The sequence below is a fragment of the Diplotaxodon limnothrissa genome, linkage group LG16, assembly GCF_057381915.1.
Source record: "Diplotaxodon limnothrissa isolate DT_005_m linkage group LG16, D_limnothrissa_male_GT1.1, whole genome shotgun sequence".
NCBI lineage: Eukaryota > Metazoa > Chordata > Actinopteri > Cichliformes > Cichlidae > Diplotaxodon > Diplotaxodon limnothrissa.
This window is the reverse complement of record NC_140611.1, coordinates 38048436-38120524: the sequence shown is the minus strand read 5'-3', so window position 1 is coordinate 38120524 and position 72089 is coordinate 38048436. Positions and strand designations below refer to the sequence as shown.

Below are 72089 nucleotides of genomic sequence, written 5' to 3'. Positions count from 1 at the left end.
CACCAGCATAGCAATATGGCCACCCTTCAACATGAGTTTCATTCTGGAGGAGAAGACGAAGGTCTCCCTCTGATGTCTCAGGAAGCTACAGTAGAGCAGTGCATTTACTATCTGACCCTGAGTGATCATTTCAGAGTGAAAGCTGAGAAGAAGCATCCTCCTGACCTTGTCCTTTCCTCATGTGGCACCTTTATCTTGGAGCCTGCAGATTCTTTGACTTTGAACTGCTCTTTGGTCTTTCAGTCACAGCCAGCGACCCCGTTCCCGTCACAAGCGACGAGTACAACAGGACTTCCAAGGACTAATGGAAAAATAGAGCTGTACTCAATAAGATGCATTGAGAGACATTAGAGCTGGGCGATATGAGATTTTTTCATATCACGATATGTTTTTTTCATTTCAGGCGATAACGATATCTATCACGATATAAGCCAAATAACTATATTTGTAAGATTTAAATGTGCCGTTGCTCACAAGTAAAATGTGAAAGAATCAGCAGCTTGTTTTTATTTAAATATTTATTTCCCATAATAAGTTCAACAGGGTAGATGTACTTAACTCATTCACTGCCATTGACGTCTATAGCCGTCAATTGCAGTGAATGAGTCAATGGGTTTAACTCATTCACTGCCAATGGCTGGCAGTGAATGAGTTAAGGAACATGAGACTTTTTCAGATAGATAAAGGCAAATATTGCAAACTACACAAAAGGCAGCCACTAAAGCGTTTAAGTTTCAAAATAGAACAAACGAATCAGACGAATCAATTCCACTTAGAAACAAAATATTAATTCTAAAAATAAATCTTAGTTTGTTTTACAGAAGAACAGACAAAACTGACTAACTTTTGTCAATATCAAATAAACTGAGAACTAAAAGGAAATTCTCAATCTCTCCTTGTTGTATATCTTAGCTTTTCAAACAGTTTTAACAGTTACTTTAGTCTGACAAAAGCCGAATGACGAATTAGCGCTTCCAGTCAGAGACTGAGGCTACGTCCACACGTACACGGGTATCTTTGAAAACGGAGATTTTCCGTTTTCGTTTTAAAAAATAATCCCGTCCACACATAAAGGCAGAAATGAAGGAAAACGCTGCTATGAACATGCCAAAGCAGCAGGTGGCGCTAGATTCCTAACCGTGCCGAAATGTTGGCCAATCAGAAGTCTAGAAGCCTCGGTGGGAAAAAGTAAACAAAGCTGGGGCACAGAAGCAGAACCGAGTCGTATGTGTGGAGGGACAGTAACTGTGTGTATATGTAAGCATTTAAACACTGCAGAGAGTAGAATTAACAGTATTGTAGAAATTCATTTCACCGAAACAATAACGTGGCGCACAGTGTGACGCATGCACCAGTTTATTGTATTTCCAGACTTGCTTTCGGCACAATTTACAGTGCACGCTACTCTGTTTTTTGTCAGACTTGAAATAGCCGAAATACCTTCACACTACGGAACTTCTATGGCTCTTCCGTTCGACAATCTCTCCGGCATTGGAACCATCATCTGTTTTCTCTTCGGTCACGCTCGGTTGATTTTTCTAGTCGGCACACTCATTTCCTCCATTATGCGCTGGCTGCTTCCCAAACAAACACACGTGCGGCTTGGCACTTGTGCTGTACGTAACAAGTCACGCGACGTGATGCTGCGGCTGTGATTGGTTCGGCTCTGCGCTACTTAATTTGGATTGGCTGACCTTTTTTTTTTTTTTTTTCTTGAGGACAAGAGCGGCGAGGTCTATCGCGATAGCTTAATTTCTCTATCGAGTCAAAGTTATATCGCGATACATATCGTTATCGTTCTATCGCCCAGCTCTAAGAGACATGCATGAAAGGTGGGAAACCTCAATTTAAACCACTTCTTATGAGCAGAGTCATGAAACTATATTTATTGAGACACTTCATGTTGCAAAGTGAAACCCCGTCTTTAACCGTCAGCTTGATAAAATTAAAAGTGTTTATCATAGAGGAGTCCTGCTCTGTAAGAAGGAGCACATGAAATGTTCACTTTAGGTGTTTCATGCTCTTCAATTTTTCTGCCCTAAGCGTTTCTGTATATATGCAAGTAATAACTGATTTTGCATTGTAGAATAGACTATACCTCTTTCATTAGCCAGGGCACCTAAATCATTCACGACCACAGTTACCAGTGCGCTGTATTTGTGCCAGTCACCCTTGCTTTTTTACTCTCTCTTGCTCTGTATATATTATTTCAGTCTTGCTCGTCTCTTCCTCATTTCTGCTCCTCTTTCTCTTTTGCTCTCACGTACATCTGTCTGCTCTCCCTCCTCCCTGTATTTCTCTCCCTACAGGCTACGCGAGCCTTTCTCTTATGAGAACCCTAGATCTCAGTCGCAGCTTTACAGTGGCTCAATATTGTATCATCTATCACTCTGCATAGGGCTGCAGGCAGCATCAGCCTCAGAGAACGGGGAACAAGATTTACTACAGAGGACGACGCCCTGCGTAGGTGGTGGGAGGATAGACGGAGGGAGATGGAGATGCTTTTGGACGGAAATAGAGACTGAAATGTGACACAGAGATACAGAGGGGGAGAAACGATGGGGAATATTTAACGGAAAGAGTAAAAAAAAAGGAGGGAGAGGTGTGTTTGGCAGAAAAAAGTGCAGGGAAGAGATGGAAGCGAAGAGAAATGAATGTAAGAGGGAAGGAAATAAGCAGAAAGACAGATGAAGTGAAAGAGAGGGCTAATGAGCTTCGGTGATTGAGAGCATAGTGTGTGTGTGCATGATAGACGTAGTGCTTAAAGGCCAATGCCTAGCTGCGTGTCCATTAGGTGTTTAGTAATGACTGAGGTTGTGTGCGCGTGTGCACGTGTGTGTTCGGTAATCATCTGTGTCAGCGTGATTGATGACTGACCGCAGTCGCTGTTTAAACATTTAAAATCTTCGAGGACGGAGAAGCACAGAGGAGAGCGATGCTTGGAAAGATACTTTTTGAAAAAAGAAGGGTAGAAGCGGAGCGTCTTAATCATCAAATTTAACGTTACATAAACAGGACAAAATTGCACATCAACGCCATTGCTGTCAAACCTTTCTTTCATCCCACATGTATCCATCCTTAAAGTGCTATGTTAGTTATATTCTGGGTTATATTATGAGTCACCACGATGAAAAGTAGGAAAGGCTCTGATGAAAGGCACTTTAAACTAGCTGGTGCATGTTCTAACTCCCGGTGTTTTAAATCGCCGTCCCCTTTTTGCTGAAAGAAAGATGTGATATTATAATGTGGGCGTAGGGCTGCTCGATTATGGCAAAAATGATAATCACGATTATTTTCACTGAAATTGAGATCTCGATTATTTGACGATATTTATTTAACCCTTTAAGACCTACTATAGAACCAAGTCCGCCAGAGCTTATATTATTGTTTTACATGTTGTAGTGCCATTTATGGGAGCATTTCAAGTTGCTATACAACTGTTACAGCCCATATTTTAATAATATGTATGCATTAAGTCCATAGTAACTACATTAATTGCAAAAAAGTGCAATAAACTACAAAAAAAAATTGAAAATCATTTTTGTTTGTTTTTTTACATATATTTCTACTTGGACAAATTTAAGAGGTTTATCCCTCAAAACTTTAAATACAAAAAAGTTGCAAAAACTAATTTACACCAACAGGAAATTTATTTTGAGTGTCTTCATAGTTTTATTTTGGAGATACACCAATTTTTATATACACTGCAGGAAAAATGAAAAAATAATCCTATGATGCAAATTTGCAAAGAAAACAGCAGGTGCATCAAAATAAACTATTTCCAGCTGTGCAATTTGAGTTCTAAGCATCCCAGCAACTATTCAGAAAAGTCAAACATGACCAGTATAGGCTTTTAAGGCCTACAAGTAAAAAAAACTACATTTCCGCGAAAATGACGTCACTTCCGGTTTCGGCGAGGAAATGGCGGACACGTGATAGTTCGCGCTGACGCCTGTTTCACTGTGGGAAGTGTCACGAACAGCTGATCGGATCGGCAAAGCGTGTTTCTGGAATATTATGTTTTTGTTCCTGCAAGCGCTTTTTATGCAATTTTTGCAAAGCTATATGTGGAAGGAAACCGTGACCGAGGACAAGCTGATGGCATAAGATGTAAGTACAACTCCTCCGGTTTCATATGCAAAACAAATTATTGCGCTAGCTTACACGGTTCAGGTTCTACAGGGATTTAAAAATAGTTACGCAAAACGGAGCGTGCTGCTCTGACCGGATTTAAAGGGTTAACAATGACTTTAAAAAATAATATAACATAGTGTGCAACACCACTGAAGTTTTTTTACCTCTCTTTTCAACCAACGGCAGTCACTCTCCTCTCCAAATAACTTCTGCTTAGCTTTCCGAGCTTCCCTCGGGTCCTCTTAATCAGCGGTCTCCAACCTTTTTTGCGCCACGGACGGTTTATGCCCGACAATATTTTTACGGACCGGCCTTTAAGGTGTCGCGGATAAACGAGGGAGGGGCTAATAATCGGCTCAGTCATTTTTAATGATCGTTGAAAGCCCAGATCGTAATCGTGATTAAAATTCGATTAATTGAGCAGCCCTATGTGGGCGTATGAAAAGCCGTCACCACACGGTTTGGAATCTGAATAAAACTGTTTTTACAGCGCGAAACTTCAGTTCATGAAACCGGACACATGGTGCTCACAGGGTTGTCATGTTGAAGGGTAGCTTTCTTTTTCTTTTCGTGTCTCCTTCCACGATTGCTTTCTGTTCTTTTCCCTCCTTTGTGATCATCTTGCTCCGCCCTAACCTGTCATTGATTGCTTTCACCTGGACTTTGGCTCCTCCCGTGTCCTTCAATCAAACCTCTGTATGTATATGCACATGTATACAGACATGGGTCGGCTGGCATATTGAATCTAGACGACGTCCAAGTTTGATGTATAACTGGTGACCCAGTGTTTATGTTTTTGATTATATTCTGTGAGTTAGTGGTTTTCTCATGGTTTAGTCTTTTGTATTTTCTAGCTTTCTAAGTTCTTCAGTGTTTTGCGATTTGTAGTTCTTAAATTTTGTTCCTGTGCCTCCCATGCTTAGTGTGTCACGTCTCTAGTGTAGGTTTAGTTCTGTCTCCATGTTTAATCATCTGTCTTCCCTGATAGCCATGTCTTCTTAAGTCTGCATCTCCGTGTCTGTCTTATAGTTAATGTTTTACTTTGACTTGATGGTATCCTGTGTTCAGTGTTTTCAGTTTTGCTTCCTCCTGCCTTGTTATGTCAGATTAGTCCCAGCTGTTTCCCTCCTGTTTCCCATTCCCTCGTTACTCCTGTGTGTATTTAATCTCTGTCCATTTTCGCGTTGTACGCCCTCTTTGCTGAGCTCCTGATAATGTCTTAGTTCTACATTTCCTACCTTGGTTTTTCTAGCTTCCTACGTTTCCTGGTTTGAGTTCTGTGTTCCTAGTTTCTGAGGTTTTTGTATGAGTTCTTTGATACAGGAATAAAGCTGACTCCCTTGATTCATTGCTTTGTTTTTGAGACCTGCATTTGGGTCCAACTTCCTGCCTCCCACAGCAACACACATGGCACCCCGGCAAGGATTCGATCTATTGTTGGCAGTCTTATTGCTACACTATCCAGCTGCTGGTAATAGAAGCATAAAGAGAAAAAACACTGAAAAAAGCCAAACAGTAATATTTTTAAGTTATCTAAGTGACTTATATATCATGTTTAACCCGAGTAACGAAAGACCGCGGGGGTCTGAAAATGATGTGCAGGGAGTTCGCTGTTATTGCCCCGGCTAGCTTTCGAGCTGGTGGGTAACAGACGTCTCCGAAAACATTGGAGCACTTCTGCAAATATGCGGTGTCTTGATAAACCGAGCAGATATTTGAAGTTTACACAGCTACATTCTTGTCTGAATATATCTTACAAGTGTATTTTGTGACCCAAAAAGAGTAAAGGCGATCGTGGCTCAAGAGTTGGGAGTTCGTCTTGTAATTGGAAGGTTGCCGGTTCGAGCCCCGGCTTGGACAGTCTCGGTCGTTGTGTCCTTGGGCAAGACACTTCACCCGTTGCCTACTGGTGGTGGTCAGAGGGCCCGGTGGCGCCTGTGTCCGGCAGCCTCGCCTCTGTCAGTGCGCCCCAGGGTGGCTGTGGCTACACTGTAGCTGCCATCACCAGTGTGTGAATGGGTGGATGACTGGATATGTAAAGCGCTTTGGGGTCCTTAGGGACTAGTAAGGCGCTATATAAATACAGGCCATTTAATAGGAGTAATATTAAAACTTAATAGCGGCCGCCATTGTTGGAAAGTGAAATTGGCTCGCTATGAATTCTGGGATATGATGGATCACGTAGGACACACTCGACCCCAATGTTCCCTCTAAGCTGTGCGTGTGCGCAATTGCGCACTGCTGGCACGGTCTCTGCACACAGAAAATCTGTGTTGTGCACAAAAAATAATCTAACCTGAATTGAAATTAAAATTTAAACTTTAACAATTCTGTTTTGTAGTGTTAGTCAGTGAGTGACTGGCTGCTCCAGTATGGGATTAGAACGATGCCACCTTATCCCATAGTCCAGCCAATAATGCGATTCACATTCGTATATACGCAGCTAATCAATGTCACTGACAGGCTATAACAGCGTCCTTATGTGCCGACACCGGTGTTTTAGCGAGCAAAGCGGCTGATGTGGAGTGAAGCCACGTTAATGACAACCTGTACAACCATTGGAGATGTGAGCAGGACAGACGGAACAATTGACTGAAAAAGTGTGGACTTTATACCAGTTTTTAAATTGTGTTGATCGGCCACGTAAAACCAGAGTTATGATAAAATATCTGCAATGTTTGGTTTCCTTCCTGAATACTGTCGTTGTTTATATTTACTGCGGGAAGAAACGGTAAAAACGGCGTTTTATAAGGAAAACGCTCGAAAGCCTGTGAACAAAAACAACACCAAAAAAACCCCACCCTTTCCTATTGGTGGAAAAATGTACCATGTCGACCAATCAAAAAATGATATGGCAACATGGCCTTTAGTTGTTTAGGAAGGGGGAAGTTTTAGGAGTGACGGCGGTGTTTTGAGATGTGAGAGATTTGAGATGTTTAGCGCAAATCTTGTGTAGTTAGTGTGTAGTTAGCGTGTAGTTAGTGTGTAGTTAGTGTGTAGTGTAGTCAATAGTTTTGTTGTGTGTCAGAACAATGAGGCGACTGCTGAGTGTTACAGGTGTTACAGCAGTGATACATCTGCTGCTGTCAGGCCTGCAGGTATCAGGCTGTTGTTCTCCTTCATCTCATAGTGGACAGAAGTTATTTTTGGAGTGGCACAAATAATTTGTGTGGCATCAGATTTGATGCAGAACAGCTGATTGTTCTGTAAATAGTTTGAAATGTTTATTTTAAAAAATGCCTTGGCTGCATTAAAAAAAAATAGCTGCAAAAAACGTTGTTGTTTGCCAAACTCAGTTACTTTTTTTGAAGAAGAGCTTATATTATATTTTTACATGCTGTAGTGCCATTTTTGGGAGCATTTCAAGTTGATATACATCAATACAACCATTATAGCCCAAATTTTAATAATATGTCTGCATTACGTCCATAGTCATTACATAAAAATTGAAAATCTTTAACATATATTTCTAGTTAGAGAAATTTAAGAGGCATATCCCTCAAAACTGTAAATACAAAAAAGTTGCACAAAATAGTTTCCCACCACAGGAAATTTATTTTGAGTGTCTTCATAGTTTTATTTTTGAAATACACCAATTTTTATATACTGCAGGAAAAACGAAAATAAATATTATAATGCAAATTTGCAAAAAAGCAGCATATGCATCAAAATAAACTATTTCCAGCAGTGCAATTTTAGTTCTAAGCATCCCAGAAACGACACAGAAAGTCATGAAGTCAAACATAACTTTTAAAAACACCAGCATAGGCTCATGAGGCCCTGATGGTAAAAAAAAAAAAACTACATTTCTGCGAAAATGACGTCACTTCCGGTTTCGGGCAGGACATGGCGGACATGCGATAGTTCGCGCTGATGGACGTAGGAAGTGTTACAAACAGCTGATCGGATCGGCAAAGCGTATTTCTGGAATATTATGTTTTTGTTGCTGCAAGCGCTTTTTATGCAATTTTTGCAAAGCTATATGTGGAAGGAAATCGTGACCTAGGACAAGATGATGGCATAAGATGTAAGTACAACTCCTCCAGTTTCATATGCAAAAAAAATTATTGCGCTAGCTCACGTGGTTGCAGTTCTACAGGGATTTAAAAATAGTTACACAAAACGGAGCGTGCTGCTCCGACCGGTTTTACAGGGTTAATAAACCATGTAACTTGGATGGATTCGATGCTGCCGTGACCACATTGCACATGTCTGCTGTTGCTCACAGTGGTCCGAGGGACCGCTCAGGGAGTTTGTGTGTTCGCTCAGACACATGAAAAATTAGCGGGAACATTGCCCGACCCATCCTTCAAATTCGGGGAAAAAGAGGACGCATTTGTCGGCTGCATTCGGAGGAGTCTATGAATTTGGACAGCCTTCGGCATGTCACTGTGAAGTAATCAGTCTACAAATGCGGCCTCAGGAGGATGCATCCCATGAATTTGGACACCGCCATTGTCAGAGAACCCAAGCTTGAACATCGCACACATTTTAAACATTGACGGCTGGTGGTAAAAATCTGGGGGTGGGGGAACAGCAGACAAAGGCATTGCTCACCCCACATCCAGTTAGCCATCTCTGCTTGTCGTATATCGTGCTAGAGAAGGTCCGTGCATATGCTGTCCCACGATCCGTGGACTGTTGGATCCAAGCTCTGTAATTCTTTTTTCTTCAACCGATTACCTTGTTGTAAATAAGCCACTGAGTTTAACTTTACTGTTGCAGCAGTACTTGAAGTCAGCATCCTCAGTCACGAGTGAGCTAACGAATGAGTGCTGGGACGACGGGTGAATGGTGTCAAACTGTCCAATCAAAATCCTAAATGAGGCAGGTAATCTAAGCTGATTGGTCAGGGACGCACAAAATTGCATCCCGAGGGCTGAATTCTGAGCTCCAGTTGAAACTCGGCGTCAGACCCTCGTGACTGAAAAACCTACGGTCTGTCCACAGATCGAAGTTGGCCGGCATCCACACAAGGATACATAATGATATCATTCGTAATTTAAGGATTTTTTTCCTCGCAGTGTTTTCACTGGGGCAGCGCCCTCTATTGATGAGCCTGCACAGACACCACGCGTTAGCAGGTAAAAGGGAGATTAAAAAAAAAAAAAAATCTGCTCTTGCCATTTGTCAGATTATCTGCTTGTTTACCGCAGCTTGTCTAGCTCTTCGTTTCATTCCCTGCTCGTTTGTTTCCTTACACCTCATTTTCGTTTAGCTCTTTGTGCTGGATTACCCAATTCTCTTGTGCGGTGCTTTCTGTTTACATGTTGTTAGTAATAAAGTTCGTTTTTTGTATCCACAACATCCTGTATTTGGTTGCTGCCAGATGGTTAAACAGTTTTTGGCTCATCCAAATGAACAAATGTCACTCGTAGATGCAATCCTCAGTTTTTACAGCTAAAAAAACAACTGCAGTGATTCAATCAGGCCCGTCACAGACTGAAGATACACCACTGAGGCGCAGAGCAGAGGCCAATACAGTACAACAAGTATCACTAAAACATGCTCTTTCATGGGGACTTGGACACAGGTGTTACAGCTGCAAAGGTAAAAAAAAAACAAGAGACGATTGAAACCAATTCCTTAAACGTTCATGGCACAGAAAACAGGAATAGGTACATGCTGGCATTTCACAAAATCCCCGGCATTTTCACTGGGACCAGCTGGTGGTAGGAAGTAAGAAAAAGAATACGGTGTGGGTAAAATGCTCTTCGGCAAACTGTTTGGATTTTTGGATTTCTTAGCTGATGTTAGCCAGCACTAGGTGATTTCACGCAACACGTGGAAAGCCAAGTGTGTGCTGCAGGATCAGGGGGTGTTTTTAGCCGACGAGGTTACACAGAAAACTAACAGGTGTGAAACACCAAGGTTTAAGCAGTGGGAGGACAGGAGGAAGAGAAGTCACAAATAAAAGAATAAAGGAAGCTAAAGTTGGCGTGGATGACAGATGGGATTAAAAAAATCAGCGTTTTAAAAAGAACAGGCATGAAGGACAGAGGCATGAAGACGGGGAAACGGAAAGAGGACAGACAAGCATATTGTGTGTGTGTGTGTGTGTGTGTGTGTGTGTGGGTGTGTGGGTGTGGGAGTATGCCAGCCTCAGACAGACAGTCATCCCACTCCAGCAGTCTGGATGCTGAACTGTTCTCAGGGTTTCCAATATAATTCACCCGTTCCGCCATGTCAAGTTCCCCATCGTGGCCCTGTAGGGCTCGCCACGCCTCCCTTTCTCCTCGCTTCCTAATATGGGCATCTCGTCCCCCCATGGCGCTCAAAGGGATTATTATGTTTATGTCTGCGCTGCTCCAGTGACCCTGTGACAGAAAAGAAGAGAGATTGTTCATGCTATTTTCACAATGCTTTCTGCGCTGGCAAAGCGTCTCCAGGACGTCGGACAGATGTGTGTGTGCGTGTTCCTATTATTATGTCACAGTGGGGATTGAATGCACTTGTATCCATGGGGACTTTTACTGTGAAGCCAAAGATGGAGGTGCTCACAGTTAGACTGCTTTTTCAGGATTTAACAGGATTTAACATTTGGTTTTAGTGTTAGAATCAGGTTTAGGTTAGGATTAGTGTCAAGATTAAGCTGCTTGTTTGGCTGAGAGGAAAGAAGGACTGTGGGATTTAACCAATGAAAAGGCTCAGTTGCATGCAGGTCAAAAAAGCCACGGGACTTATTATATATTTATCCATTAATACTCACGCAATGTGGACCAAAACTGTTAACATGTCCATAATATGCGAACTTTACAAAAACAACTCATAGATTTAATTTAAATCTTTGGACCTGTTTTAAGACTTGAGGTTTTTTTTTTTATTTGACCTCTGTAAAGCACCACAGTGGATTTTAAATGAGACGAACAACATGTGGCTGAAGTGCAGACTTCCAGGTTTCATTCAAGGGGTTTTACAAAAGTAGACCAAAGAAGACAACTGAAGCAGATGATCGCAGAATTCTTGCTTTGATTAAAACTTTCAAAACATTTAATCATGACATGGTGGAGTGTTTGAACCAGGCTGCAGGTGTTTACTGATGTGACTGCTAGCAAAAGGAGCAGGAAGGTGGCTGCAATAAAAGCCCAGAGATCATCTCAAGGGCGGAAACACAGCCCATTCACCACAAAGGATCTTCATCCAAGTATACAATCCTTATATTTAAAATTATATTTGTTTGTCCAATTACTTTTGAGATCCTGAAAATGGGTCATTATTCAAAAACCTTATGTACCCATGTGTCACTGAACGTAGCATCCTCTGAATATAAAGTAAATATGTGATGCGGGAAAGCTAGCTTAACTCTTCACACGTTGAAAAAAAAACCCCCAGATTCGCTGCAGTTTTACGAGCAGACGGATAAACTCACGAGTCTTCCAACGAAACAATCGTATGTTCTGTGAAATCTCCTGAGAGGACACCAGGCTGTCACTGAACTAAAAGAGCTAAAAATGAGTCTGCGTTAGGAGGCAGGTGGTGTGGTTGTGCATGTGAAGTTTCCACATTAACATGTTGACTATAAGACATAATAACAGCTTACACATATAACAAACAGGGAGAGGAGTCAGGAAGTTAGGCAGTTACTGCCTACACCAAGTAATAAAGTAAATATACATCATGATAATCAGAGAGCCTGAGGCGTGCTGGTAGGCAGGTTTCGCCTCTAGCCTCACGTTCACCACACTGATAGGATCAGTTATCAGTTTTCCAATCAAAATAGAAACACACTTTAGCCAAAACATTAAACTTGAAAATCCGCCAAATCTTTTCCTTTTCAGTAGCTTGTTTTTAAATCAAGTTAAATCTAAAGTTGAATTGTGGTAAATGGTTCAGAGTGCTTTTATGACCGACCGAAGAAAGGGAGGCTGAGCAGGAGGGGAAGAAACAGAGAGAGAAGACCGGGCGGGGGGAGGCGGAGGGGAGGCAGGAAAAACCCAAAACAGGGTCTTTAAATGAGTTTATAGAAAAGCGTCCTGGCATTGGAACAGACACGCCCCATCACACAACGGTCGAGACATTAACTTCTCCGCTCTGTGTTTCCCTCTCTGCCATCACTCTTTCTCTCCCTCCCTCTCCTCCTTCTCTCCATCTGCTCTGACGCTGCACCTGGCCTCTTCACTTTCTCTCACTCCATTTCCTCCCTTTTACTCCTTTTCTCTCTCCTCTCTCATCATTTCTCTTTCTTCTCACTTTGGCAGATCTCACCCTCGTCCTCTTCCTCTCTCTCCTTTTTTGCAGATGAATAGTTCTTTTTCTTTTGTGCGTCTTCCTCAATCTGTCTCTTCTCCCGACAGCGTTTGCGTCTCTGCTATTGGAGCCTTTTACGTCTCCGTTTCCTCCCTCTCCTTCCGTTTGATTTTTCTTTTAATGGCTTCAAAGATAATGCAGGGATCTGTTTTGTTCAGTCTATAATATCCATTTCTCATCCCTCCAAGTACTATTTCTTCCTTTCCTTTATACAGCAGTTTTTCTGTTTCCACCCTCCCCCCTTTCCTCCCATCCAGGGGGCTCGCTGTCACTCTGTCTTGGCCTAGCATGAGTGGACCACGTCTGGGCACAGAGAGTCGGGGCTCTCCTAAATATTCCTGGAGTGGTCTGACAGAGTGGCCATATGGCAGAGCACGGAGCTAAAAGCTCCAAAGACAGAGAGGGACAGCACAGACTCCAACAGGCGCCCACAGTGTGAAGGAATGGATTGTGTCCCCCTGTGACCAGTGGGCATGTCCACCACTCATTAGTTTCCCATGGAGAATTGATATTAGTCTCAAATCTGCTCAGTTTGCCACAGAGCACAGCCCTGACCTCATGAATATGTGAATGACATGTGTTTGGGCAGAGAGGTAGGAGGAGGTTTTGGTGAAGCACTTGCAAATCTGATGTCAGTCTCTTAAAGGCACAATTGTACAGACTTGGGCATCACAAAAACAACTAAAATGGACCCTTAAATTCAATTTTACTGCCATGAATAAAGAATAAAGTACACGAGGTAAGAGATTTGTGTAACGGTGCAGTTGTGAAACAGAAAAAGAGACAAGAAAGCAAAACAGTGATGCTAGCTGCTTTGTGAGGCTCACTTGGCTTTCACGTGGTCCTCAGATGGTCCCGTTTCCTGAGTTGGGTAACAGCTTTTCAGACTTTGATTTGTTTGTGTGCTGTAAAGTCAAACTGTGGAAACAACACAAAGCATAAACACCTCTCTGATAAATGTTACTGCTAATAAAAGCTTTTCTGCATAACTTCACAGTCATGTGAAAAACTATGTGCTCCCTTACTGCTTCCATAGGAATAAAAGTGTCAGCCAGGTATCGCTAATCACTTGATTAGCTGATTATCAGCAAGTGTGACCACGTCTATGAAAGCAGAAGTCCTGGCGGTTTGCTAGTCTGGAGCAAATGGCAAATGTGAGAGACTGATGTAGTCCTACAGAAAATAATTCCTTCAGGATTCTGCTGCTAAATTTTCCTACTCAGTTGTATATAGTATTTGTATTTCTATTTTATTCTATTGTATATAGTATTTTATTTTATTGCATTCCAGTGTTTTCTAATTTCTGCTACATAACTTTGCACTTTTGCTGTAACAAAACAAATTTCCCACCTGTGGGACTAATAAAGGTCATCTTATCTTATCTTAAATCACGGGGTGCACTTTTTCCACAGGACTGCAAAGATTTTTCACGATTGTACAACCTGATGCTATGATTTACCTGTTAACAAAAAAGTTTGTCATGTCTATTTGTACTGAAAAAAATAAAATAAAATAAAATAAAATAAATGTGAGCTAAAAATTTAATCTTTTCTGCCACTTTTCTTCTCGCATGACCTCGACAGCTTGGTAAACTGTGTGCTAAATTTTTGTTGACTTTCCAAAGATTTTCAGGAGAATTTTCATGTATTAGACATTACATGGTGTTTTAGCTAGATGGATGAAGTTTCATGCTAACAAGCTAACACTGTTTTGGTTTTTCAGGGAATATATAATCAATATTATTGTAAACACAGTACAAAGGTATTTGGTTTTTAACAGACATTACAGGGTAATGCAAACAAAAACTGGGTAAAAAGTTTAAGACCGTACAACCTCTTGGTTTAGCATATTAGCATATTAGCTATAACGAAAACAGCTAAAACTTAGGAGCCATTATATTTGCAGGTATTTGGTTAGAAAATAGTATTTGGACTAATGGACAGGTGCAATAAAGCCACTGGTCTTATACTTAGATCCTGATTGTATTTCGGGCAGATGTAAGAATCAGAGTTTTTAATCTATATCTGAAGCTAACTGACTAGCTGAGTTTATAGCAAAACCTGACTAAGATGTCTACTTGGTCCTCCTACACAGCCTCCAATACTCAAGCTTTACTTTTAGGTTTTGCTGCTGGTCTCTGTCACCTTTGCTTGTCTAACAGTGGGACCCACATTCTTAGAGTTTCCACAGCATTTCCAGCTGTTTCACTTCCGACAACTTCAGCTCCCGGGAAAAACAAAAAAGTGTTATTATTAGTGAAGGCAAACCGACTTAAACACTGATAACATCATTATTCCACCGCCTCTGCACTGCGCAGTTGACATCTATTTCATAATAAGTTAAAAGAGAAAACTTGCCTATTGTCTGTTTTACTCCGAACTTCAGTGAACATCTGTCTTAACTATTTATGATTCGATTTTGTGGAAAGATGAAACAAACGCGAGCGAGGCTAGATTCATTTTATTGACATAGATGCTGCGCTGTGTCTCATTGTAATAGTTTTTCTTTGATGCAATGTGTGCGATGCAGATTTTTCAAACACAGCCGGCGCCGTTACTTATTTCCACAGCAACAAATGATGCTCTATTATGCATGTATACATGTACGTGTATGCAATCGTAACAGCTTTGAATGTCACTGAAAATATACATCATTATGTCGGAGTACTGGAAACGTAGTGATTTCCCTTACATTGCCTTTTTTCTCTAATAAGATAATCATTTTTATTCATTCCACTGATTCTGCCCTATTCAGTGTGTTCCTCGCCATTACACACACACTGACTAAATTAAAAAGATTACTCACTTTTGACAATTTCAGTGTTCCTGTTTTACGGCTGGCCCATCACAGTCACAGTTCATGTAAATGAAAATGTCTGCAACCAACAGAAACCTTGTTTATCTTTGTGTTTTTGTTTTATTTTTCTTTATTGTGCTGCAACTGACAGCCGGCGCAGGCGACTGATGAAAGAAGCATCGTGACATGGGAGACTGAAACAGTGACGCAGCACAGTGCGAACATTTAAACTGCACTTTATCCCGATTATCATGGGGTCAGAGGGCTGTGGTTGCCCTGCAACACGTTATCTTGTGCATGATGTTCTCTACTGTCAATCAGAGCATCGGTATTTTAATTAATGCAAAACAATCCATCGCTCTCATGTTAAGACAAGGTTGCCCGTTCTTTAGAAAACAGAATAATTATTCAAAATGCACAGACTCCCAACATCAGCTCAGTTTGAAATCTTATTCAAGGGAGTGCATTTCTTCACCATGCCTATTGCCTTTGGTGAATCAAGTAACCCTGAAATCCCTGACTAGTGCTGTGCATGCATATTTGCATTTGTCAAATTTGTGTGTGTGCAGGCGTTGTTATGAGACTTGAAGGCTCGCACTAGTTTGAGGAACAAAGCGCTGAGTTTTAACTGGGGCACCTGAACACAAAGACAAACGCATGACAAGGACAACAACACCGTGTTCAAAAAACAAGCAAACTCCACATTTCAACTTCCTGTTCTGTGCTGAACCATCAAAGCGCAGCGCTTCTATTTCGTGAGTAGAGACAGAGCGAAATGGCAATAAACCAAAGTTCAGACTGAATCATCCCACATCTGTCTGTAGCTCTCTCCAGCGATCTAATGAGTAATAGCCTCTGCTCTACTCTCTGCTGTTCTATGAAAGCCTGTGAGCTTTTTCAAATAACAGAAATGTTTTGCAAATATGTTGCCAGCGTGCATGTCTGCACAGTACGGATGATTGGTTCTTTGCTTTTCTGAACGATCTTCCATTTCCTGCCTCGACTTTGTGTTCCTCTCTTTCTCTCAAGGTCAGTGTTTCACAGAGCTGCAGGACCCTGAATACACTGTGCTTTCTCAGTCAACATATACTTTATGATCACCTGCCTAAAACTGTGTTGGTCCCACTTTTGCTGCCAAAACAGCCCTGACCCATTGAGGCATGGACTCCACTAGACCCTTGAAGCTGTGGTGTATCTGCACCAAGATGTTAACAACAGTCCACGGAGGTGAGGCCTCCATGGATCAGACCCACAGATGCCTGATTAGATTGAGATCTGGAGAATATGGAGGCCAAGTCAACTTCTCAAATCATTCCTGAACCATTTCTGATTTGTTGCAGGCTGCATTATCCTGCGGAAAGAGGCCACAGCCATCGGGGAGTTCTGTTTCCATGAAAGTATATATCCGGTCTGCAACAATGCTTAAGTAGATGGTATGTGTCAAAGTAACATCCCCACGTGGATGCAGCACCAGGTTTCCCAGCAGAACATCACCCAAACCATCACACTTCCTTTACCAGCTCGCCTTTTTACATGGTGCATCCTGGTATCAGGTGTTCCCCCAGGTAAGCAACGGACCCACCCACCCGAACCCTGCCATCCACATGATGTAAAAGGAAGCGGGATTCATCAGACTAAGACTTCTTCAGACTTCTTCTGTGGTCCAGTTCTGATGCTCACGTGTCTATAGTTGGTGCCTTTGGCGAAACACAACAGACTGTGACCCTCTGTGTATTCTGAGACCTTTCTACCAGGACCAGCATGAACTTTTTCAGCAATTTAAGCTACAGCATCTCGTCTGTTGGATTGGACCATATGGGCCGGCTTTCGCTCATCAGTGAGTCTTGGCGGCCCATGACCCTGTACACCGCACAATCTTGATATCGTCGTGTTGGTTTTGTTCCCACATCATCATAATAACTGTTGTTCCAGGTTCAACATTGCAAGTGACCAATCACATTGTTGTGACGTCATACTTTTGCGACTTCGGAAAAAAACGCCGTAAAAAAAATCTACTTAACTTGCGAGAAATCGCCTCTGTCCGCCGATCCAGCAATTTGAATTCTTTGCATTCCAGGATGCTGTTCTTTAATAAACGGTAAGCATTATACATATTGTCCTTGCAACATTCATAAATGAACAAATCACTTGGCTTGCAAAAGTATTACGTCACAACAATGTGATTGGTCACTTGCAATGTGCACCTGGAACAACATTTATTATGATGATGTGGGAACAACACCAACACGACGATATCAGATCATCCCTGTACACCATAGTTCATTCCTTGGACCACTTTTGATGGATGCTGACCCCTGCAGGGCAGGAACGCCCCAGAAGAGCTGCAAATCTGAAGGTGCTCTGCCCAAATCGTTGTCACAGTTTGGCCCTTTGTCAGACTCGTTCAAATTCTTACACTTTCCCATTTTTCTTGCTTCTAACATCAACTTTAAGGTGAAAATGTTCGCCACGAATAAAAGGTTACCAGTGCTTAGTGGTCAGACCGATGAAGATTCTCATCATTTCTGACGACAGACTGTAAAAAATGTTGAAACCTTTGGGTCTTAAAATTAAAGTCAGTCTGCACTGTTTAGAATGGCCTACAGGGGGCGCCTTCTCTGGTGGCAAAAAGACAACAACTCTCTCACTGTTGCACCTGTGGGCTTAGTTCTAGGTGGAAGTCTTATTGTTCATTATGTCCATTTTATAAATGAGGATCATTATAAAGTCAGAGCAGGATGAGTATCAAGGATATACGTACAGTAAGGTTCAACTACAGGAGAGTTTTCTTCTGAGGTCTGTTGTCTTCATTATTTATGCTGCATCTCTAATTTCTCTAAGCAGCCCATGTTCCAGAAAACAGATGTTTGAGAACCATTGCCTCCTGACCAGTCATTTCTCTGGGGATAGTGAGAGGCTCTGCTGTTTTTATAGACCGTCTAAATCCTTTGGTTTTCCCTGACGATCATCAATAAGAGATACAGATTCTGAGCAGAGGGAAATTTATTCCCCAGTTTATGTTTTTCCTGCTGGCGGTAAGCAGTTTCAAAGCCATTTCAGCGTTCTGTAGGCATTTGTGTAGCAACATAATCCTGAGAAAAGTGAGCTGTTAGACCTCGTTGTCTGCTTGTTGACCTCATATTAGCAAAGCCTACTTACTGGCTCTCCACTTGCTCCCGAGAGCCCCTCCACCCAAGATGAATACATTAAAGTGACACACAAATCTAACTGTGATTGTCAGATCTACCTCTGTCTTAATGATGGTGCATAAGAAGGACTGGTCAGTTGTGCTCTTTCACCAGCTCTCCTTCTAACTTTGGCTGCACTTTATTAGGTACACCTTGCTCTTACACAGAGCTTCATTCCGTGTTTCATGTTTCATGTTGAGATGGAGCATCACACAGCTGCTGATGAGTTGTTGGCTGCACATCGACGATGCTAATCTCCGTTCCACTGCATCCCAATGGTGCTCTGCCGGACTGAGATCTGGTGACCTGGAGGACGTTTGAGTACAGTGAACTCATCGTCATGTCTGAGATGACTGGAGCTCTGTGATCAGATGAAACCAAAGAACATATCCCACCCACCAGCCTGAACCACTGATCCAAGGTAAGCCTGTCAAAAACCATAGGATCCCTGCCACATGATGATGAGATATTCATATTAAATTAAAAATTTGAAGCCATTTTAAACCAACTCAAGACAGAATTGAGCTTCTTTGGGTTAGGTGGTGTAGGTTAAGCTCCCTTCATGCTACGACGTTCATTCTCCTGTGCTTTATTTGAACTGCTGACGTTCTCTGAGCTCCGTCACTGAGCTGTTGCTGCACTTGAACCCTAAAGCCTTGTTTCTTCATTGGCATTATTTTTCTTTCAATATAAAACAGAGACAAACAAAACGAATACAGCATCATGCAGTCGTCTCAGCAGATGTTATCTCTATGGCACAGCCACACAGATGGAGAGAGACCCTGAGTGACAGAATTACAGTTCGCTAATTACCTTGAATAGAGGCCTGATACTCTATCCAGACAGCATGTGTGAGAGAGTGAGGAGGAAGAAGAAGAAGAGCGATGGAAATAGACATGGTAATGAGTGAGTGATCATTATTTTCTGTTTGAATCGGTGGAATAATAACATCTTAAGTTAAGCAAATGTGACCGATGCCGTCACTGAAATATTTATGAGTGTGTGTTTGCGGCGTTTGCGTGGACAGTATGTGTGTCCGTGTGCATCGTTCCCTTCTGAGTTAGCTGACACTCTACAAAGGCTGCGGTTGCCTATCTCAAGAATGGTTGTTATGGAAACGTTGTTTGGTGTGACAGATGCGTTTGTGGCAATTAGGATACGGCAAACCACAAGGGATGCTGACGGATTTGGAGGAAGTGCTGGCGAATAAATAGCCCAACAATATAAAGAATCAAAACACAATACAAACACATCACAATGGACTCGGTGGATGAACGCTTTCATCGAATGAAAAGGGGTTTGCTAAATGCCAACAAACTGGAATGAAGGCGTCAATCTGCAGTAGTATTCCACCTGATTAAAGACTTAAAGACTTAATTAAGGGTAAATATTATGAATCATATCATTACCAAGTACAATGAGCGACAAATTCAAGCATAAAAAAAGATTTATCTCCCGTCATTGTAATAACTTGGTGGCATTTAGCTGAGATGTGCAAATAAACATAAATAAAAAGGACTTTTTATTCAGTACTTTTGGACAACGCCTCCATCAAATAGCACGTGAATAAAAACAACAACTGGCAATTCATTTCAAAGTTTTTCTTACTGCTGCTTTTATCACTGAGTTAAACAAAAAGAGTCGGTAATTAATCTAATACACTAAAGAACAATACACTTTATGAATGGACAATCTGAAGTTTGGCTTAATTGTATTTTAAACAAGCAGACTTCAGTAAGATTGAAGATTTACAGCAAGTAAAAGCTAAACTTTGAACTCTCTCTAAACTCGTTGACTGTGCATGATAGTCATAGTGTCATGACTGGACCAGGTGAAGCCGAGGCAGAGGCGGAGGCTGGACCAGGCGTGGGTGAAGACACGGAGGCTGGACCCACGCAGCTTCACCCACCCACTCTGTTCAAAGATGGTCGCTCACAGTGGACATAGATGTCTTCTTTCACTCCTCTTTCAAACCATCTGTCCTCTCTGTCCAAAATGTGAACATTGGCATCCCCAAAGAGTGACCTTTGACCTTTAGATGCTGAGTCTTGTCCCATCGAGGTGGCTCGTCTATGTTGTGCCATGCGTTTATGAAGTGGCTGTTTGGTCTCTCCGATGTAGAGGTCTGACCAGTGGGTGGGAGCACAGATGCTGCCTCCATCTTTTCTGCTCCCTGTGTTTCAGATCTGACCTGGCATGTTTCCCCATATTCAACCATGTTTGAGATGCTAACTGTTCCACTGTGAAAAGGCCAGTCACCCTGCACGACACACGTTTTCTATTTCAAAGGTAATAATTTAACACATATGAACACTAAACAGCGCTACAGTGTGAGTAAAATCTGATGATGTTAGCTGGGAGCACACGTTAGCGTGTCAGGCTGTGCTCATGCTAAATTCCTCCTGCTAGCACAAACTTGGCTGCTCGTTCCTCCTCTTCTCCTCAGGAAGCTAAGGCATTGTGGGTAACCGACACCATCGCACACTCTCATGTAGCTGTACAGCTCCAGGTAACATGTAGTTTCTCTCATTTTTAGTTAAAGGTTTGCTCCTCAGTTTGGCTTACAGTGGGTTTACTACCTTCCTGTTGTCTGACTGAGGTCATCTGTCCCTCATTACCTTCCCCCCTCTGTGTATATTTAGTGTCTTCCGTATAGCCCGAATCCCACTCGGGGTACCTGCACCGTGGCCACTGGAGCTGATCCACCACTCAAGCTAATAAGTGCTTTGAAAGCTTCAGAAGCTTCACAAGTTTCAGAAGCTAAAAATATGCAGGATGAAGAGCACAGAGCAAAGTGATGTGGTGCAGGCCCTCAGGTTGCTTTGAGCCAGCAGAAGGATGGAATAAAATCAGAACGTGGCGTGGCGGAGCTGCACGCGGGCTCGTCTTTGTTGCATCATGGAGCCGTCCTCCTGTTTCTGCGCTTGCTCTCCTGGCTCCTGCTGCTCCCTGTTTGCTTTCTGTGTCGTTCTCTTTGGACTTTTCCTTATTTCACTGTAGATGACCTGCTTCCTTATTGCAGAACCTTTCTGTAACCATGTACATTTTTTAAATTTAACTCCTTATTTTCACTACCTGCCCTCCGGCTCCTGAGTGGGTCCACGTCAGAACTTTTCTGTGTGACAAATATTATAAAAAAGAAATTTTAAGTCGCCACAGTACCTGCAGTCAAAGTCTTTACATGTTTCCAGCACGCTGACACACACTTCAGCTTCAGCTTCAGGCCTTTTCTTACTGCCACCCTGTTGTGCATCCACATACGAATATAGTTCTGAAATTGTCTCAGTGAAGAAGAAAGTGTGGCATTAGCCCACAGAACAACGTATGGGTGGATTTGTAAGTCAGTAAAGGGCCCTGTATGTTTGTGTGTCTGTGTGTAGAGGCTGTGCATGGAGGGGGTGTCCCACCCTCATCTTTGCTTGTGAGTGACACCTGCTCCCAGTGTGCACAGGCGTAATGACAGCAACTAAGAGTGACGGGCGAGAGCACGCAGCCTGTTGTGTGTGTGTGTGCATGCAGATGACGCTGCAGACCCAGGTGTTTGTGCATGCGTGTGTGTGTTTGTGTGTCTTTGTGGTCTGGCTGATGGGTTGATGTGAGGTCCCGTTGGCATGTGGGATGATTGGCAGCACCCGTCTGGGCATTGTTGATAACACACAGGAGGGTGACTGCCACAGATGAGCTCTGTCAAGCTGTCTGCCCGTCAGCCACCCACACACAGACACACACACACCTACAACTCAATTTCTTTCTTTCACAATGACTCTTGTTTGTGTTTAACACACAGAATTCGTCTCTGCTCTCAAGCACACACTTGCCGTATAGGCCCAATATCCTCTCTATCCTGCCTCTGCGCGCACACACACACACAACCTGTCACAGCCCTGCACTTGGCCAGCCACTGAACCTGCTATACTGATAACAGCAGCCCTCTCCTCTGCAGGGTGAGGCTGTCTCATTCATATGCATCTTCTGATGTGTCGGGGAATCTCTGTCACTGTGTTTGTCACCGTGGATTGTTTCAAAAGACCGGGCTGACATTTGGAGAGAGAGATTTCACTACAGAGGTTCAGAGCTGCAGAGGGAAGCAGTGCTTGAGCTCAGCTGTGGACTCTGAGCCGCACTCAAACATGAACATTTCCAGGATTTACTCAGTAGAACTGAATGTCCAACACAGTCACATGGAGCATCAGCTGTTCTCTGACATGCACACACCTGCTTAGTATGAAGCTCGGATAATATCAGATTGCATCGTTGTGCATGCAGCACATCTAACTGCCTGACTCAGACCGTTTCGTGCATGTGAGAAAGAGCAAATGTGGAAAATATCCTGAATTAGAAATTTCCCAAGATATGGTGGGAAAATGACTCGCTGTAACGTCTCTTTACATAAAAACTGAACACAGTCCTCGGTGGTTAGCTGCGTTATTGCAGAGCTGGCTGGTCCTGGAGACAACCATGCACTGCATAGAAGATGGGCGACGCCATCATCCGTAGTTTAGGATGAAATCCTGGTATTGTGGCTGCCTCATGTTTGTTTTTCAGGATCAGACAGAAGCCACGCCCCTAACGCCATCATCCAAGCAGATGAGTTATAAAGAAACCCCCCAGACTTGACTTGCTTTTGGAACCGGCCCCAAGTGATCATTGAGTGAACTGCAGTTTTCAGCTTTACCTTCTGTTTTCAGGTCCAGGGAACGCTGCTCGGTTACAGCCTGGGCCAGAACAAGACCCTCCTGTGTGGAGCTTGAAGATTTTCCATGTGCCTGCAAGAGTTTCCTCTGGGACTTCTCCCACCGTCAGACACTCGCAGGGTTAATTCTCCCGTCACTCTGCCCTCGTGGCTTACAACTAGAGCTGGTCCCTGGGTGCTTCACCGTGGTTGCTCACTGCTCCTAATGTCTCAGATGGATTAAAAGCAGCGAATGAGTTTCTTTAGAGGAAAATACAGGGTATCTTTAAGCAGAACAGCATTGTTCTGGAGGGTCTCACTATTACACTGAGCAGGTTTATTATTATTATGCCCAACCTTTGTCCCTAATCAGGCTACAAACACAATATAGACTTAAAAAAAAGTTTTCTTTTAAATCAATAAATCACTTTAACACATTGATAATCTGGTTACAGTGCAGTGAGTTCTTACATCAGGTCCATCAGCAGGAGGCTGCGTCCCACCAAGTCTGATCAGGAACAACAATAAAGACCCGAGTTTTACTAAAATGATGCTGTTATTGGCATCTACCACCACACCAAATTTGAAACTGTGGACAATGGACTGCTAACAGACAAACAGAACCGACTGCAAACTGCTAATAATAATAATTAGAAACAATAATATATAGTTAGTTATATATGTTCAAGACACAGGCTGGCTTTAAGACAGCATGTGACAAGGGGCCACTCGGCTCAAAGTTCACGGTGGTCAGACGAGCAGGCGGTACAGCGAGAGTCACAGAGGAGGAAGATCTCAGAGCGGTGATGTGCAGAAGGTCAGAGAGAGGTGGAGGTGTGACATTATGGGCTCTTCCACCCAGGATCTGACTAAGGCACAGAGTCTGTGTCAGGTTTGAGCTCGTGGACTCGGGAATCAGACTCAACAAGCCGACAGCAGTTTTACAGCATTTATTAAAAAGTAGGCACGAGTTAGCGGAGAGCAGGGAGGTGCCTCGAGAGAGCGATCTGTCAGCAGGAACACAACCCGAGGCACCGAAAGGGAAGAGAGATGGAGTTCAAAATTCAACAGGATCCTGCAAAACGTATCCTCAGTTTCAGCTGCCTTAGTCTTCCTGTCTCTCGTACAGCTGCTGGAGGGGTAAACGGCGGGCAGGTCGGTGAGTGGCGGTGAAGAGCGGGCAGGCAGGCAACTGGATTATTGATAATTAATTTCCTGTGAAGGGGATGATATCAGCTGGCAGTGTTTGCAAAATTACTGAGGAAAACAGGGACTTCAAACAGGGAAATGGGAAGCAGGCGGGAACAAGCACACAAAAAGCACCATGAACAGGGATCAAAGAGGGACTGATTCCCACCATATTAGCCTGAACAATCTGGAAGGAACGGCAGCAGCATCCAGCCTTTAGATACTATGAACTTACCGAACCAACACAGAGCAGGTGCGAGAACGGCAGCCCAAACAGGAAGAGACATTCCCACAGGAAAGACGGGAAAAAACCACTGGAATAGTCGTCAGACGTCTTTAAACACCTCACTGTGCATCAATAAACTCAGGAGAGGTCATCACATGTCGGCTTTATGGAGGAAAGAGTTCATACGTCATTCTCGACTTACCCCGTTCACAAAGTTGGGTGTCTGTGCCGCTCACCTGGCTGCCCGACAGCGTGACAATAACACCCCATCGGCCTTCTCTTACAGCTGAGGGGTAAAACGTGGACATTTAGGAAGAACGAGTGCACCGCAAGTCGAGCTCCGATCAGGTGTTTGCCTTCCTGGAAGCGGTGTAGCAGAAACCTGAAACGATCCAAGCGCACAGACACGACACACGGTGCGTGTCTACAAACACACACTGATATCCAGCCTGCTGGACTCGAGCAGACACAACACAATACTCAACACATGACAGATAAATAATAAGCTTTTCCTAAAGAGAGACAAACTGCTGACATGAATATTGCCAATTAAAATGACTGTCCGTGTGTGTGTCCTTTCTTGTGTGAATAATGAGGCTTTTTACTGACTCTGGCACATCACTATCTCACCTGGCACACACACACACACACACACACACTTGCTGGCACAATGCAGCCCTCTAGGGATCAATTACTGCTCACTCACGTCTTTTTCATTTCAGAGCTTTAACTATGAATACCTTTCTACACTGACCAGACATGTACAAACTCTGTGACACACACACACACACACACACCAAGGATGTAAACCTGTTCCGATATCGGAGATGTGTAAGCTTATTATCAAAACGCTCCGACACAGGAATCCGTCTCCTGCAAACACGCTTGCCAGAAAAAACAAAACACGGGTCTTTATTGTTTTGATGGACTGAGTCTCGTTTGTGTCTGTGTAACAGAGACACTCTGGCTTTTCCCTGTCGTGGAGATTAACTGTTGAATTTCCCCGACATCTGGATGCCAATCAAACATGTACGCAAACACACACAATCAAAAGCAGCACTATCTTTAGTTCTCCCTTTCTCCACCCGTCCAGATGCTCCACCATTTGCTCATCTTTGCGGCGGGGATTTTTCCCCCGCCAAGGTCAGTTTATTCTGCAGAAACAGGAAACTTCATCAGGATCTGACAATCACAAGAAAGAACGCCACGCAGACAGATGTGAGGCCAGGAATAGAGGACATTTCATCAGCATCTGGATTGCACCAAGCAAATGAAAGTATGTTTTAATTTGCAAAACAAATAAAGCCTGTGAGGTGCAGGTCTGATTAGAAACATTTGATTTTACATCTCTGAAAAACATCCTTTTTTCTCTCAAACTCTATGGACACAACTCAGGTTTGCTTGGAGAGGAAGTTTAAATGAAGTGGTGGAGAGCTGCCACTCCATCCATGAATCCATAAACTTTTTCCTGTTTCTCTTTGAGCCGCACCATTGAAAACACTCTGTTGTGAAATCTTACCTGGATCTTACTGTGACATGTAACAGACAGCAGAAACATTGTTACGGACCTTGCACAACCACCCATCGATGGCTGAGCTGCTGGCCTCCCTGTCTCGTGACACAAGACGTTGCAAAAACTTTTATGGATTAGCTTGAAAGAAGATGGCAAAAAGCCCGAAGGTGTTGTCCAGCCTCCAATCTCCCCGTTTAATCAATCGATAGTTACAATCCATGAGGCTCTGTTTGAGAACTTGTGTTGCCAGAGGTCCTGAGTCTGTGCCCTGACGGGTCAGAGGCATGAGGTAGATCTGCACAATATCAGGCAGGGGGCTCATCAGCATGTGCAGATGAGGACAGAGTTATTAGCCCCCCTGTGAAAATTCAATTTCAAATTTCATAAAAAGTATTTCCCAAGTGTCGTTAAACAGTCGGAATTTTTGTTACAGCTTTCCCCCAAATCCTGGTTTTATTTTGGATGCTTACATAATTTTACTTTACACACAGAAACAAAATTATTTCACAAAAACTTCAGGGCTCAAAATTATTAGTCGACTGATGCTAACAGCTGCAGTCGACTGCTGTAGTTTCCAACACGTCTCGCATGCGTCTCCTGAGGAATCCCGGCTCAGACTTCTTCGGAGAATCTCGCGCTCCTCCAGATTTGATGGTTTCCAGCATGGACCTTGGTCTTCAGTTCACTTCAGATTTTGAGTGGGATTCTAGTCAGGACGTTACCGACTCTGTAGCAGGAGAGTCGGTCACTTTGGTTTCTTGAGGTCGTTGTCATGTTGCAAGGCAACGCGATGACCCCGACTCTGATTTTTCTGTTGACTGCTTGAGGTTTTCTTTTAAAATCTTCACGTCTTCTTTCCACCTCGTCGGGATTCCGACGTCCAGACACATAATACTGCCACCACCGTGCTTCACCGTGGGGACGGTGGCTTTGGGCTGTATGCCTCGCCCTTCTTTCTCCAAACATACGCATCATTTCTGTGGCCACAGAGCTCTGGTTTCATGTCATCTGCTTCCAGTCTGCATCATCTTTCTCCAGGTTGTCCTCAGCATGCTACAGGCTGGCTTGAAGGTGTCTCTTCTGCAGAAGTGGAGTTTTTCTTGGTCTGCAGCCTCGTAGTCCAGTCTGTGCAGCGTTCTAGTGTTGGGCTTCTTTGAGTGATTGGCAGTTGTTTGGGGTCCAGGTTTCTTTCCAGTTTTTGAAATCTTTTGCTCCGACCTGTGCCAGGCTTGTTTTGCACTGTGTGACTGATGAGTCTTCTCACTCCAGTTCTTGACACTTGGAAACTCTGTGATAACTTGTACATCCATCTCCTGCTTTGTGAGCATCAACAGTTCTTCTTCTCAAGTCTTTTTTAAAAAATTTTTAACAAAGGAACAATAGCTTAAGACAAAGGCTTACAAAATAACAGGACAGGCTGTAAATGACAGGAGAGACAGTTGGTTAATGAGATGCAGTCAAAAGAAAAGGGACAAACATTATCCTGATATACATGTTAATCTGCGCACATACAAACACAAACATAATTCTTTTGTGTACAAATAAAAATAATATGAAATGTTGAAAATCTCGTCCTCTGTGAAGATTTTGACAAATACAGTTTCATAAATTTGTCCAACATTGGTTTACAAGTGTCTGAGAAATACCCGTGATGGCGAGTTTCTCTTGGTTTTCATTTCTTTCGGCGCGTCAGCCACTGCCGACGTTTTTGTCGCCATGACTCGTGATGCTCGATCTAAAACTCATATTTTTTTGACATGAGTCAGATATTCGTATCAAGCTTAAGATTTGAACAGATGTTGTTGCTCCGTCTTCAAACAGTCATCAGAAAACTAAAATATATAAAAATCCAAAGTAGCTTCCACAAAGTGTTGATATTAAAAGAAAAAAGTGACAGGTCACATTTTGGAGCCTCTTTCTGTCACAAATCACTTCCTCTTTCTAGCACCTCTTCTTGTGGAAGTGAATAACAAATAACTTACTATAACAAACACCTGACATTTTACTTTTTTGGTTATTTTTTGTGAAGAACTATGCAGTTATGTCCTCTAAACCTGGCTCTAACACATCCTTATCAGACCAAAACCCAAACTCTAAACAAGGCTGAGTTTCTAAATGCATTTGGTATTCACCCAACAGTTCTGATAGCCGGCCTCAAAGACCATTAAAATTTAAGAGAAGCCATGTAATGTCTGCTTGGTGACATCAGGGCACGGGCTGTTAGCCAAATCTGCATGAATCAACCCAGAGCTTTGAGCATGCTTAAGCAATCATGACCTGGCATAAGGTCCGTGTACGTAATCAATTATTCATTTGGAAGGTGTGGAAAGTCGGCCCATCTGCTGAGGGGAGCAGTCCTGGCTGAGTTATTGAGCTGTAGGCCGCTCTGCCTCTTCATAATGATCCAACTATGTGTTGCTCTGCAGCCAGACCAGTCACCAATGTAAACCAATATGGCTATTCGCAAATATCAGCAGGCTCTGCTTTCATTTTAACACTCGCTGAAGACTTTTCATTTTTATTTTACTTTGCATTAAATGTTTGGCTAAAGCCACAGAGCACGGCTCCAGAATAAGCACGCTGCAGCTTGTTTATCGTGCCTTGAAGGATGTTGATGTTTTGTTTCTGATAATGAAGCAACTGGAGAGATGATGCACCACTTCATCAAAAAGGGACGACTTCTACTTCTAGGGGGGGAAAGGAGCTCACTCCTGATACAAGCACACTGTCACAAATGACTCCTGTGTTCCTCATACAGACATCACTCATATGAAATCTGATTAACAGCAAATCAAACACTAATCTTGAACACAGAGATGTGATTTATAGACATGGCAGAGTATATCCAGGGGGCGAGATCCACTGGAATCCCAGTTTCAGTCTCTGATCACTCTGTTCAGATTCTTTAAATATTTTTATTACTACACATCAGATGGAATTATAACTCCATGTGTTGATTAAAAACCACCGAGTTCCCTGGATCTTCGTTGGAGCTACACTGCGCCCTAGAGGTTAACAGTAGTAAAGAGCAGTCAACAGGTCCACCCTCTGCTACTACTGGACCTACTGGCCTGTGTTAAGACTCTGAAAGAGGATTAAAAAAGGAGAAAACATCGACTTTTAAAGACAAAATACGCCCTCAGCAGAAAAGGCAGAGACTCATCAGACCAGGCTGTCAAGACTCGACCTCTTTGGCATACCTTGATTGTAATGAGTGCTTATTAGAAACTAAACTAAAGCGATGGTTGTGTTGAAAAATGCCAAGAGATCCACAGTTTCTGAAAAACTCAGACCAGCAACCACCACGCCTCGTCCAAATTCAGCTTTCCTCCTTATTCTGATGCTCGGTTTGGCGTTCAGCAGGTCTTCCTGGTCATGTCTACATGCTGAAATGCATCGAGAGCCTGCCCTGCAATTGGCCTATTTGATATTTGCATGAATAGGTAGATGAACAGGTACAAGTTATTTCATTTAAAGCAGGGGTGCCCAATCCCGGTCCTCGAGAGCTACCGTCCTGCAGCTTTTAGATGCATCCCTACTCCAACACAGCTGAATCAAATGGTTTGATTACCTCTTCAGCATGCCATCGTGTTTGGCAAAGGCCTGATAACAAGCCATTCATTTGATTCAGCTGTGTTGGAGTAGGGATGCATCTAAAAGCTGCAGGACGGTAGCTCTCGAGGACCGGGATTGGGCACCCCTGATTTAAAGTATACTAAATAAAGGTTTCAGTGTTATAAGCTAAAGTCAGTGCTTTGCGTGCCATGGCTGTCATTTCAGATAGACCGTGTTGGCTGAAATAGATCATTATGTGCCAGGATGCAGACGAGGACTCAAATGCAGGCTCAGCTCTTTAATGACTTCATGAGTTTGATATTTGCAGTTCTGCATGAAGCCATCTGTGAAGTGATGGAAGGTGGAGCTCTGCTCAACGCTGGACTGCATCGAGAGTAACAACGGTACTCGTCTGCCATCTAGTGGTAGAAAACATGGACTACATTACTGACGGCGCTGTTGCAGCTCTGGTTATGAAACGGACCGCTTCATTCACCTACGTCAACTTTGCCATTTGACTAGTGGACTTTATTAAATAGTTAATTTGACAGTCGGTACAAACGTAATTCCCCTGTAATAACATGCAATTTCAATGTATTTGAAATTTCAGCGCAATTATATTTTACTACAAATACTTAAAGGTAGGTACACTAGAATACGAGGGTAGGGAGTCGGGTTTTTACAGGAAACAAAAAGAATACATACGTTCACGTGAATTATAATTAATATGCAAGTAATTTTAAGTGGTACACAGCAAAATCTCCAGCGTTAAATTAACACTGGAGAGTATTTATATGAGTGCACACCTCTGAGTGTTAAATACAACACTGTTGAGTGTTAAATTAACACTTTGACAGTGTTAAATGTTTAAAAGTAACCTAGTCAGTTTTGAAGATTAACAAAGACTAACACTGAGCAGTGCTGATTTTCTAACACTGGAAAATAACTCAAAATGTTAGAAATATTCCAGTGTTAGAAAATCAGCACTGCTCAGTGTTAGTTTTGAAGATTAACAAAGACTGACTAGGTTACTTTTAAACATATAACACTGTCAAAGTGTTAATTTAACACTCAGAGGTGTGCACTGGGCTCAAAATCCCAAACAAACAGTGTCCCACATTCTTCATTTTTAGTTCTTATGATGACTTATTACTCCTGAAACTTTGGAGGTTTTAGCTCTTTAAACAGTAAACTTACAGGAGGATCTTGGCTCAACAACGTTAAAGCGAAAGTAACGAGTTTTGAAAATGTAATGTGCAGGAATTAGATATTTGTTTAAACTTGCAGGGAGTAAAAGTAAAAAGTAGGAAAAGAATTACATAATAAGTGTATTTCAAAAGGAACATAAGCGTGTGATGTGATTATTACACTCACCGCAGTTTTAAAATGAATGAGAGACAACGACTCCTACTGTGGCAAAACTTTACTGAATCATGATCAGGTGTTCCAGAAAAATACGAGTTTATATAAAAATGAGACTTCACAGTCTGATCTGTAATACTTCCTCTGTAATTAGAAAACACCTCAAGTCTCCTCAGAGTAGTAACTATACTGCCAAGGTAGTCTTAAAAAATATACGTCTACTTCATATCAACAGCAGCTGAAGCAGTTACAGTGAAAACGTTAAACCTGTATGCTACAACATGTAATATCTGAACAATGACACTGAGCTGAGGCGTAAACGCTGCTAAGACGACATCGAAGAACAGCCGGCTTCCCTTGTTGAAGACATAATGAGAAGTACTACAGAGCCACAACCTGAGTGAGTGGCCAGACGTGGTGGTTACAGTAACAGTGAGATACTACAACTCTACCATTCGAGGGTCAAAGATATTTAATAACTCCCACGGTGCCGACGTAGGCCTCACCTCGCTCTCATACAAAACCAGCTTTCAGGATATTTCACAGGTTAAACGATTCCAGCAAAGGTGACGTACGAGTGGCATCTCCAGCATTTCCCCATCAGACATGTAGAGCACATTCATGTACATAAGGCAAAGTAACAGCTACGACATGTTGGAGAGTCCAATCCAGTCAGATACCCGGACACATCTCCCACCACGCAGTCCAGCGATCACAGGAGCTAAAAGTTTAATGATGAGTGAGCAGGAACGAGAGTGGGGTAAAAGTGTGGATTCAAATTTACATTATAAGATGTGATCGGAATCAAAACAGGAAGTCCTCATGATGGTGGTGGTGGTGGTGGGGGGGGGCATTTAAAAGCATCGACAGCTACAAAGAGCAGGAACAGGATCATAAAATAAAAAAATCAGCTGAAAAACTAAAAACATCATCATCATCATCTAATGTGGGAAAAAATAAAAATCAGCTGAAGGTCCAGTGTTTGAAGGTAATCCAGTGACGTTTCCAGATCCAGTGGCTACATCATGTAGCGTTAGCGGGTTTAAACGCGCTGCACTGCGTGATCTCTTATATTCGAACACTTCAAGCTCTTCATATCTCGTGCGTCCATCATCCAGTGTCGTTCAGCAGCTTCCCAGAGGAAAGCTCAGAGATCCAGCGGTTTGCACTGCCGGTGCTTAAACTCAGAACCAGGGCGAGAGCTTCCACCAGAGTCTCAAAGCAGGCAGAGATGCTGCCGACAGCGCTTTGGGTGACTGGATGGACTCTGTAATGGCAGGTTACTAACGTGGTGCACAAACAGGAGATTAAAAATAAGGTTTTCTTAATACTGAGGCTAAAATGTTTGTATACACCATCTTACAAAGACTAAGCTCGACGCCATGAGATCATTAAAAAAAAAAAAAAAAGTACTTCATATTGCTGATCTGTGTAGCTACGGTTGTGGTCGCGGCGGTTTGCAAGCTGCCTCTTCTTTTGCGTTTTCAGACTCGGCCGGCCTGCGTGCGGGTGGGTGAGCGGGTGAAGCGGGAAACCAGGCGGGAAGATGAAGAGCGTGATGGCGGCCGCTCGTTTCTTCATCAGAGCTCAGTGGTCAAGAGACCTCTGGGTTTGGCTCCATCCTCTGAGGCTGGCGGCTGAGCCACAGTGCTGTGGACGAAGGAGTGGAAGAGACGGTCAAATTACTGCCTCAGAAAAGAGAAAACGTTTGTGTGCAGGAACCAGTTTTAAGAGTCGTAAGTTTGAAAGAAATTGCTAAAATGCGAACACGCTGCAGTCTGACAACCTGCGACAACTTAATAATAGCTTTATAATTTTACCTCATTCGATCAACAGTAAAATAAAATGTTATGCACTGAATTTACATTGTTGTGTGTCCAAAATGGCCGAGAAGTTAAGGTCACATGGTTAGCAGTCAGGCTTCTATAAACCGTCCATATCTCACACTTACGACCTCGTAGGAGCTTCGAAACACTGGAGAAAAAAAAGTGACATTGAAAGCCCAGATTTGATGGTAAATGGCCTGTATTTGTACAGCGCTTTACTCGTCCCTAAGGACCCCAAAGCGCTTTACACATCCAGTCATCCAGACATTCACACATTCACACACTGGTGATGGCAGCTACATTGTAGCCACAGCCGCCCTGGGGCGCACTGACAGAGGCGAGGCTGCCGGACACTGGCGCCACCGGGCCCTCTGACCACCACTAGTAGGCAACGGGTGAAGTGTCTCGCCCAAGGACACAACGACGAGACTGTCCGAGCCGGGGCTCGAACCTGTATGTATAAACCTATGAATCAGAAATGACTTCCTGTATGGAAAACAAAATGCAAGGCTCCAATACATATATTTAAGCTACTGTACACACAAAACAAAAGAAAGAAAATAAAAATCACTCGTCCTTTTATTTGTATGGAAAAAAACGTCTTTTTTCTTCTTCGTTTCCAGAATTGAAGTCAGAATTCTGACTTTTTCTCAGAATTCTGCAACAGAATTTTCGGTGGCACTAATCCTCTTCCGTATATTTGCCTTCTGTGGGTTTTTTGGGTTTTTCTGACTGCAGCTTTTATTTTTCAATAAATTTCTCATTCGACCTGCATGAAAACGCTAAAACGTCCAGCCGTGTTTTTAGAGTCTGACAAAGTGAAACCAGCTCCATCGCTATTTACAGGTGACAAAGCACAAATGTGATCTTGAGCTCAGTTTGGTGATTTAAAAATCTGGCTCGATGTAAGGAAAACATAAAAGAACCAGACACACCGTCACATTACGAGGTTAAAGAGTCGTATCCTTCAGACTCTTCTAATCACAACTTTTGAAGAACTGAGGCGTGAATGAGACGTCTGCTTGAACTCAGAGATCCTCACAGAAAGTTTGATTTGTGATGTTCTGACTTGCTGTCACTGAAACACCTGCTTTCAGCTCAAGCATGTGTTCAAGTTCTGCTGTTCAGTATTGTTTTTCATTTCTGATTGTTTAATACTGATTCATTCACAAACAAAATCATAAAAAACTAAGAAAAAGCTGTGCATAAAGGACCTGAAAAATAACTAATTTGCTTTGCTGTCTCTTCCTCCACAAACAAAATGCTCTTAACGATTCCTGTTAAACTCTCAGGGATGTTCTCTTCTGAAACTTCAGGCTCAGTGAAGTGAGGAGGAGACGTTTCGTGCTCTTCAGCGACGGCTGCGATGTAAAAAACAAACTTTGGGTTCAAAATGCAAACACTTTTACCTGGTGGAGAGGGTGGAGACGGCGTTACGTGTGTGAGTGAGGTGAGGGAGGGCTGAGGTGAGGGATGCTCCCCCATCTGAAGGGAGAAGAGGGTTGACCTTAGGCGGGGGGTCAAGGTCGAGCAGGCCGTTAGTAAAGGCGCCGGGAGGCTGCGTGAGAAGGGGGTGAAGGAGAAGGTCGGAGGTCAGTGTCTACAGCGCCTCTACATTAGCCAAACTGCACAGCGACTATGGAAGTGCAGAGAAGTCCAAAGCCTCGTGGTTCAGAACAATGAATGCAGTTAAAACAGCTTCTAAAACATTTTAACATTTCACAGCCAAACCTGGAAAAAACATAAACAGGTGAACTTTTAAAAAGTGAGGCTGATAAACTCACAGCGGTTGTGGGGACGATCCAGCGCGGTGTGATGAGAGGTTTGGTCGGCTGCACCGGTGGGAGCTACAACAACATCAGAAGAATGTTAGCATCCACGCTAAAGGTCTACTTTAACCCACACACATGCAGTGGGAGTTTCACTGCAGATTATTCAGGACACAGTGCAGTAATTCTTACCACAGGAGCTGGATCAGTGAAGTCAATAAGGTTGTCAGAAAGTGGGGCGGCGCTTTGCAGGTCGACCTCCTCTGCTTTAACCTGCAGCGTGATGCAAACACTCTTTATTAGCACACGCAGGCACTAAAGAAACCGTCTACTTCCTGTGTTAGTCACACGCAAACACCGGGCTGCGTAGGCACAGATTGAAGGGTAAATAAACTCTACTCACGCAAAGTGTTTTATTCACACATTCACAATCAGATGAATGCATCTCAGAACAACTCGCTTCAGTTTCTTGCTCAAGGATACTTTGGCATCAGACTGGAGCAGTCCGGGATCAAGTGGACGACCTGCTATTGTTACCAATTACATCACACTGAAGACTGAACCTACTTTCACAGAGTAATCAAGATGCACTCACAACCCACCTCACCTGCTTGTTAATGAAAATATCTAATGAACCAATCAGATGGCAGCAACTTTATGCATTTGGGCATGTAGATGAGAAAGACGACCTGCTGAGGTTCAAAATGAGCATCGGGAGGTGATGTAAGTGACTCTGAACGTAGCTGAAATTTTTCCCACACAGCCATTTGCAGAGTTTATGCAGAACACAGCAGATTAAAGCCTGAAGCAGAATGGGGTGCCATGCTAGTCAGCTAAGAACAGCAAACTCAGGCTACATATGCTAAATGTAGCTTGCCTGGTCTGGCAGGTTTCCATTTATGATATTTAGATGGTAGGATCAGAATTTGGTGCATCCAACACGTTCAGGCTGTTGGTTGTGTGATGGTGGTGGTGGGGGCTCAGTATGCTGACCGCATCCATCCCCACATGACCACAGCGTGTCAGCAGGACAACGCACAACACCACAAAAGTTTCAGACTGACTTCATGAACCTGATGACGAGTTCACTGAACTCAAATCCCCCAGTCTGATACTAGCAAGCTGTGCCTAAAGAAGTGGCTGGTGAGTGTAAAGCACAACAGTAGTCATTACCTGTGAGCGTGCAGTCACGTTACCTTTGGTGCCGGGGCTTCACTGGTCGACTCGGAGGACTTTTTGGGAACAGAAGCTTTTAAATCTTCAGCCAATCTCTCAGCGCTGAAAACAGGAGAAGAAATGGTATCACACAAGCATGTGACCGCGTACTTTTAACAACTTTTAACACTGCGAGTCACCAAAACCAGCAAAGACAGTTTCGCCACTTTTAAACTCAAATTTTAAGAGCACAAACTCACACAGCACAGCTAACTGTGCGTCTGCTTTTATGTGTCACTCTCTGCAGAGACGGCAGCAGTATCCAGGCAGAACTCAAGTCATGTGATTTAACACACCCGGGCCGACACACAGACACACACATGCACGAATGCATTACTCAAACACACCAGCAGATGTCAGCAAACACTATAAGGACTTTAATCTGCCCCATTAATGTTTCACTGCCTGTTTGGCTGATGCAGGACTTTACATGCATCTCTGTTAACATTATTTTAAACCATTTGATCTAAATGTGCAACATGTTTTGTGTTAAGCTTACCTTAACACATTCTTGAAAACAAATCACCTTTTGCTAACTATGAAAAATCAAACTCTTTACCTTAACTTCAATCAACCTACAAAGCCAGGACACTTTGTCACTGGTCTTTGTCAAGGCCTTAACTATAACGTGTGAGAGATCTGATGCAACGAAGTACAAACCACAGTAATGTTTTGTTTTTCTAAACAAAGGCTCACCTGGCGCCTGCAGATGAGACCAGGGAGGATGGTGGCTTCAGCAGGTCCCAGGTGTCCTGGACGTCAGGGCGGCTGCTAACACAAAGAGACGAGTTACTGCACCTTCAACCTGGCAGAGAGACACACATAACGCTTATTCCTGCATAAAACATTCACTGTGGTTACCACAGAAAGACAGGAGGTCAAACTTCTCCGACTACATGAGTAAACAAATTACTTTTAAACAGGTTTCATTATTATGAGTTTCAGTAGAAATGCTTTTAGAACAACATGCAAACGGAAAACATTTGCTAAAACCGTCAACAACAGAATCTGCCAAATCCAACGTTGTTTATTCTCCAGCGTGAGTCGCTTGCTGCTTCGGTTACGAGCCGTCGTGGACTCGTTTGTCATTCTGTGGAGCGCTGCCGAGCTGCGGCTGACGTAACGTTGTGAGCTATGCTAATAATCCTTATAAATATTCAAGAGGTTAATCAGCTCGAGCAGCAGCGAGCGCTGTGATTGGCTGGGATGAAGCACTGACAGTTGGCATGACTCAGTAAGATGAAGGAACGAAGGCCGAGTTTCAAGACAATGAGGCGCGGTGACAGTGTGCCCTGTGCCGATAGCACGGTGCGCTCTGAAGAGCTGCTTAATGCAAAGATCCTAAAGGGTTAAATAACAGTCTGAGTGGAAACGTGATTCTATTTTCTTTGATTCTGAAGCTGAACATAAGAAGTTATCATATTCCTGAAAGTGCAGGTGAGTGAAAACGTACCTCGCAGAAGCCTCCTGCAGGTTACAGTTTTTATCTCCGAGCATCACAGCGTGTTCCTCCAAAGCCCCCTGCACACAGCAAACAGGCGTTTATGAGGAGAGGGCTCACACACATGAATCAAAACGTCACTTTAGCTGTTTTGATTTAAATGTGTTTAAAAACAAAAGGCTACAAAATACTGAAGGCTTAGCTAAAGACCGCTCAGCTGATGAGGCTTTCACTCTGATGGATAAGCAGAATCAGAGTACATCGGAGGGCCCTCTTTTTCACCCCCCGGTCTGTTGCGCACCTTGAGCGCGGCCGCCTCGGCTTGAGCCTTCAGGATGTTACTCTTCAGATCCTCCGGGGTGCGCAGCGGAGTCACGCATGGACTGCTGCCCGCACTGTTCAGCCCGCACTTCTCTGTGAGCTTCACCACATCGTCCTGTTGGGTCAGATGTCACAGAGGCTTCATCACGCTGTGCCGCACATGTGTTTGTTTATGCTGAACTGCCAGTGAACTACACAGAAGTGCTGCTGGTCTCCATCAAAGCAAGCAGAGTCTGATTTTAGAGGAAATAACAAACACTCGCCTGGTTGTTCATGGCCACGTTGACGTTCATGTTATTTCTCGGCGCAGCGAGAAGCGGACTGCTCTCCAACTCCAGCTGCTTCAGACGAGCTGCTGCTTCTGAGTCGCCGCACATGAACACAGAAAGACAAACAAACAGAGTTATCTTCGCTTTATTTATATAGTTAGCAAGTGATCGTCTCGTCTCAGGACACTGATGTTTATTAACAGTCAGCTCTGGGTCTTTTTCATAACGGTGTTGGCTGAGTGTAACTATTGCTTGCATTAACAGAAAAATATAAGTGAATCAATGGTCAGTAAGGTCGCACCAGGCGGCAGCCGTCACGGTGAAAAATGAGGCTATAGAGTCAAAAACTGCAGTTATGTCAGTCTCTTAAAACAGACATTTATTGTTTTACAGCAGTTTTCTTTAAAGCCTGGCTTCTAAGGAGAGTTTTTAATTATTGGCCAGTTCGCTGCAGCCTTACCAGCGAGACTCAGCGCATCTTCTGCAGGGACGCTAGCACCGGCATAGGCAGCGGCTTGTACGGGCTCCTCGATAGCTGTGACTGCAGGGACAACGGGACCTCTGAGGACATCGTCGACACACGTCTCCATTAGGTCAGCAACCACTGGCAAACTAGAGACATACAAGAAGAGAAAGCATGGCAGATTCAGCCTGAGTTGTGGATGGAAGGGTTAATGATAAATACATTCAAAGAGAAAACAGAGAATAGAGGCTGTTTTATGGGTTTTTAACACAAACTGGAAGAAAAGGATTGTGATTCATACAGCTTACCTCGACAACGTATGTACAGACTCTGCAGTGATGACAGAACTGATCCGCGCTGATACAGCAGAAGGTGTTTAAGAGCAACACACCAACATCCAATAATATGTCAAATAATTATTACTAAAACCAAAAGAAAAGCATAAAGTACTTGTACTTGTAATCCATAGTCATTAACCGTTAGCATCATCACCAACGTTAACTTACAGGGTCACGTTGCCGACATGTGATAAAACGATTGTATTTTACAACATAAGTATGAAACCACGTTTGAGTCCACTCAAAAATGTCTCCGGAGGTAAAAACACTGCCCACAAAATAACTTCAGCAGGAAATAATGCGGTGTAATATTCTCAGAATTAGAGGTGCTTGAAGCAGAACATTTGACACACGGATCTTAGCAGAAGCTCTTCCAGCAGCTCTGTAATTACCTCATATTTCTGTAGCCTGAAGACACAGTAAAACATAACAAATGTTGTATATTACAACATACTGCCTGGAGAGTACAGGGGTTAAAGAACAACACACAAAAAGATGTGAAGAAAAGTGCGATTCTTTGTACGTGGGCTCAAAAATCCAATAAATATGTTAAAAGATCCACCGTGAGGAGAATCGAGCCGTCGCGTGGGGAATAAGACACGAAGGCAAGTATGACAGATGCATGTACCACCGAGGAGACGCACACCGACTGGAACTGAAACCGGCAACCGGTTACTCCCTAGTCTTTATTCAGTCCTCCACAACAGAAGCAGCGTTTTTAAATATCTGTTTGCACACGTTTATCCGATACAAGATCACTGAAAAATCCTACATCGTAATCCAGTAACCCGGTACGACTCACATATATCGACATAATTATACAATCACCAGGATTTGACTGAATATTACAGCGTGACAAAAGTAAGTATCAAAGTATCATGTAAAGTATCAAACTGGGCCGAAGACTTACAATGAGGAGCTTTTTGGGTGATGATAAGTAGGGCTGCCACAAACGATTATTTTGATAGTCGACTAGTCACCGATTATTTTTGCGATTAGTCGACTAATCAGATCATCATCCATCGGACATAAAACGTAGTTTATTGCACCAGCAGCATCTGCTCTTATATAACTATCATTAGCTTACAGCTTTAAGTGTTTAAGGTCTGTGCTAACTAAAAATAAAGACAAGATGATAGTTTATTAAATTTTAATGAAATTTGCAGATTGTTTCGGTGGAGTTTAATAAACTCCTTGCTATCTAAAATATAACAGGACACCGGAGTAAATTCTCCAGCATCTCACACTTCTGATAATCAGCTGTCTGCTTGACGTTTATTCAGCTGTGTAAAAACTATAACTTTAATCTCAGAGAAACTGATTTACTCAGGAACAAATAAAATACTGAAAAAAAGGCAAACAACATTTTTAAGTTATCTAAGTGACTTATATATCATGTTTAACCTGAGAAGTGAAAGACGGCGGTGGGTTTGAAAACGATTTGCCGGGAGTCCGGTGTTCTCACGGCGCTAGTGAGCCTAGCCCCCGGCTAGCTATCGAGCTAGTGGGTAACAGACGTCTCCGAAAACGTCGGAGCGCTTTTGAAAATATGCGGTGTCTTGATAAACTGAGCAGATATTTGAGGTTTACACAGCTACATTCTTGCCTGAAAATATGCTAACCGTTTTTGTGACCCAGAAAGAATAATAAGAGTAATATTAAAACTAACTAGCTGCCGCCATTGTTGGAAACTGAGCAGGGCCGCGCTATGAATTCTGGGACACAGCTTCTTCTTCGTCGGGGTTTAACGGCAGCTGGCATCCTTGTACATGCAGTGCTGCCATCTTCTGTTTCAGTCCGTTATTACACTCTTAAATCCTACTACTTATTCCTGCGTCTTTTGCGATCTTACAAAGCTTCAAACGACGCGTCGACTATTAAATCAGTCGTCGACGATTTTGATAGTCGACGTAATCGTGACTAGTCGACTAATCGTGGCAGCCCTAATGATAAGTTGATTTGTTCCAAACCGAAAACACAAACTTTATCACATTACAGACAAAATATTCTTTGCACTATATTCTAAAGCAAAGGTGAGAACGTAAATGTACGACTTACTTCCAATGTGTATTTATTAGCTTTTTTAATTGGCTTAAAACAATTGAACATAGAATGACAAAGTTGTGACCGTGTTAAATAAAATATTTCTAACAAACATCCAAAGTTGGAGCCTTTTCTGATTTCATCATTTCAAAATAAGACTGATCTGAAATACAACTAACTTTATTTAAAACTATCCTGCTTTGATTTAAAATCGAACACAGTTTCTAAAGACAAACGCTTTGGTCATGTTGTAAACAATTAACTACGTAATATTACATATTTATCTTCATTTGGTTGAGATGTGCAATAAACAGTGTAATTACCATGTAAGATCAGTGCATTTGAATTATTTACGTGATTATTCAGCATTTAACTGTGGCATGCTCGCAGGTAGACGTTACTGTACTGCAGCACGTTTCAATGCATTATTCTAGCTCGATCTCCTGCTAGAAGTTGAATGGGGAGGCAGCATCGGGTTCATTTCAGAAGCTTTCACAGAAGCTCAAAATAAAATATGATTAGACAACAATAAAACCTTCAAACAGAATTTAACTAATCCAGACATTATTTGGAAATAGACATGGTGAACCGTTAGCTTCATTTTTCACCTACAGCTAAAACCCTTTCAGACTAATCTGCCTACAGGTGAACGACACCCACCCTCTTATCCAACTCCCTTTTAAACAGAGCAGCAGAAATGCAAGAACAGATTCACTTTAAAAAAAAAAATCGAATTCATTTCATTTATAAAAATGTTTAACTGAATTTAAACACAGCAGTAGTGTGTGAAATATTACAAACACAGGAAATTGTTTCTGAGACTGAGGGGGGGAAAGGAGCAGAAGAGGACCAGCCTAAATCCCCCAGAACCTCTGACCTGCTGTTTCCTCACAGAGTCAAGACTGGAATTGAATTCACAAAACTGAGCCTGATACCATCTCACCCCTGCCTGCCAGCCTCCCCCCTGAGGTTTGGCATGAAGGTCAGGAGGAGGAAAAAAAAAAGAGGGGGGAGGAGGACAGAAAGGAGAGGCCAAGGAAGCAGAGGGAAAGGAGCAATGGGAAGTTATCTTTTCAAAACTGTCACTGAGCCAAAGGTCAAGGAGCAGAGGCATGAGGTGCAGAGATGGACTGAAGGGAAAGGGGGGGATGTGGGTAGTGTTAGACTTCTGCTGAGGAACGCTTCACTTAATCACAAATCTGTACATTTGCACTAGGCGAGGCGAGTCACTTCACTGCTGAGCCTTTCCCATTCATTAGCGTGCAGACCAGTTCGCGCCGGTACAGCTGGTGAGACGGCGGCCAGCTGGTCGGATCTGTCCCACTCCGTTTGGGGAACCTTGATGAAAAAGAGCGGGGAGGATGGAGGGAAGAGGACACCTGAGGACAACAGGGTGGCAGTGAAAGAGTGACAAAGGGAAGGTGATGAGGTAGTGAAGATACAGGGTGTGTGAGGTGAAGTAAAGAGTGAGACTGGGAGGAAAGCAATTATTGTGCAGAAGAAGAAGATGGTTAAAAGAAAAGAAAGGGAATAAAGAAGGCAGCAGGAGGCTGATAACATGAACGTAGGAGAGTGTGTAATAACTGTGACAAGTTGTGTAAATATGTTACCATTTATTCAGTGACAAAAGCAGCTGCTCTGATGGGCATAAATCATTCTGGATAAACGAGTAAGACGCGGGTTTGCGTGACGAGCTCTGCGGTGTCAGGAGTATGCCATCCAGCTTATTGCAACACGTCTGCCAGCGTGCACTGAAGTGTGGTGTGACATGTGCTGTCACATAAACACTTAAGTGAAGTGACTGGACGTCTCTGGGGCATCGGTGACCCAGCTTTGCACCTCTAGGGGCTGATGTTTGATAGCTCATGTCAAATCCATGTTCATACTGTTTATATATTCCTGAGCAGAAGCTTTTATCCGCGACGGGTCTCCTGGGAGTTTGAGTCCAAACTGGGACTGACTTGATGGTACGGGATGATAAGTGGGTGAACTTCCAATGACCTTTAGGTTTTGCGTGCAGTGTTTAGCAACAGATTTGATTTGTATTTTTCATTTTATGTTTTTTAAATCGTTACATTGTTTCCAAAGAGACTGAGCTGAGACCGACCCACTAACACTTACGATAACGTTCAGAGAAGTAAAACAGCTTACAGGACTGAATAAGGGTCAGGGAGGGGGCAACCTTTAAAGACACATGGCAGTATGGGACACTGATGATGTCACCGTGGGCTCATTAACGCCTTTTTTTAAAAGTTTGTAGAAATTTCAGTCGTTATTTTTAAATTAGTATTTCTCACATTTTAATTTCACTTTGTTTTTTGCTGTTACGCTCGCCTGAAATACTCCCCAATGTTTCCACTCTCACCATAACATCAAGGCTTTTCTAATCTGCTGCCACTGATGATTAGTCTTATTTATTTTACATACATGTCACAGAGATGATCATAGCGTATGTATGCATGTTAATGAATCTGGATGACACCATATAAACTGCCCAAGATATCAAAACTGTCGGCATCTATAAAGCATTTGGGGATTTTTATAACACTCGAATCCTTACAAATAATATGTGTTATGTGTTTTTATGCTGAACGGCGATGTTATGTGTGCGTTGTTGTTCTGAATAAAGTTGGTTTTAGAAGTTCTGCCTGTTATATATAATCTAGACTATAATGTCTGTATCACAGTTTAAAATCAACTTATTTCTCTGTTGACTGTTCATGTTATCAGGCGGGTTAATGGGGGGTGGGGTGGGGTCCATGCAAAAACCCAAAACCCCATTGATTTCAAAGCGAGAGAGAAAGCACAGCTGGAGAGGAGAAAGGAAAGAGCACGGGGGATTAGTCGAAAGCATTAGTGATGTAACAATGTCACTGTCAAAGCATCCTCCTCGTGTCCACTCAGTCGGTTATAAACAGACTGAGGTCATCTCGGTTTAAGATCTTAGGCTGATGAAACATTTTTAATGAAGTCCCTGAAGGCTCGACAGCATCGCCTCAAGAACACAGCATCGCCGGCCCGTACGTGTCGCTGAAACAACATCAGACGTAAACGTAATCTTTCCTAAAAGCTCTAAAACTACTGGAGGCAGTCGGTGCTCTACCTCAGCCCCTCAGTACAGGGGCTTACGGTATCACAATCCTACGTCGCCTCATTCTCGAGTTATCACATTCACAAACTTGGGCTTCCACGCCGCCCGGCCAGTGGGTGACGCCAATACCCGATCAGCCTTTTATGGCTGAGGGGTAAAAACAGGAAATGTGTAACAGCAGCATTTTAATCTATGTGAGAGCAGGAATGCTGAGATTTTTATGAAAAATCGAGTGAATGAATAAATGATTACATAAACTCATTTCAGGTATTTGCAGTCTGTAGACTGAGGCCATGTAAATGCTTTGGCCTGATTTAAGATCGTCTTATGTCAATTTAAAGGACAATTAAGTTTTTTCCCTACTGGGCATCATTTACCACAATGGTAAACTAATTGGTAAACTGCTCTGAATCTCTTTAGCCGAGGGTACAAATGACTCATTAAGCCACATTCACAGGACGTGAGCCAGGATTATTGTTTAAGTCTAAAAACAAAAATGAGCCAGTGCACCACAGACGTGACAGGAAGCTGAGCAGAAATGGTTTCAGCCCGAGCTGCAAATCCAAATGAGCGCGTGAATGTTTCTGACCCGCGTTCGGGTCAGAAACATTCACGTTTATGCTGGGAAATCCTCGTATAAAAGCCGAGGTCTCTTCTGGGGATACGATATGATATATCTGACAGATCTGTAAATAAACACCGATTCACGCACAGCTGTGGTTCTGATACTTTCCTTAAAGTTTTCCAGTATGAGGTTGGTGGTTCACAGGATGCTCAGAATGACATCAGTAGAAAAAAAAAGCAAGGATACCTACACACTACAAAGCACCAACAGTATCAAAGAGAATAGATCCAAAGCTGAAATCACATCGCCGATTCCCGCACAGCAGCCAAATCACAACACCATTCCCAGCACCGATTTGCTGCATTCCATGCTGATCAAAAGGGAACAAACAGCAAAAGGCGGCGAATTGCTGTCTGTTCGGTGCAAGAAAACCCATTTCCAAAGCCGCAGTCTCAAAGCCGATAGTGCACAGCGAATGATTGGTTAAAGCGAGAGCATGTTCAGTCTGACTGTACCTACCAGCGTGCTGCCAGACAATTATCCTCAGTACATAATCATACTGGAACACACAAGGAAACACGGGAGGTTTATAACAAAGCTGGATGCTTACATACATTCATGCAAATGCACATTTGTGTTCAGTCACACACACACGCACAAAATAAATCCATAAATAACAGATCAAATCAGAAAAAAGCCTGAAATTATTTACACATCACTCAGAGGCTGAATGACGGGATTAAAAAAAATACAGTAGAAAGATAAAAACTGAATATCCACGTCCTGTCCACTCCGGGGTCGTTCCATACTCGCGGTCTCACATGAAAAAAATATTCTCACACAAAGGGACTCGCAGCACGATGAGGCCAGTATCATGGCCTGTTTTTTATCCAATCAACAATCAGGAAACAGTCAAAACATTTAAAAGGAATCGGGTGGCCTTCCCTTATTTTTAACCCAAATCTTTTTGCTGTGCGTCTTCCTGCATCTTTCTTTCATACAGCAATGAGCAGCTGTAAGTCGTCAGCGACATTCAAAAATAAGGAATCAACTTTAAAATCCTGATTCACTTTTCTAAAATGCTCGTCAGGGAGAAAGACGAGCTCAAAAAATTAAAGATCTAGAGGAGTCTTTAAATGTGCAGGCACCAACCTTCTTTTTTCTCCCCCAGGACTCCTGGGCAGAGCCTCGATCTCAATCGGTCCACAGGCAGAAGCAGCGACCGGGCTGACCACGGGCATGGCTGCCCATGCACTCCTGCTGGGGGTCACCTGGAGGAGCGCAGAGCAAACAAGTTAAAGCTACACATCCACAGATATGGCTGAACGGATGATTAAACCTGGGGATATTAAAATGACTTCATTTGTTCTCTCAGTGATAACATCTAAACCTGATGCTGTGTTTCACTGCTCTTCTCTTTCCCCAGATAACAGTGGAGAAATTAAACAGCAGCTTTTCTCCTCACCTTTCTGTCTTTGCTGGAATTGACTCCGTTGCCTGAGGAAAGAGCCCTAAGAGAAAGAAACAGATTTTATTTGAAGAGCAAACAGCTCTGCTCAAGCATTCTTAATACAGGTTATTTGGTTTTACACTGCAAGTAACTGAAATGACAGACAAAAACAAAAAACGCTAAGAACATTTAAGAAATAAGAATAAAGTTTTCAAGTCTTGCAAATTTGGGTGAGCGACCATCATTGGTGGCAAAGTGTTCGTGGAGCTTCGAGCCTGCAGGCCAGGACACATGCGGCACATTTTGGAACAATGAAAACATAAAAGTTGTCTTAATTAAGTTTTAATTTAACGTCTGCCCTGAGGCAATTTGAAAACCCTCATACATAATTAAGACAGCAAGTCTTGGACACAGCTTTAAAAAAAAAGTGCAGTCTAATGAGCTGTAATGTAGTCTCATTTATCATAAATGCTTTGACTCAGCAGCTCAGTTCCCACGACAGCTTAAAGCTACAGCTGACATCACGTCTTAGCCCACACACACACACACACACACACCTGTAACAAAAGGCTCTGTATCGAGATCATAGCTCAACCTGATGATTAACCCGAAAACAGTGAAAATACTCGGATAAATTTATATCATGTGACCCAGTATGGATGTTCAGAACGAAAGCCCCCGTACAATCAATAAATGAGACATAACATTTACATAAATTAATGTGAAAATGGTCACAAAAAAGACAAATAAAGTATCTTAAATGTACAAGAACACATTTATACATCTCTGTACTCACTCTGGTGGGTTGAACGGTCCTGGAAAAGCAAAGAAAACACATTAAGAACTGTGTCCACATGAATAATGCTGTTTGTTTACAGCAGACGTGACTGTTTTTACTCTTGTTCATGCTGAACCAACATTTAGACCCTGAAGTCATTTCTTTGCAGAAGCGTCTTTGAGTTTAACACAAGTAAAGCTACAGTGTAGGCTGCACGAAGGGTCGAGGCTATGTCCAGCATTTACACTGGTGCATGGTGTGCCTGTGTTATAGTTTAGGGAGGGGCTCGTGAGGTTACAGCAGGTTACTTATGTTCTGTAAGATCCCCCTTAAAGGTGAGCTACTCTGTACTCTGGGCAGCTTTTCTTCAAGGACCTCTCCTTCCATCCTTCCTCCAGTACGAACCGGTTTTTCCTGACCCTGCAACACAAAGGCCCCCTGGCATGATGCTCATCTTGGAGACTACGTTAGCCTTCACATAGCTAATCCAGGGGGCACTGCTCGGGTGATGAGGAGTGCTCGTAGCTCTGCCTAAGTGGGGCAAGCAGGTCATCGTATGCTTTTTACACAAGGAGTAGAGGATTTCTAAAGCTCTGTTCATTTGTGTCCCAAGCGTACAGTGTTCCTGACTGCACGGCTCGGCACGCAGTGCACATAGGGGGACCTTGTATGCACAGGTGCAAGCCTTCCCAGCTACTTCAGCTCTTATTCATTCAACTCACAGGTGAAATCCTTTGTGGCCAATCAGTCAGTGTTTTTAATTTTCAGAAGTTAAACTGACAGGAAAAACGTCACAAGAATACTTTCTACTATAAAATATTTTCCCCTGATGTTGTGATGCATGCTTCCATGAATATTTGTTCCCGTGAGTGTTAATGCTGACTGTCACGTTTCAGGCTCACCTCTGCTGTGCATGGTTCTTCTCGAGTAGCGTCTGCTCGGTCTCCTCTCAAATGATGCCGAGCGCCTTGCTTTGCTGGCCTTTGTTGTCTGGTATTCAGTCTTGCCGCTGATCGTGCAAACACAAGAATTTCTTTACAGTTGCAAACTGTTCCCAACAAACATTTCTTTCTTAACGATGCTCTGTGGCAAAAACAGGCGCAGCAATGACCCCTGCTGAACCCTGAAAGCATCCAGGCGATAACCTTTCATTAACAACAAACCCCTTCAACCCCCGTGTTAAATCAACATTACTGCAGAGCTTATCCAACTGGGTAATGTTTAAACACACAGTTGGGAAGCAGCTTGCTACTGCAGCATGTTGATACCGAGTGCCTGTCAGTACCACTGCAAGTATCTGTGTGTACACACATGGGCTACTTGGCATGTATAGAGAGTGATTAAGCACTGTTTGTCAATCTGAGACGGTCTTCTTGGCGCACAATGACAAACACACACATCTAATTTGTGACATATTAATCTCGAGCAGTCTGCCACAATCCCCAGTTTACGTTTGAGTCTCCCACCACAACCATATTTCTCAGAGCTAAAATCCTAATTTTATCCTGTGATTTCCTTTTTAAAAAAGCTTGGGAATTATATTTTTTATGATCTGGGATGTAAGGTTACGTAAAACTGACTAAGACCACATACACACAAAGACTCTGAACAACCACAGCCCTGGCTGTGCATCTCTCACCTGTATCTGAAGCGTGAGCCCATGCGTATGAATCCAGAGCGTGCAGAGTTCTTCTCCACAGGTCCTCTCAGCCTAAAGAAAGCGTGGTGCTCCACAGCACACTTCCAGAGATGCTTACAGGCCTTGGGGTGGTCCATCCTGAAGACAAAGGTGTGCTCCTGCTCTTTACCCTGAGGAGAATCGGGACAGGGTTGGACTCGATTAAAGCGGTTTGACATCATTAGAGCAAATTGTGAACTTCTGCAGCTGGAGTAGAACTTGAAAGTGCAGCAGTGATCTAGCAGGTAAAAAGGACTCAAACAAGCCAGTGATGTCTTTATTTTTTATTTACAATTTTTATGATGAATCTAATATTTTAAGTATAGTTTAAAATCCCTGCATTTTACCAGAAAAACTAGTTGGGGCAGGAAAAACTGCATAACAAGTTTTGATTATTTTTCCCACGTCTGCATTACATGCCCCAACTACGCATGTACTTTAGCCATGCATAGACTTACTGAAGTGTAATAGGAATGACTGCTTGGTCATCGAACCTCCAGCTTTTTGCGTCTGCGATGGAGTACAGTCAGAGCTTTCCTTACTGAAGGGGCCTGATATGCGAGGAATGAACGGCTGTACCACCAGCGCAGGTGCTGCCTCATTAATTTGATTTCTCAGAGAGGCGTGGATGAAAGCCCGCCTGGCACTGCAGCCAGTTACAAGACCTGGAGCCGGTCCAGTGCCAGTCACACTGTTCCTGCATTTCCATCTATTCTCAGGTGTACTTCTGGTATTTCACACATGCATGAAGCTACACCCAAACCTCCCACTCCAAGGGGGAAAAACACAACATCCTTTACACAACAGGGGTTTCAGCAAAAAACAGTCACGTGAGTTAACAGACTGGCCAGCTGTTAGAAAAAAAATGGTCTGAAATTTAGAGTGACAGATGAGGGGAAGTGACTGCTTCACTTCCTCCACCCGAGCAGACGGGTTTACTGTCAAAGTGTGTGTGTGTGTGCGCATCACATTACTACAGCATACATTTGTTAAAGGACAGAGTTAGGAGGTGAAAACTGTGTGTGCGTGTGTACCTGTTTAGACGTCTTTATAAGGACCAGAAACTGGCATTCCACTATACTTGTGAGGACACACACGCTGATCCTCACAAGCTTTTTGATGCTCAAAATGTGGTTTTAATGTCAGGGTTACGATTAGGTTTAGGGTCAGGCATTGCATTATGTCAATTACATGTCCTTGCTAAGACAACAAAACGAGAATGTGTGTGTGTTGGGAGGTTTGGGGGGCGCATACCAGAAATACCAGAGGGGGCAGGCTCCTTTATTAACCTCAGTCAAAGACCCGAGGGACGGACACACGGACACACACACACACACACACACACACCTCCCTGTTATAATATGGATTGGGAACAACATCAAACAAAGTTTTTTGGGGGGATTTTTCTTTGATAAGAAACAAAAAATGTTGTTTGTTGGAATTTTCTGAAAGGTCTTAGAAAATGATTTTACACTGTAAGATGAACTTTTCTCAAAATGCTGAAATTCATCCTGATTTGTGTTTCTTTGTGGAAGCTGACACATTAGATGTGTTCAGTGAGTTTCATGAGATCGAACAGTGTAGAGTTACAGCTGCAAAGTTTAGCTTTTATAGCGTCTGGTATTTTCTAATTTACTTCAACCAGACCAGCTGAGAAAAATGATAAAAGCTCATTCAAACAGGAGCAAACGTGCAGCAACTAGAGTTAATACAAGGTTTGAATTTTGTTAAATTAGCTTTTATTCTTATTTCATTTTGATTTTTTTTTCACTTTGTTTAGTTTCATTAAAGGTTTTTTTTTTTTTTAATTCGGTTTTATTTGAGTTTATTATGACTCAGAGTGAAAAACTCAGAACAGCCACTGTAATGGAGACTTTGCAGCCTAACGCACACACAAAAACACCTGCTCGCACCTGATGTGCTGAATAATGTGATCACACTGCAGGTGTTAGACATTTTATCTATATTTTGAATTTAATTTAGTCTTGTAAGCACAGGAGTTAAACTTCTTTTTTTTTTACACCTGGTTTTACTTTGTTTCTATTAACATTAAGAAGATACTGCCCGTCTACTCCGTATTCTCCACGGTCTGCTGCCCGTCATGTGTGCATCGTGTGTGTGCGCTCGTGATCACCTGATCATCATCCTCCACGACCACAAGCGTCAGTTTGCTCTTCTTGAAATCCAGACGAGTGATCTTGGGCCTAAGACAGTCACACAGGAAGGCAGGACAAAATATTATGTCTATAAAGCATGAAAAGAAAAAAAAAAAAAAAAGTGAATTAGGTCCGAATGAAACGTACCAGAAGAAAAGGCCGATCTTAGTTTGTCCTTCAAACACCAGAACTCCAGTGGGTGTCAGGCCCAGGCTGTACTCGTTACCATCTCGAGCCTGCAGGGCAGAAGTGATGAAAAGACAGGAAGGGAGAAGAAAGAAGACACATCAAAGAGCTCACATTATGATCTTATCATATGCTAATGTTGCGATGCACATTCCTTTCTCTTCCTGTCTTTCATCAAGGGCACTTCCTGTTTGGGATCCTACGTGTGCTTGATGTGTGTGTAAACGGTACAGAAAGACCGTGTCACTTACCTTCACCATATGCATGTCCACCCCGTACATTTCGAGCCACTTTGCTTTATTCAGGTAGTTGATCTCAGCCTGGGCTGGTGTCTGACCTCTGAAAAAGGTGAGGAGGAAACGCATGCATCAGACTACACTCCCCTCCTTCCCTGCCACCGCTTCATGTGCTTTCCCTTTGCCTCCTCATCCCCCAAACCAGCTGTGGACTCATCTGGTTGTTGGGGATCTCTTTAATCATCGGGTCTTTACCTTCGGTTGTGATTTAAAACAACTTTGTGCGAATTAAATAAAAAAAATGAAAGTGCAGTCCTAAGATGTTTGGCGTATATGGCAGCGTGGCCATTACATGACTTTCTACCTGTGCTCATAAACACACTACCTCAGTAACAACGAAACACTTACCTGCACTCCTTCCATGTGTTATATATAGCCAGCTCCATCTCCTCTGTCTGCTCAGGCATGAAGCGAAACTCTGACACGAGATCCAAATTGTGTTCTAATGGATCACAGTCGCCCAACTCGGCTGCAAACACACAGACGCATCTTTACAGTTAATGATGGAATACCCCCCCCCCCATTCAGCATTTTACCAAACATTTCAAGTTGCTATACATCAATACAACCATTACATCCCAAATTTTAATAATATGTATGCATGAAGTCCATAGTAACTACATAAAAACATGTTTTTGTAAACGCACATTTCTAGTTACAGAAATTTCAGGTTTATCCATCAAAACTGTAAATGCAAAAAAGTTGCCCAAAATAGTTTCCAGCCACAGGAAATGTATTTTGAGTGTTTTCATAGTTTCATTTTTGAGATACACCAATTTTTATAAACTGCAGGAAAAGCAAAATAAATATAATAATAGCATGTTCATCAAAATAAACTATTTCCACCAGTGGAATTAAGCCTCTCAGAAACTATACAAAAAGCCATAAAGTCAAGCATGACTTTCAAAAACACCAGTTAACCTTTGAAAGGCCCTGTAATGGAAAAAAAAAACAACTTTCCCATGAAAAATGACATCACTTCCAGTTATGGCAGGTAATGGCGGACATGCGATAGTTCGCCCTGATATTTATTCCGACGTAGGGAGTGCTATGAACAGCTGATCGGATCGGCAAAGCGTGTTTGTGGAGTGTGTTTTTGTTGTTGCCAGCACTTTTTACACAATTTTTGGAAAGCCATATGTGGAAGGAAACTGCCACCTGGGACAAGTTGATTGCATGATATGCAAGTGCAACTCCTCTGGTTTCATATGCAAAAGAAATTATAGCGCTAGCTTATGTGGTTGCACTTCTACTGGGAATTAAAAATAGTTACACAAATAAGAGCGTGCACGCTCCGATGGGCTTAGAAGGGTTAAAAATTAAATAATTACATGAATTAATAAAAATAAATCTGTTCTTTATATTTTTCTAGAAAAATAGGAAATGGGTACAACAATTTATAGACTGTGCAAACATACATGGAAACACAGTATTTAAGGCATGAAGAGAGTTTGCACAATTGCTTGATCGCCCACTGAAACCATTTCCGTACATGGATCAGATGAAGCTCCAGATGCATCTCTCAGGTCCTGTGTCCTTAAGAACTTGACTTTCACATACTGTTCACGTCATCTTCTGTTTGCTGCCACGTTTTCAGCAAACAGCTCTCTGGAAATCACATTGACGGTGCAAAAGTACTGTTTTATGCCAGTCTGTGTTATCTTTACCATTTTCTTAACTGAGGAAGAGAATAAATGCCGAGTTTCTGTGGCCGGCTGCTTGTAACAAAGACAATCAAATTTAAAATTGGTTCTTTGCTATGTTTCCTCTTATGTGTAGGCACAACACTGAGTTAGGGGTCTTTGAGTGCCTGGATGATTTAGAGGTCAGTTACGCGGCTTAAACAAAAGCATTTCCCTGAAAACGGTCGGGTACAAGGATTGGACTGAAAGCGAGAGAAAAAGCAGCCATCGTCCAAAGAAAGAGCACTTTGAAAATTACAGGAAAGTCTGGCTCCATGGAAGCAAAACATAAAGAAATGAGGGGTTGCTCGAGACTTCTGAACACTACTGTGTGCATGAATTCCTCAGATTTAACTGGTTTTATACTGAATCACCCACCTAAAAGTCTCCAATGAGGTAACGGGTATTTCCAGCTGCCAGCATAAGAAATAAACCATCACACAGAAAAATTGAGAGAAGGGAAAGAAAGAGTCGTGATTACGGCTTCAGTGTTTGGATACACAGAAGCAGCTCAGGTTTGTGATCTTCATTGTTTAGCTAGTCCAGCTGTGAGCTAAGCCTCGGGATAAAGGGGGAGAAAATATAACTTTAGCCTATCCCTAAACGTGGACCAACAACAGAAATGTGAAAAAGTTGAAGATAAAGCTAGAAAGCTCAGCTGAGGGGCAGGGAGAAGGCAGAAAGGGTGCTGGATTAGGGGGCCACAGAAGAGGATCGAGCACTAATGAGCTGGCATTTACCCACAATGACCATGTGTAAGTGTGAGCACACAAGGGTTGGTGCACGCAAGCCCATTCCATAAATGTCTCCAGCGACTCAGTCTTTGCTCCTCTGCAGCACCTCTGAAATGGCTCATTGCAGGTAAACACTGGACTTATGAAACAGCTACTGCAGGTGTGTGAAGGTAGGAGCTCAGAGTGTAAGTCAAAGACTGCCATGACTGGTTCCAGATACGCATCTGTGATGTGAGAGCCTCGTTGGCACACAACCTCACCAAGAACACCAAGTTAGCATTTGAGGCTACAGCTCTGCAGCCTCGTTTAGTTTGCATGGACTAAAGTTCTCCAGCTGCTGTAAGATCTGGCTGCACTGACTTTCTAAGCCGAATCTCCAGACCAGAACAATCACCAGCTACATAAAACATAAGCTGTGTGTGAAACACTGATGTGCTTACCCTGTAGTGAGAAGGCAGCCAACTCCACCGCTGTGTCAAACGGACATTCGAGCCTAAAAACACAGACATGCAAAAATGAATCGTAGTGAAACCCATGAAGCTCAAGCCTGCAGGTTCCCTTCCATAAAGAGGAAATCAGAATTCCATATTTTAATCTCTATTTAATGACTGAATGAAGGCATCTACACTCCAATGACCAGCAGGTCAATATATAATCCTGTAGGACTCTGAAGGTTAGAGGGCAAAGAAAACCAACACAAAGGATTCACATTTAAACACATTAGCCAGAGTTCAACAGTCGAGTGTCTCCTCAGATCTGTGTAAACTATAGAGATTTGTAGACGTTCCCCCCACGCTGCCAACATCTCTCTTACTCAGTGAATTTACTTGTTTGACGAGCTGTTGTTAATAACAAACTCCTCGGTAACCCAACGTTAAGCTTACAAGGTAAAAACTGCAAACCCAACATTTATAAAAGGATCACATCTGAGCAGGACAAGTTCATTTTAACTAGTCAGAGTTTAGAAACTATGACTGAGGACAGTCTGCAGAGCACACTGAGCGTTTTTTTGAAGCAGAAGTAAAAACCTAACGTAGTTTGACCTTTAAATAAATGCAGCTAAGTCCTATGTAAATGTCTCCGTGTCCTTTCAGTAAGCCAAACGTTCCAACTTTCATTCCTGACTGAAAAGCTGTCCACGCCTTGGTAACTAATAAAGCTTCTTACTTAAATTCAAAGGCTACAGTGCAGGATTGTTTAGTTACCAAACAGTTACAGCACAGCTGTATTAACAGCTGTCAGGGAAGTGTTCCCACGTGAATGAGACATGTTGTATAAAAATGCTTTGAGAGCTCGAGCAGAGAGGCTGAAAAATGCTGATCATTTTCTGCTCTGAACAAGCAGAAGAAACCTCAGAATGTAAAGAACAAATATGGGAACAGGCATCATTCTTAACACCTGACAACTTAAAACATGCCAACGCTTAAAAGTGTGCGCAAGAAACAGAAGTTACATACTTGCTACTGAGGAGGTCTTGTTTCAGCTGCAACACAAAAAGATATCTGAAAGAAAGCAGAAGGAAATTATCAGATATTTCACCCTTCTGAGTGGTGCGTGGCAAAACTTCCTTTAAAGTTCACTACAGTGGGATTTTAAAATGAGAGGAAAGAAATGCAGGTGTGGGTGTCTAAGCCCACCTGGTGAGCTCCTCGTGCAGGTTGTTCGGCTCTGAGGAGTAGAACTTGACTCTCATGTGAAGGCAGTAAGGAGGGCCAACTAAATGGAAAAATTTAAAAAAGATATTTATGAAATTTAATAACACAATAGCGTGTAATGTGTGCCTCGTGTTATTCACATGAACACAGTCGTATTGGCCTCTAACATTTCAAAGAAATCCATTTGTGATGTCGGCTGGAGAAACCCAGCTGGTGAGTTTCTCTTCCAAAAACGTAAACATGCTCTTCACACAGGGATCAATGTGTTTGGGCTGCAATACTCACTTTTCACTTGTTTCTTGATACTTTTTGTGACATCGAGCCAATGCTGAAAGAATACAAAGCAACAACAATTAAATCAACACAGCAAGGTTTAGCAAAACTAACATGAAAGCCAACAGCAACATTACTATACATGCGCCTTTATTGAACATAGAAACAAAGCACTGGTGTGGTCAACTGATACAAAGCGACCACTTGAGTTAATTGGTTAATAAGTGCGCTGTTCTTCGAGGTTTCTTCTTAGAAGTTCAGGCTCTGCGAGGCATGAACTATGTTAGAGAGAGAGGGAGGCGTCTGTGTCCATGTCAGAGACAGAGATAGATAACAGAGGAACAGCACTCTCTCATCTCTCTCCCCCACATTCCTTATTGCAGCCCTCCCTCTCCCAGCGCTCTAAACCTGCCTCCTGTTTGCCTGCCTTTGAGTTTCCCAGTGAAGGAACAGAGTCCCCGAGAGACCGATGACTTCAAACTGTTTGTGTAAGAGGACAGCCCGACTCCCAGAGTGGACCGAGCCTTTAAGCCCTGAAAGTGAAAGTCTGTGTCTCAACCTTTCCTGGGAGAGCAGTAATGTGGGATATGTGGCTAAAACACGACTGTCAGAGACACTTGGTATCATATCAAATAAAAGCATGACACAGAATTATACGGCAGCGACATACAGATAAAGAATAGATATTTAAATTTTTGATATTTACTATAATACAGTCATAAATTAAAATGAACTCCTTACCCAACAAATACAATAAGATGTATATTTCTCCATAACATAAGTGCTAAAAGTTAGAAAAGTAAACAAACAGTGTGTAAACATTTACTTTTTATGCATCAATCCAATATCTGTAATGGGGGAAAAATGTTAACTTTAAGTATTAACAGGAAGTCTGCAGATTTAGTCAGGCATTAAATTTTTTTATTAATAAATAAACAAAAAACAACCAGTACAGAGTCACAAGACACCCTCCATGCTTACTGGAACTTGTGCCGAGTCCATGAAGCGTATTCCAAAGTAGTCTTTCTCAACAATGTCCAGATGGTACATGATCTGTTCAAACAGCTCCTCGCCTTTGGCTTTTTTCTGTAGAGGCAAACACATGAAAGAGAAGACTTCAGTGCTCTTGTTTCAGCACATTAATGAAAGTTAGGGTTGCCTCGGCCTCCAAGAAGTTTATAAATGATAAAACTGATTATTTGATCAGTCTTTGCAATGCCTGCAGCTCTGGAAAATTTTTTATGGGAAATAATATAATTCCCTGGAATACATTCTGACTTGTGTGGAAGAGATTAGAGAAAATGTTAAGCTGTCAGAAGCTGAATAGGTGTTGCCCTCTCTGACGAGGCCGTACCAGTCACTGCCTGCGTTCACGTTGGGACTGGGAAATATCTCAAATATACACCGCTCTCCTCTCAGTCTCACATTTCCATGAGGAGCAGTCACATCTCATGACAGAAGCTTTGTGTGCATCCGAGATCAATCTGCAGCTCCACAGTTCTCATAGTCCTCTAGTGTTCAGGAGTTTAGAATCAGCCTATAAAATCGGTACCAATCGGTCACCACTGCCTGATCGAGCTGGCAGCGTCTGTTCGTCCATAATAAGAAAGTAGGAATTATTTGATCAAACAGGTGCAGTTTCAGCTGTTTACCAGGTTTCACCACCCCCGGTTACTGGAGCACAAGCCTTTTTAGTTAAAACGTTCCCTGGATGCCACAGTACTTTTCCATGTGCCAGGTAACATTGTTTCTAACATACTAGGCCTAGAGTTTCCAATTTATCTCACTTCATGCAACCAAACCAGTTACATGACATTCTTTCTGAGGCTATAACGGCACAACTATGTGCAAAATGTTATTTCCAGAAATGGGTGAAGTGTTTAAGAACTAAGTAAAAAGCTTAAGCAGGATTGCCTCTCTCTCTCTCTCTCACACACACACACACACACACACACACAGATCCCAAGAGAGCTCCTGGGCAGCACAGGGGGCTGGCCCCATGCTAGCTGGCATAGCTGACGAGGCATACCGCACCCCTACAGTACCCTGGGAGAGGGAGCACAAAGGACTCATTGTTTGTTTGTGTGTGTGTGTGTGTGTGTGTGTGTGTGTGTGTGTGTGTGTAGCATTGTTAGAGTCTTTGCAGTCTTTCTGCCTCCCTGTGAGCACACAGTTCTCCCTCTGAGACGCTCAGATTGTTTAATGACAACAAAAGTCTTTAACCAATATCAACTACTGCAGTACGAGTCCAACCAAGCAGCCGGGGGAGCGATGTGTCCATAAAAAGGAAACAATATCTAAGATGAGTAGAAGGGTTACGGGGTTATTTTAGAAAGAAAAACACGATTCGAGCGTTTGCATGCATGTAAATTTAGTCTACTCTTAAATACTCCATTCAAAAAGCATCCATGGGCTTGACCTTTTCTCTGGTGCTACACACAAAAGAAGGTCAGTGTAGGTGATAGGGTGGGGTAACTGGTGGCAGTGGTGTAAACAAAACAGAAGGGAATAAACGTCCAAAAGGGAAGGATCCTTTGGCCTGGGGTGGTCTTACATATAAGAACCAGAGATGGTAAACCTGTGAGGTGTGGATCCTATTCAGGGTGTATTTCCAGCCACTCGGACGTCTCACAAGAATAAAGGAAACCAGGAAGCATTGAGAAGGGACACACAGCATTTCCTAAGTTACTGTATGTCTAAGCTGACACCTGGTGCCAGATGTTTATACCACTGGTTCCCAGTTGATGTGTTAAAACACACTATAGTGATCTGAGATTTTTTTTTTACTGTGAGTCGAAGGGCACCTCTGTCCACTGAGCCAATCCACACTGCTCAGGTGGTAGAAATGTTAGTCTGCTTTAGCTTAAGTCTGACTTGGGATGCGAATATGTCACCAAGCAAACTAGACCGACACTGAAACACCACCATGAGAGAGATGTAGAGAACTTCAAAGGAGGACTGGGTCTGAACCTAAAGCCACGTTAAGGTGATGCATGGAGGGCATACGCTAGCAGAGAGGAGAAGAAGGGACTAATATGAATACAGGTTTAGCTTTATTTTTGGTTTCCCTTTGTTACACCTTAAGCTCAAAATGTTAAAAAAAAAAAAAAAAAAATCACTGTTTTATACAATGCAAATGAATGTGTGACGCACAGACACTTGACAGCAGGAGCACAGAGAGCCTCTTACAAACAGCTGTGAGTGAAATACAGAGCAGATTAAAATTAGAGATGCAAAGAAGGGATTTTTTGCTACCGTATTTTCACGACCATAAGGCGCACTTAAAAGTCTTAGATTTTCTTCAAAAAGTGCGGCGCGCCCTATAGCGCAGTGCGCCCTGTGTGTTGTAAGGAGGACGTAGTAGAGAACACCATGAGAACGCTAAAGGGTGAAGTGTGTGCGTTGACTTTATTGCACATACCTGTATAAAAGAACAGGTATGTGCGTTATGCAGGACATCGTTGTTTTAACAACCCTGAAAATGGCAAAGAGACACGCTTACGAAGCACAGTTTAAACTGAAGGCCATCAGCTACGCGGAGGAACATGGAAATCGAGCAGCGGCGAGAGAATTTAAGATTAATGAATCGATGGTTCGCAAGTGGAGGAAGCTGGAAAACAAGCTCCGGCAGGTCAAGAAGACGCAGCTGAGTTTCCGCGGACATAAGGCGATCATCGAGCAAAGAACGAGCGGGAGAAGCGTTTCGACGGTCACCATTCGGCTAAAAGCAGTTTCACTTTCACTTTTTATGAAACGGTGCCATTTTTCCATCCGGACCAGGACTACGGTAGCGCAGCAACTTCCAGCGGATTATAAGGAAAAGCTGGCCATCTTCCGCTCCTACTGCAGCAAACACATCGGCGACAAACACATCCAGCGATGGATGACCGATGGAGACCACAGTTTAACCAAGAGTGGAAACCAGCGCCGGGCGAGTTACGCCACAATTTGCCAATGGATTGTAGATGCTTGGGCTAACATGTCTGCTGGCACTGTTGTTCGAGCTTTCGCGAAAGCCGGCATCATTTCCGAGGAGCCGCACGGCACGGAAAGTGACTCTGACAGTGAAGAAAGTGAACCTGGCATGTTTGATGAAGATTTAGCGCAGCTGTTCAATTCAGACACAGAGGATGAGGACTTCGATGGGTTTGATTGATGATAAAAATGTGAGTACCAAACTTTGTTTTGCTCCTGCTTTATTTTTAAATACGCACACTTGTATGCTTGTGTGTTGTTGATGATGACGATTACCGGTAATAAAAATGTGAGTAAGGTACCGAACTCAGGTTTGCTCCCGCTTTATTTTTAAATACGCATACGGTACTTGTATGCGCCCTATGATCCAGTGCGCCTTATGTGTGTGTTAAATACAGTAATGGCACACATAACTGAGACTGCGCCTTTTAGCACAGTGCGTCTTATGGTCGTGAAAATACGGTAGTTTTCTAATATAAACGTTCATTTACAAGCATCGTAAAATCATACGATTATGAGTGATGAAGCCGTTTACAATCCAGCCCGCTCTTTGTCCAAAGGTCTTCTGTCATTATTATCCTCAGCTGTGAAGTAGGGCTGCTCAATTATAGCAAAATTGGTCAGCTTTAGACTCTACCATAGAGCCTTCACTGTGAGAAGTCTGCAAAGGCAGACCGGGACGAAGAGAGGGCCAGGAGGCAGCGGAGCTGCTGCTTCGATGGCCGGCACAGTATAAATGCAGAGAGCAACAACAGCTAACCAACACTCCTGTCACACAAACCTGAAAGCTGACCGAGTGGTTAAAAGGGCAGCTGCAGGTTCTGTTAATGAGGCCTCTGCAGCAGGGCGGGCAGTTCATTTTCCCCAAGAGTCCACATGACAAACTGGGACTGTTGTGTGCACGTGCATGCTTTGTAAAATTTCAAAGGCTTTTTTTAATACAAAGTGCTATTGCTGTCTTGCTTCTTGTTACTTACTTCAGCTACTTCCCTTTTAGTTCTCACTCAGTGAGAGAAATCTGGTCTGTTTTGGGCTTTAAGTGCATGAAAGTCAGGTTCAGTGCGGTCACTGGGAGAGTTTGTGTATCTGGGTTTGTTAGACTTCATCATTGAGAATGTGATGATGGTAGATCCAAAGACGGCCAACACTTTCTGAGCACGTGTGCTTATGAGTGTAAAGTTCTCCTCTTTGAGAGTAAAAACTCCAAAGTGAAAAACTGTCTGTGATTCAGCCACTTCTTAAGTTAACCATTAAAGTTACAACACCAACAACATGGTTAATTTTTAGCGCTTACACAACACCTCCTGGTGCTAAATTCCCAATTTCAGATCTCGATTCATTTCAAACTTAAGTTTTACTGAACCATAAAACTCCAGAAACGAATCTTGAACTGTGTAACATGCGTATTATTAACAGTGTCTGAAACGCAGACATCTGGAGGCTGAAAGCTGAAGCGTTTGCTCCTAAACCTCGCTCTGCTTCACTCTGTGCGCTCACACTGTTGGTATGAAATATAATGAAAGTCCAGCTCCCTGTGCTGCTGGCAGCGTAGGAGAAACAGTTCAAACAGCATAGAACAACAAAGGAAAACAACAGCCTCTCCAAACCATCAAGGCTTCCCAAAGCGACAGGAAACAAGTTTTCTTTAAGTTCTTTTAACTAAACATTGTGCCAACACTTCCCAGTAGGGCTCTGCTGCAAGGCGGGAAAATTCTCTTTCATCTTGATCTCGTCAAATTAAAACTGATAAATAAACTCTGCATTCACACACACACACACACACACACACACACACACACACACACACACACACACAGAGCTTCTGGCAAATACAAAAAGGTCCTCTCTGAACATCACAACGTTTTAATTGTGCTTCCGTAACCCCTTAAAATACACTTTTGTATTCTTAGTAACTTTCATTATTATTCAGTTTTTCATACACAGTACATTGGGCATCCCCCAACGAGGCTTTAGTCAGAGTCAAAATAAAATTACCAGCACTGTAATGAAATTATTTTTAATTTTATTGGGGAGTAATGAGCTCCAACGTAGCGGATATTTGTGTGATCCAAATGATCAAAAATCACAGGACTCGAGTTCAGTCACAGAAGGTAACACAGACTGTGTCTCAAACTGATTAATTGGAAAATCCCTGTTATTCCAAATCTTTACTAATCTTTCTGATGACTACACTGAGAAAAACTGCATAACTTTGTAGTGACAAACCCACCGGTGAGACACAGCTTATTATGAGGTTATCAGAAAGACCCCCAGTTTCAGCAGCACCTCAGCGTCTGTCAACAGGTACTGCTCTACACTAGGCAGGCTTTAAAGTAGTGAAGGGCAGGACCACTGACAGAGCACAGAGGGGAGACGTCTATGACATCTAATTAAAGCAGGATGAGATATGAAGCAGACACGAAAGAAAAGACTGCTGGGACTAACACACTGATAGCCTGCGTCTGTGCTTGCTTTGTAAACAAATGTTCCAACTTCAATGATAAAAATTGATGATTAAAAAAAAAAATTGACTCTGAAAATTAATCATCAGCAGATCTGTGTCACGAGTACCACAGAAGGCTAAGCTGGATTGCTAGCAAAGCTGCCAGAGTCATCCACTACAGCTGTGACCAGACGTTTACAGAGGCTACAATCATTTCTTTTAACTGTTCATTCTCTGGGTGAAATTATTGTACAGCATACATCTTAAATAAACAAAACACAAAGATTTTTATTTTTCTGTATTCCACAATAATGTATATTAATAAGCAGTGCTGAACTTTCTACAGTGTTTTTAAGTTGATGAGAAGTTAATATTGTGACTGACGACAACTGGCAGCTTCTCTTTGTCAACATAATGAAGAGGATTTGTTTGACAGCACTTACTGGACTGACCAATCCGATGAGTGTGGTCATTAGATTGACCTTGGACCTTCCCGAACAACAGGAAAGTCTAAGAAACTCTAAGGCTACGTTCACACTGCAGGCGAAAGCGCTTCAAATCCAACTTTTCTGACCCATATCCGATCATGCTATGACAGTTTGAACGGCATAAATCCGGTATTTTCAAATCCGATCTGGGCCACTTTCGTATGTGGTCCTGAATCCGATACATATCTGATGTTTTATAAAGCGGCTGCTGTTTGATGGTCAGGTCGCATTAAATCCGTCTTTTACGTCACTGACACAAGACAGACGCCAACTATCAGCGCCGGAGAAGGCATCGTGAACGCTTCCTGTCCATCCAGTGAAACTGTTGAGAAGACGACGTTGGAGAAACGTAGAGCTGGGCGATAGAACGATAACGATATGTATCGCGATATAACTTTTACTAGATAGAGAAATTAAGCTATCGCGATAGACCTCGCCGCTCTTGTCCTCTTAAAAAAAATAAATAAATAAAAAATCAGCCAATCCAAATTAAGTAGCGCAGAGCCGAACCAATCACAGCCGCAGCGTCACGTCGCGTGACTTGTAACGTACGGCACAAGTGCCAAGCCGCACGTGTGTTTGTTTGGGAAGCAGCCAGCGGGTAATGGAGGAAATGAGTGTGCCGACTAGAAAAATCAACCGAGCGTGACCGAAGAGAAAACAGATGATGGTTCCAACGCCGGAGAGATTGTCGAACGGAAGAGCCATAGAAGGTCCGTAGTGTGAAGGTATTTCGGCTATTTCAAGTCTGACAAAAAACAGAGTAGCGTGCACTGTAAATTGTGCCGAAAGCAAGTCTGGAAATACAATAAACTGGTGCATGCGTCACACTGTGCGCCACGTTATTGTTTCGGTGAAATGAATTTCTACAATACTGTTAATTCTACTCTCTGCAGTGTTTAAATGCTTACATATACACACAGTTACTGTCCCTCCACACATACGACTCGGTTCTGCTTCTATGCCCCAGCTTTGTTTACTTTTTCCCACCGAGGCTTCTAGACTTCTGATTGGCCAACATTTCTGCACGGTTAGGAATCTAGCGCCACCTGCTGCTTTGGCATGTTCATAGCAGCGTTTTCCTTCATTTCTGCCTTTATGTGTGGACGGGATTATTTTTTAAAACGAAAACGGAAAATCTCCGTTTTCAAAAATACCCGTGTACGTGTGGACGTAGCCTCAGTCTCTGACTGGAAGCGCTAATTCGTCATTCGGCTTTTGTCAGACTAAAGTAACTGTTAAAACTGTTTGAAAAGCTCAGCTATACAACAAGGAGAGATTGAGAATTTCCTTTTAGTTCTCAGTTTATTTGATATTGACAAAAGTTAGTCAGTTTTGTCTGTTCTTCTGTAAAACAAACTAAGATTTATTTTTAGAATTAATATTTTGTTTCTAAGTGGAATTGACAATTTAGTCTGTTTTCGTTTGTTCTATTTTGAAACTTAAACGCTTTAGCGGCTGCCTTTTGTGTAGTTTGCAATATTTGCCTTTATTTATCTGAAAAAGTCTCATGTTCCTTAAGTACATCTACCCTGTTGAACTTATTATGGGAAATAAATATTTAAAAACAAGCTGCTGATTATTTCACATTTTACTTGTGAGCAACGGCACATTTAAATCTTACAAATATAGTTATTTGGCTTATATCGTGATAGATATCGTTATCGCCTGAAATGAAAAAAACATATCGTGATATGAAAAAATCTCATATCGCCCAGCTCTAGAGAAACGTGAACATTTTCTTTGTACTGTATAATCTGCAGCTATCCTTTGAAGCAGCGGTCCTCTAAAACAGCAACAAGGGTCATTATTAGGCCAAATGTAAATAACAAAATAACTTTATAACTTAAAGCAAAATTGGGAAACGTAAAGTCCGAAACAAGTCTTTATATTAAGGTGCATCAGTCAAACTGTTGTTCTGGGTCTAAACTGAGCGCGTTGTGTGTGACGTCTTCTTTTGCGCATGCGCCGCTTTGAGCGTTCACACTAGAGCGCGTTTGCTGTCGCATTTTATTTGTAGTGTGAACAAGCAGACAAAAAAATAAAAAAATCTGAATTGAGCATCAAGACCTGCAGAGTGAACGTAGCCTAAAATCTAAGGATGAGAATTGTGCATTTACACATTGGGAAGATCCCTTGAAGCCATTTCTGCACAACTGCAGATTCCACGATCATCAGTTCAAACAACTGCACTTAAGTACAAGTTTATTTGGATGTGTGACCACAAAGTCTGGAGGAAGACCCAAACAATCACCCTCAGATGACAGGAAAGGGATTAGGATGTTCAAGAAGAACACAGCACGAGTCAAACGCCTTCTGGAGAAAAGTTTGACAGTCAAACAAGACCAAGATTGAGCTGCTTGTTTTGAAAAACAACTATTTCAGCTAACTGGGGACATTATCGTAACTGCAAACTGAAGTTAAACGAGTGAGGAGAGTACTGAGTAAGGCTGTTAACAAGTGTGTGTCTGCTGCTGCCCAATCATTGAGAGTGCGCCAAGATAAGGTGGGAGTGTTTGCAGAAGCTACATACAAGCATATCTTGGGGAGGGGAAAAACAAAGAGTCCCAACATAAAGAAAAAGGTCCTGCTGGAATGCATTTGTAGAAGCTTTCCACACACACCAAACGTCTGAGTTTCTAGATGTATGAATGCAAGCACAGGCTGGAGTAGTAACATTCCTGTAATCATCAATTCCCCAGCAGAAACAAGAGGCCAAGAGAGCGCGTCCAAGCAGATAACATTCCTCTAAGGGACCGAGTAAGAAAACAATGGCACTCTCTCTTCATGTGCACAATACTGAGCTGGTAGGAGGGATTACACGTTAAGGATTTGGCAGGTCAGGCTGAGGACGGGCTCAGATGTGTGACATCACCTGTGAGATATGCTGAGTAAAACACATTCCTGCTCGCAAATGAGAAATTCCTGTAATGAGGTCTGCACTGCTGCTGGCAGCAGGCAGTTTGAGCCACAACATCTACAACGGGGAGAGCGAAATCAGGCAGTAACAGTGAGGAGGATTTCTCCCGAGCACATTTTCCTTGGAATTTATACAAGACAGCTTTCAAGATAAGCTTCTGGCTTCACTGGAGTTTTGGCTCACGGGAGGAAGAACATGAAGTGACAGGAAAATAATAATCACACGAGGGGGAAACTGTCCTAGAAGTGCAATCACTATCACTGTGCAGCAAGGCGCTCGTCTGTGAGGCAATAAAGTGAAACGAATAAAGAGAAAAAAGGGGAGGAGTGAGTTCTGGAGTGGTGACCAGCATGTCATGTGACCGAGCGTGTTCTCCAGAGAGGATCATGGAATTACAGGTGATCAGGAGCACGAGAGCACGCGCTTCATAGGATTAACAGGACTGCTCCACTGACACAGGCACACTGTGGTCACTGGTACACTGCTTTCACTTTCCAGCTCATAACCACATAAGAACACCGTTTATGTCAAGAGCCCATCTGAAGGCAATTAGTCACAAAGAATGATTCACTCAGATGCTATTATTAACAAGGTGTCGATTTCAAGGATGAGCAAGGATCAGGACGCGTCCAAAAACAAGACTCTCTCACATGCGCGCTGGTTAATGGGTCATTCTTTATTTTTGTAACGTGCTATTCAGCCTTGCTAAGTACATTTTTAGAGCACTGATATCAACCTAAATATCTGTCCTATCACAGACGCACACTTATCTTCAACAGTGTACAACAACATAGTGACCAGTGTTGTTAGTTCAGGACAGTTTTATTTTGTTCTGTCACATCTGTAAAAGTTGGTTGGTTTTATAACATTGTTTCTAATATTTCTTATGAGTCAATAATCCGAGAAGATCAAAGTTTTATGAATTTCTATACGACTCAATATCAAAAATTAAATATTACTTGACTTAATTAAAAAAATTAATAATAATAGGACCACTTATTTTCAGAGTTCTTTTTTTGGTAAATTTGCTCTTTTCCCCCAGGAAATTTGTCTATTTTCTCTTGTAAGCTGCCAGTTTTCCTCATCCCTGAAGAATAATGCAGAAAAATATACTTTTGGTAATTTAGAAATGGTGTTATATTATAGTTTGTCCAGCAGAGTAGCTCTCAGTCTGTTTTATAATATACTCAGCACTGTATGCAGCACATGTAGCAGAGCAGCAAGTTTTCCTGTATCTAAACAGTTAAGTTGTTAATTACTTTGTAAGGATTTGCATTGGTGCATAATTTTTTTTGTTTTTTTTTAAACCATATTTTTATTGATCATAAAGGTCAGAAATAACAGGAACCTGCATGAACAAATCAGGACTCTGTACCTGAACTAGTCCACAAACTGGGAGCCGGTCTGGAGCCCAGAGAAGGCCTGCATATGTTCCCAAAACTTAACATCCACCAGTTTCTGATAGTTTCACAGAAGACTGAGCGCAGAGCGAGCGAAATTCTCTAAGACGTAAAGGCTCTAATGAGGATCATAATTATAAAAGAGAGTGCGATGTGGAGCTGACAGACTTTTCCTGGCACAATGGGAAGTATCTTTAAAAACTCCTTACCGGTAAATCAACACTGACATCTGTCCCATCCAGCAGAGACACACGGCAGGTGATGATAGACGTTGCATCCCCAGCTGCAGGGATGTGCGTTGTGGCCCGCTGGGCTTCTCGTAGCCGGGCTTTCTCTGCATGTTTCCGGATAGAGCGTCGCCCCAGCGTCCTGCGCAGGAAACTTAACATGACGGGGGGAGAGGAAGGGCACCTGTACGCACCTGAAATCAAAGAGTGTATAGATTTTTTTTTTTTAATAATTAAGGTAAAAATGTATTAGTTTTGTGTGCAGTTGGTCTGTAGTCGAGCCATGGCCGTCAGCCTAACCACGGTGGCGTGCCCACTCTCAACCTACGTTCGTACACCTCACCCTAAGGCCACAACTTCCAGTAGCTGTTGAAAGAATGAGATGGCAGGTAGAATCAGTGGAAATGAGCTTCCTCTGAACGGTGCTTGGGCTCTCCCGTAGAGATCGGGTGAGGAACTCTGTCACTTCAGGGTTGGGAGGAGCTCAAAGTAGAATGACTGCTCTTCCAACCTGAAAGGAGTCAGCTGAGGTGTTTCAGACATCTGACTAGGATGCCTCCTGAGTGGATTTTAGCTGTGACTGAACAGGTGTGTCCTCTGGTTAGGGTGTACAGCTGCACAGGTGACACATTTTATGCTAAGCTGTCAAAAATCTGATATTCAAATACAGCTTATGTCACTTTGTATGAAGTTATGCTGCTCATTTAGTCAAGAAAACAGAACTGATAAGGTGGGGCTGTAATTACTGACGGCAGGTAACCGTGTACCTGGTGTCAAACAGATGATTTTCTTTCCATCTAACAGAATCCCCAAATAGATTATAAAGACTGATGGGAGGATTTCATCGATAAGGGTTTTTTTTAATTTAACAATAAATCTAGAAAATAAATATGTGCGATGTTATTTGACATCAAGAAGGCAAAGTAACGTTAAACACGACAAAACAAAGTTAGAGTTTACGTTTTAACTTAGTCTGAAACAGCTGCTAACGGTAATCGACCTTAAGTGTGCGTATTTTTAATTATTTTATTTTTTCCTGTGACTTCAGGTCACCCGGTAAACCAAAGTTCCTAAAAAAAAAAAGTCCGAAACAGACCTAAAATAATTTAAAAAATCCATTGGATCAACATTAATCAAATTAGCCCTAGCTTTATCGGTAACCTTACCCAGTTAAGGCCCCAAGTACCTGGTGTAAGCAAAAGCAACAGGTGTGCGTTCGTTATACCGCGCGGGCTAACCGTTAGCCACCAACGCGCTTAAGAAGTACGACTCCGACCGGGCAGGCGCGCCCCGCACAGCAAAACGAACGCCGCGTTTAGCGCCCAGAGCCGACGTACACTTGCTCCAGCAGACACTTGTGGATCCGAGGACGTCTGAATGATGGGCTACTTACAAAAACCTCCTCGCGGGAATTCACGGTGAAAGGACGCCCGCCTGCATCGCAGTCGGCTAAACAGAAGCCTCGGACATTTCCGCACTTTGTGACTTCTGGTTTTCTAATCTTCCTTTTTCTTGTTTTATTCCGCCTCGGTGCCTCTGCGGGATAATTTTCTCTCCCAGGTCCCAACAAAAAGTAGGAGGCAAGCGCTCCTCAGGAAGTGACGTCACGACAAATCCCGAAGAAAGGGACTCGATTAGCATTTTTAAAGCGACACACCTTTTCTTTTTTTAAACTTTTCTACTCACTTGGAACGAACGAACAAACAAACAAAAAAAGTCATTAAGCGGTCATTTTCTTTGCAATTTATATTTACTTTATTTCAGTTTCTACTTCATTTATTTATAAGAGAAGAGAAAGGGGCTGCTGAGCTGGTACACGTAAAATCAAATATGTGTAAACGTGTAACTCGCAACAGCTTGCATGCTTTTGGAAAGCTGCAGCGCTTAAGGATTTAACCACTCATTTAATTTTTCTGAACTCGAATTATAAAGTATGGCCACTGTTTAACAGCAGCACCCCCTACTGGTTGCTGTAGGAACTGCTGGTTCATTTAAGGGAATTGGTGTGCCCAAACATTATTACTATATCTAGACAGAAAGTAATGAACGCTGTGGAAAAACGGGAAATGACCTTTTTAAGAAAAAGAAAACTATCACGAGAAATTACTCTGGAAGTAAATAGGTTTAACTTTCTTGGCCCCTAGACCTAAAGAGGCACTTGGAAAGCAAACATCTCCTCTGAGAAACTGATGCTGTTTCATTTGAAATTAGAGTTTTGTTTCCTGCACATATGAATACAGCTGTGCCTTTAAATTTAGCCCATCTTTGAGGTTTTGTGGCCAGGTACACAGGCAGACTTCTGTCAAAAGGCCTTTAAAATGCTAAAACAATGCCTTATCCTGATTCATTTCTATATTATTGTGATTAAGATCTGAAAAGATTCAGCTGTCTTCAGATTTTTGCACATTAATGTTCAAAGTTTTACAGCTTTGCCACTCAAATCCGATTCCCCTGCACGTTAAAAATGGGTGAATATCACTAAACTAAGTGCATATGCACCATGTGTGCCTTTGAAATTGTGCACATGCACTGCTGCACTGCATCCTAATGCAGCACACTGACCACATGTTTGCATCTGGAACCCAAACAGATTTTTATACCCCAGAAAACTGTGAGTGACAGAAGTGGATTGGTGGCAGCGAGAGTGAAAGAGAAAGCAGCGAGATCGGCAGTGATGCAGGCGAGGAGGCAAAGATGAAGATGCTAAGACCTTCTGTTGGATAAGAAATGAGTACAGATGGTCAGGGCACGTGCAGAGGAGGGACAGTAGATATGTTGGACAAAGGATGATGAAGATGGAGCTGCCAGGCAGGAGGAAGAGAGAAAGACCTCAGAGAAGATTTGTGGATGTAGTGAAAGAGGACATGCAGAGGGTTGGTGTGACAGAGGAGGATGCTGGGATAGGAGGAGATGGAGGCAGGTGCTATACCCCAGAAAGTCTATCTATATTAACACTGTGTGCATTTGGGGTCCAACATCATTTTCTCCAGCTACAACTAACAGCATCAGCACTGTGTCTCCCTTGTGTGACTGATGGCTTCACTCTACGCTTAAAACGGCACCAAATAATTCTAGTCGAGATCTTCAGCCTCCAGTCGCTCTAACGTTGCCCAACCTCACTTTTACAGTGTGGAAAAGCAAGGTGATCCGAAGCCACGTCTCCATGCTTTGACAGACAAGCTTTAATTGTTCATAATCAAGCTTATAGACATGTCCAAAGCACTGTAAAAACCAAGATACCAGAGAGGAACAAGCAACTGAGGACAAAGGATTTTATGACACAGGTAGAAGTTAACCAAGGGTATAATACGGTAAAACATTTCTCATGACGTTGTGGTTCATTATATATAACACTCGCTGTTATAGATTACCTTTCAAATAAAATGAGAAAGAAAAAAAAAGTTGGAAAGGGCATTGTTGAAATACACACCATTTGTGTCACATTTGAATCATCCAAAGGAGAGAAAAAAATAAAAATAGAAACAAAATCTTTCTGCTCACAAATGATTTTCCCTTTTATTTTAAAGTTTTTTTTTCATATACAACATTATATTTACATGTTCTAGTACTATTTACACAAAATTAGCAAGTGGCACTGTGTAGTTAGTTCTTTTTTATTCTTGATCCCTACAGGTGTCTTATTTTCAAACAAAATTTAAAAAAGATAAATTAAAAAGAAGAACATCTGAACAATGCTTTATGCCTCATCTTTCTCTCTCAGTAGGACTACCCGCCAATCAGCCTTCTACAAAGTGCTGTCTCTTCTTCGTTATCTTTACAAAAATACACCCCGAGCCCTCCCCGCGCCCCTCCACACTACTTCAGCTCAGTAACCTTGGATACACAGACAGTACCGATTACGTGTCAACAAAAACACGTCGAACACAGACGGCTCGAATCCTCCGTCATCGACCTCTCACCGCACGTTTTCTCGTCTCATGACGAGTTTTTTGTATTTTTTTTTGGTGGCACTTTTAATTCTGCTGCCAAAAACAAAAGCTTCACTTCTTCCAGAGTGCACACTCACAGATGTGGGCCTGCGGCGCGTTTGTCAATAAAAGCAAAAGTTAAAAAAAATCGCCGGCCCTCCCATGACTAGCCTCAGTTTGTCCTTCTGTGGAAAACAGGCTGTTTGATACTGTACCCACGGTATTCTGCACGGATGTGTCACTCGCCTCCAGGCCGTGCAGAGAGTGGGATCCATGTATAATGATCCAAAAAGAGAGGCAGCTGGGGAAAACAATGAGGAGAGAACTGTGGATGTTGCGTGGGCTCTGCAGAAATGACTGAAGTGTGTTAGGCCAATTTTGGGAGAGGGATGCAACACGGGAGAGATTAAGGAGGAGGAGGGAAGAAAGAAAAGAGTGAAGAGGAAAGCAGTTTCCAGGCTCTTCTTAATCCCACCTCTACATGTGGCCAAGGATGATTCAGCTGTTTGAAAAGGAGGCATGAGCACAAAGTGAATTGTTTCACAGGCGAAGATTCAACCAGTTTCTTTTTTAAACCACACTTCAGGAAGGCTCCCTTTCTATTTCTTATTTTGTTTCTTTTGTCTTGTTTTTTCCAGAAACTTGAGATCAGGTTCGAGCAGGTCTGCGGCTTCACGGCTCAACCTTTCATTCCAGTTTACAGGCAAGCAGGCTGAGAGCAGACAGCTGCCAAAGTACATGTTAGAGATGGCTGAGGAACAGAGAGGGAGAGGTAACGGAGGACGAAAACCGAAAACACACATTCGTATTTTTCTCACACACACACACACACACACAGCGGTATTTGTTTCCAGCAGAATCCGCTGCGAGAGCCGAGATGAAACTCATCGCCACACTCGAGCGCAGCAGCATCACCGGGTTTTACAAATAAAACCGACTACCTGGGTTCTGTGAAATGAAAATACAAAATTTGTTTAGTCTCACCTATAATCTAAACATGTCTTACAAAGATGAGGTATCGTTTAGGGAAAAGAGAACCAACAAAAAGGGAAATATCGGCTGAATGTTGTGTTTGTGCTGCTTCTGTAAACAACTCTCACGCACAGGCTGCTGTCAGACCTCTCACAGCGAGTTTTTCTCAGGTTAACGCTGAATCGCGTGACTGCTCAGAGTAACCACACTTCCACCTGGACTGTCAGCATGTACCCGGGTTTGCTCCGGTCTGGGCTGAAAAAACAAAAAGACTAAACGCGGGGAGATCGATGGAGGGAGCGATTAAAGTTTGCTACTATTGTGCAAACGCTGTGGGGGGTGAAAAACAATACTGATTGCACAAAACTTGTAGCAGCTTTCACCCACAGATGTCTGACCCTCTACCTGTTCCTTTAAACATTAAAGACCTGTGCAAAGAAAGCAAGAACTATCTGAGTTGCATAAAGAAGACCAGTATTTCCAGCCTGAGGAAGCAAGGTCAACATATCCAGGCTTTCTTTCTCCAGGATCTCTGCTTCAGGCGCACATAAAGCATACAGACATATAGTCTGACTCTTCTTTTGCAAAATGAAATGGACCAATTAACTCAAATGACTATATTTGA

General features: G+C 42.7%; 1 protein-coding gene across 1 annotated transcript; it reads right to left on the bottom strand.

The window, feature by feature from the left end:
• Positions 1-31831: 31831 nt before the first annotated feature.
• epb41l5 (erythrocyte membrane protein band 4.1 like 5) lies at positions 31832-68131 on the bottom strand. The gene is made up of 26 exons (XM_085374214.1): positions 67957-68131; positions 66546-66757; positions 56092-56196; positions 55123-55165; positions 54820-54898; positions 54640-54684; positions 53623-53675; positions 51115-51235; positions 50722-50809; positions 50432-50520; positions 50263-50332; positions 48090-48259; positions 47353-47459; positions 46469-46487; positions 45688-45733; positions 45375-45493; positions 38183-38334; positions 37717-37814; positions 37434-37568; positions 37145-37212; positions 36388-36459; positions 35673-35754; positions 34669-34749; positions 34492-34554; positions 34117-34265; positions 31832-32531 (listed from the first exon to the last, which is right to left on the bottom strand). Exons 2-26 carry the CDS (start codon positions 66723-66725, stop codon positions 32462-32464), a joined length of 2304 nt encoding a protein of 767 aa, XP_085230340.1. The 5' UTR covers positions 66726-66757; positions 67957-68131; the 3' UTR covers positions 31832-32461.
• Positions 68132-72089: the final 3958 nt, after the last annotated feature.

What these genes read in the sequence shown, in the direction of transcription:
- epb41l5 (XM_085374214.1), bottom strand. Translation starts at nt 66,725, where the DNA reads ATGTTAAGTTTCCTGCGCAGGACGCTGGGGCGACGCTCTATCCGGAAA. An exon ending in CCTGGGGGAGAAAAAAGAAG is followed by an intron (nt 38,335 to 45,374) that starts GTTGGTGCCTGC and finishes GTATGTCTCTAG; the next exon opens with TTTGCCAGTGGTTGCTGACC. An exon ending in AGATGCGCTGAGTCTCGCTG is followed by an intron (nt 37,815 to 38,182) that starts GTAAGGCTGCAG and finishes GCGGCGACTCAG; the next exon opens with AAGCAGCAGCTCGTCTGAAG.